This window comes from Antennarius striatus, chromosome 15, assembly GCF_040054535.1.
Source record: "Antennarius striatus isolate MH-2024 chromosome 15, ASM4005453v1, whole genome shotgun sequence".
Taxonomy (NCBI): domain Eukaryota; kingdom Metazoa; phylum Chordata; class Actinopteri; order Lophiiformes; family Antennariidae; genus Antennarius; species Antennarius striatus.
In genome coordinates this window covers 1,771,703-1,843,791 of record NC_090790.1, presented here as the reverse complement: position 1 = coordinate 1,843,791, position 72,089 = coordinate 1,771,703, and the positions used below count along the sequence as shown (strand labels likewise).

The following is a 72,089-nucleotide window of genomic DNA, read 5'->3' as shown; positions in this document are numbered from 1 at the left end:
ATCTATCCATTATCTGTCTGTTTAAATTAAAACACATTTTCAAGATTTTTTCTGGTCTCTCTTCTTTCCAAGTTAATAACTACGTCACTGGATTTTCCCTCTTCATATGTTTATTTGATACGGAAACTACAATATCATGTTCTCTGTGGTAATTTTAGGATTGCTCGTGTTCCACGTTTGTGGCTTTCTGAGGAGGAGAGCCAAAGGTCAGAGAGGCTCACACCAGTGGCCAGCTGTTCCTCTCAGGGTTCGTCTAATTAGCTTCACAATCAAAGCAACAATCGGGCTTTTAGTTGTGCTGTCTGATGGTGCTCTTTCACCACGATGGTGAGCGAACACATTCCTCTGGTTTTACTGTTCTCACTACAAATCTCAAGCTCAGCCTTTTCCAACTGAATCGACATTGCTGTTATTTGGTCATTTTTTTGTTTTGTTTGCTTAACATCACTGTGAAAATGTGGCTAAATCTATAATAAAATAATGAAATTAATATGAAATAAAATACAGTAAATATTTTTTTTCTTTGACTGCAAAGAATTTACGGTACTTTGCAACATATTTCTACTTAAAACTTATTTGGTATAATAATAGAAAAACATTCAAAGTAAATTAGGAGTGGATGTGAATCTGAATATTTCTGCCTTGAGCTACATTCACACCACAGGTCTCACTGTTTGATTACAACTTATTGCTGATAAGATTTGGTGACATTATTACGTTCATGATCTGTAATGTGAAATTAATATCTGACATATCTGTCCTCCAAACATGAGACAGGAGACACGAATCGTCTCTGAGAGAAAACCTTTTGAGATGACTCGTTCCAACCATATTGACCAGCTATCAGTAAATGTATGAATGACATTTATCTCTGGATGGAAACCAACACAAACTGATCGTGAACAGCAGACGATCAGCTTCCTTGTCCTCTTTATCTTCTAGTTTCATTGTGTTGATTAATCAGAAAATACCATGTTGGTTTTAGCACACTGATTCTTTCTGTACACCTTTTATAAGCGCAGTAGTAATATTCATTTTGCCAGTAAATGAAAAAAATGAAAACCTAGCATGGATTGATCAGGAATGGTGTTCTGTGTCTTGTGGGACTACTGCAAAAAGCACTTTACTAAAATTATTAGAAAAGGAAGGAATTTTAAACAAAATGACAAACAAACTAAGGCATGAAGAATAAAGATGATGTGGAAAATAAATGCTTGACGTAAATCAGAAAAAGATTTACCAGAAGCAGGTACACACGTCACCGGACCCAGTGCTAATATGGAACTTACACACTGGTGTTGCTTCAAACATGAATTTAACCCTTACTTTATCACCACCATCACATGATGATATAACTAACATTATGACCGTAGAAGAACAGGGAAGAGGTTAAATATGCAGACTGAGATAAAAGGTTATCTGAATTCCAGCATTAATTTTTACAGTGCATTGACACACACACACACACACACACACACACAACCTCCTTCATACTTGTGTATTTGTGAACACGTGAGGACAACGGTAAATCATACCCTTGGAAATCGTGATTTCCTCATCTTCTATTTTTAATTGGTTCTTGGCTTTGTCAGGCTAATTACTGATATGCAGATAAGGCTTGATTGGGATGAGTGTGGCATTGAACTTGCACCATGGAGAGATTGGGACGCCCCCCTCCACCCCACATGCTTATCAAGATATGGAGATAATTGCAATTAAAATCATTTGCATGTGTTAATGAATGTGTCTTATGCTTGTCATGATCACAGACATGCAGTAAATAATTGATTTCCTATCAGCTCTAAGCATTTCAAACTGCCGCTGCCACAACCATGTGAATTTAACAGACTGACGATTGTGTGTCTTATTCTGTCACGATAAAAGTAATCCTAATCTGTACATTACAGATTGAATGTGATAAAGAAGTAGAAGTGTGTAACTGCATCTTTAGACTGATGAACAGCTCATCTTTGGGTTCCACATCCTCTCTCTGGATGTCTGCAGATCACACATCATTTCTGTCCAATCCATCCTAACGAGGGCCAATAGGAAAGCACCATTTCTCCCACACCCACGCTCTATGGCATATATCTGTCTGATGTGCTATAACCAATGTGAGGGATTCCACTGGGGGTGGTGGTGGGGGGAGAGTTTGGGGTGGTGATCAGTATAGTGTTAAAGAGTTTATTGGACTTTTGACATCTTGTCATTGCCTACTGTGAAAAACGAGACGTTTGGTGGTAGCTGCCACATTCACCAAACGGCCAAGGTGCTACAAGAAGAGGAAAAAGATCTGAAAGCGAAGGAAACATCAGTTGTTGTCGTGTTCAGAAAGCATTAAAACTCAGTAATATCATAAGGTGGCCCCTTGGCATTGAGCTGGTTACCAGCCTCAGTGTACAGATGAAACTGTCAGTGTTTAGGGTTAGAGTTAGGGTTAGGGTTACAATTAGGGTACGGTCTTTAGGGTTACTGTTAGGATTAGACATTAGGGGTAGGGGTTAGGATTAGGTTTAAAAGTTAGGGGTTAGAGTTAAATGTTAGGGCTTAGGGTTTGGGTTTGGGGTTAGGAATACGGGCTAGAGTTTGGGTTGGTGTTAAAGGTTAGGGTTCAGGATAATGGTGCGGTTTAGGGTCAGGTTTAGGGGTTGGGGTTAGGTTTGGGGTTAGGGTTAGGGGTTAGGTGTAAGGGTTGGGGTTAGGGTATAGTAAGGGGTTATGGTTAGGGGTTAGGGGTTAGGGTTAGGTCAAGAGTTAGGTTTAGGGTTAGGTTTGGGGTTAGGGTTAAGGCTTAGGTGTTAGGGTTGGGGTTAGGGTTAAGGCTTAGGTGTTAGGGTTGGGGTTAGGGTTAGGCATTGGGGTTACAGTTAGGGTTAGTCTTAGGAGAAACGACAGAAAAGATAGTATTTGACCAATCCGGTTTGCCTGTTAGAACGGGACACAAACAAGCCTCACATGGGTACGTCTGACTGTTGTGACACTTGGGTTTGGGTGTCATCAGATGACAGGACTGAGATTATTTCAGGACCACCAGCCCACAGGGACTAAGTTGATGCTCTAGATAAGGTTGCGTCACTTGATGTCCAGATGGGCAGATCCTGAACACACTTTTGTATCACTTTCACACTCAAGGTTGTGTACATAAGGACATAAGGGTGAGATGATCTCTGTAGCAGCACTGGTTGTAGGGACACAGTGTTCACCTACTGTGGTGTCACCTACATAATATCAGACACAGGTGCACTTGATGATGTCCTGTTCATTGACATGAGTAGATCAATGACACGTGATACATTTGGCAAGTGAAGTTGTGGGAGGCCCACAGATTTGGATCAGGAAATGTCAGATGTGTGATCTTTGTCAGGGAGCAGAGCAGCAGGTAGCAGGATGTAGCCCAGCTCCGTCACCACATCCAGAATGCCATCTGAATCTGGATCAGGTTCTGGTGTGGGGTAGATCTCATGAGGGTCATTATGACATTTCTGTCCCAACACTTTCAGTATTATCCATCAAGCAAGAAACAAATATCTTCATCAACAATCGTCCCTATCCTGCAATAGCCAAGAATATTCTGACAACATTGTGGATCCACATGGGGATCTGAACCATTCTAAATCTCATGGACTGCTCGTGGGGCAAAACCCTACTGTTAGCATTGAAAACTTTTGAGCGATCTGCTAACAAACAAACAAACAAACAGGCAAACCATTGTTAAAGTCATGACCTTCTTCTATGAGAATCAATAAAGCAGGTAAAAGTTAAACAAGAGCAACATTCAGAGTTTGCTACAGTCAATGACGAGGTCAACTAGACTGTAAGCATTATCTGGTCTCACTATAACCTCAGCAGCCAAATCAACACACAAGAGACCCAGTGACGGACCGTGTATTTCACACCCAGGCCTTCAGTGATGTTCTCTTTAGTCAAACTTGCTTGAATACTGTTCATCCCATAATACTGTCAGCGGCTCCCACCGTTGCCACCAACGGACTGAGGCGTTTATAAGTTCTCTCAAATGGGACAAAAGCTGGTACTTTTGGAGAGGCGTCAGTCCAAGTCCTTTTATTGCCCCTCACACAGAAGAACCACACCTTTTACAGACGTCACACAACTATGTTACAGAACAAGTCACTGTTGTCCCATCATAACACACAACTTTGTCCAGACGACATTCGTATTCCTCGAGAAAGGAAAAAATAAGAGCAGCAATATCAACAGCTCACCGGCCACTGGATACATCCTTATATTTGTCAAAACGCTCCTTGACACCTGATTCCGTTACGTAACTCAAGACAAGAGCGAGCTATGCAGCCATACCCACGTCTGTTGTCTCATCCACCATTACAGCGACAAAAAGTGATTTTTGATTTATGTTTTGATCTCTTCTCCAATTACTTCTGAAATAGCCTGAATGAGGTCATTGTGTATTTTGCCAGATGCCCCAGTAAACACTCTGTTAGTGGACCAGTGGTAATGCAGGTCTGTGTCACACTCAGCAACAAAAACAAGAAGGTCCATGTAGTTTTGTACCTGTTCACTGAACTGTGAATCCACTCTGTTCCCAAAAGTTTTTCATTCATCCTACTTGTGATGGTGCAGCCCTCCTGTCTAGAAATATAGTTAAAAGTCTGTCGTCTAGATCCTGACATGCCAGAGTGGAGATCAGGCATCAGAGCTGCAGTCCTACACGCTTCTCTGAGTTTCCCCTACCGCAGTCCCCGGCCATAGCTAACTCTAGTTTAACTAACACACACCCATTAAGACTGTGTCTGGCAAACCTGCAGAAATATTAGACTGACAAGGCAAATTCAGGACAGGAGAATTAAAAGTGAAATTTCAAAAATGAGATCATTATCATCAAAGGCTCTTTTAGTTACTTCTCTTTCTTTGCTTTTCCTACTAATGTTAAATAAGACCTTTCAAATGCTTGCAGGATACTGCCGCTGTCTTTGTGCTTCTGCTCCACACGTGGGGAACAAGTATGGAAGACGAGAAATCCAAAAGCAAAGAAATTCCGCCCCGAATTCATCAACTACAGCACAATCTGGACTGGAAATTCGATCTGTCGTATCTGACACTCTCTCTCTCTCTCTCTCTCTCTCTCTCTCTCTCTCTCTCTCTCTCTCTCTCTCTCTCTCTCTCTCTCTCTGTTTCTCTCTCTCTCTCTCTCTCTCTGTCTCTCTTTCTTTCTTTTCCTTGACCTGTATCTGTCCCCAGTATATTTCCTTTCTCACCCAACAGGTCAAGGCGGATAACCGCCCTCCAGAGTCTGGGTCCTGCCTTGAGTTTCTTCCTCAATGAGGGAGTTTTTTCCCGCCACCGTCGCTTATGCTGCTCTGGAGGGTTCTGTTGGGTTTTTCTGTCTGTTAAAGCGCTTTGAAACGTCTGGGCTTCCTAGTCGTGTTCCAATGTCCCGCTCAATGAACTTTATGTGGATAGATTTGTTTTCAGCTGTGGTGGGGGTGGGGAGCTGCAGGATGTAGGGTAACAACTTTTTACCAACAACTGGTGGATTTGATTCCTGTGAATTAGAACAAGACTGATGTGGAAAACGCTTCCTTTGTCTGTTGTTTTTTGCTCGACCTTTGCTACCGTTCAGTGTTCACTACGCTCCTGTTAGCGTGAGCAGAACACACATATTTAATCTGCTGCTGATTTGTCTTTAACATACTTCATCAGTTATTTAATCTGCTGCATTTACCCCCCCCCCCGGTCCATTATTATACCGTTAGTGAAATGTGCAGTATTGTATACGTGCAGCAGGAGTGTGTGACATGAGCTCAAATAGAACACATCGAGGCTAAACTGCATAGCACAAAATGAGTCAGTGTCATTTTACTATTATGTGACTCACACACACACACACACACACACACACACACACACACACACACACACACACACACACACACACACACACACACACACACACACACACACACATACTTCCCCTTTATTGTCAGTGGTATAATAGAAGCCCAGATATTGATGATTTGAAAGGAGAACTGAGCCACGACACCCCTCATCTATAATGATGTGACTTGACACGAGTGAACTTGAATGTGTAAAGTGTGAGTCTGAAGTGGGAATTCAAGTGGGAAGGGGGTTGGGGTAGTAATCTCATCCAATCAGAAGACTTTGAATAATTAAACTGATCAACTTAATTAGCTCAATTAAGTTGATTTGACCATGGAACATTGCCATATGGTGCAAGGAAACAAAGGCAACAAAGGGGGTGGGGTGGGGCGGGGGATGGACTAATTAAAAGTAAAATAATGAGGATTTTAATTAACTAGTTCCCCAGACGTCAGCAAGGGGGATGTGAAGTTGTAATTAAAAAGTCCTGTAGTGCTGGCAACATTCTCTCCTCTCGGTTTTAATAACGGCAAGAGCTCCATCCATCTAATTAAATCTGTAAATGAATTAGCAACATTTAGGGTCTCTGCTTGAGTTTTACACCCCACCCCCAGAGCAAAGCTTCTACGTCCTCTAAAAATAGGAAAGAAAAGCAGCAAAAGACGAGCAGACACTCGAACAAAAAGGGAATCATCGCACTGATGAACGATCAATGTTCTGAAAGCATTTCCTGTACATCTCACTGAATATATTGTATTTCATTTAGGGAAACAATAATGTATTGGTTCATACAAACACACAGGTATGATGCAAACAACGCGTCCAGGCCTGTGGAGATTTGGGAATGTGGGAAGAATCCATTCTGAACTGATGTACAGATTTTGAAACTGACATTGTAGTTTCTCTTGTAGTGTTCCTGACGTTCCCAAGGACACCATTGGTTTTTAAACCATTTTTAGGGTGGTTCAAACAAAACTAAGTGGGATAGAGTAGAGTAGAGTAGAGTAGAGTAGAGTAGAGTAGAGTAGAGTAGAGTAGAGTAGAGTAGAGTAGAACTTCATTGATCCCTTAAGGATTTCCGCACAGTGAGTTACACAAAAACACAAAAAGGACACAGAAAGTAGCAGTAGATACTCACCATTATTATTTATTTATTCATTTATAATCAGTTTAAATTCTGGATCAACTGCCTGGGTCAATTTCTCATTATCAAAATCCGTCACCACACGAACGGTTTCTCTTTCATACCTCTGTAAACGGTCTCATTTTAATCGAACAAGCTGCTCTTAGTATTACATGAATAACACTGGTCTCTTTCTGCAGGTCGCTCCACCGGTGTGGCCAGGAAATCAAAATTAAAGTGTGAGGAAAAAATTTCAGTGTTAAGAGTTAGAATTAGAGTTAGGAATAGATTAGATGCATGAAACAACCCCAATCTTCTATCTATAACCATAGAGACACTGACTCTATCTGGACTATCTGACACGCTCTCTCTGTCTCTCTCTCTGACGTTGTTCTTATCTTCCTTTTATTTCTTTTCCACCCAACCGGTCGAGGCGGATGGCCGCCCAAAAGAGTCTGGGTCCTGTCCGGAGTTTCTTCCTCATTGGGGGAGTTTTTCCCCACCACTGTCTCTGATGCTCTGGAGGGTTCAGTTGGGTTTCTGTCTGTTAAAGCGCTTTGAAACGTCTGCTGCCATGATTAAGTGCTATATAAATGAAACTTGATTGATTGATTGATTGATTGACTGATTGATTGATTGATTGATTGATTGATTGATTGATTGATTGATTGATTGATTGATTGATTGATTGATTGATTGATTGATTGATTGATTGGGGCTAGGGTTAGATTAGACAAGGGTTTGGGTTGGTTGATAGATTAGATTTAGGGTTGGGTTAGTTGCTGGGGTTCGTTCCACCATGAACCCAAACAGAACCCAACCCCTCTCCAGACTTTTGGGCTCCGTCTTGACTCCCTTCTGCGTGAGTCACTGCTTCTCGATGCTCTTAAACTGTGTCAGCATCCTGTTTTGTTCCGTCTAATGACATCTCTGATTGAAATACGGATGGGTGACTGGTGGCGCTCAGAGTCAGACTTGAGACCTGCTGCTGGTTGGGTTGATGAAAACAAGCTGTGCAATGACAACTAGACTGCAGCGCTCTCCGTTCAGCAGCTGTCCGCCATGATTACACAATCAGCTGCCCCCCCCCTCGGCCTTCATCAGTCTTCAGTATGCTCTGCATGTATTTAATTTTGTTTATGACTCTGTGTGTTGTCACACTCCGTCCTCCTTCATGACATAGGCGGGATGCCAGGCCGGTCCCCAGTAGGCCCCCCAGGAGCACTGACTTTCATTAGCAGCCTGTAATTAGGAACAGATGCAATTTGCAACACAGCACTCAGCTCAGACCAAACCCTACACACAGATTCACTGAGACCCACCGTCCTCTGTGAGACGATCTGTAACAACCCCCCAGGACCAGCAAACTCATAGCGGGGCAACTCAGAGTTACAATCGTCAATGTTTTGCCACACTTTCACTTTTGACTCCAAAGAGACAACATGGATTATGATGAAGACCATCAAAAAAAACACGTCCGAGTCAATCATGACTCTGAAAGGAAAACTGCTGATCACATGAAGAGATGAAAGAGACGGGTTTACAACACAACTCCGTCGTTTGGTGGAGCTTTTTAGCCCGTTTAGCACATTGTTTTGGTGGACTATCATTATTTTGCTCCATCACATCTCTCCCTCTCTCTGGTTTGTAACAGTGCAGAAACAAATCAGAACAAAAAGGAGAGCAGATAATGTTTCTAACAGGGGGGCAAGAGTCTACAAAAGACAAACGACCACACTGACTCACATCCACAGATAGTCTGGGGTGATAAATTCACCTCCGCTGGATGTTTCTGGAGAAAATCCACAAAGACAAGGCACATAAAGGAATTGAACTCACAACCTTTTAGCTGTGAGGTGACAATGCCCCCCCCCAACCCCCCCCCCCCAGCCTACACTACACTTCCCAGCTCCCTCACATCTCCTGTACGTCCAAATACAATATCACTAATATCTGTAATTGCCTCATTAAATCAACACACGAGCCAGGACCAATGCTGAGGCACGGACCCTAATTAGACGTCTGAACAGGAGGCCAAGGGTGTTTTATGGGGGGTGGGGGGGCATTGGGGAATGTTTTAATGAGGACATGGTGCTGAGAATATATTTGGAGTCATTTGTTGACGCAGGAGTTGCAGCCGGTGGCGAACACTCCTTACCCTTACTCTCTCTCTCTCTCTCACACACACACACACACACACACACACACACACACACACACACACACACACACACACACACACACACACACACACACACACACACACACACACACTCTCTCTCTCTCTCTCCCTCTCTCTCTCTCTCTGTCTCTTTTACTTGACCTTTGTCTGTCCCTAGTTTATTTCTTTTTCTTAACCAACAGGTCAAGGCGGATGACCTCCCCCCAGAGCATGGAGGGCGGTCCCTCAATGAGGGAGGTTTTCCCCGCCACCGTCGCTGATGCTCTGGAGGGCATTGTTGGCTTTCTATCTGTTAAGTGCCATGAAATATCTCCAGAGTGCTATATAATTAAAAGTTGATTGATTGATTGATTGATTGATTGATTGATTGATTGATTGATTGATTGATTGATTGATTGGTTGACTACTATGAAAGAAAAAATATAGTCATTGTATTTCATTCAGTTGCTAACATTCATGCAGACTGGAGTCACATGGCCAAACGCTCCGACATCGACCTCAGACTGTGGAGCAAACTTTGAATCACTTTTTGTTGTTTTCACACTGGATCCATTCTGTTGCCACAGTTACCATCATCTGCTGATCAATAAACTGATCTAGCAGGTTTTTAAATATGAACACACTGTGTTCAAGTGGAATGGTGGTGAAGTGTGTAGAAAGAAGGTTCTGGGTGTGTGGATTTTGGATGTTCTCCCTGTGTTCTGGGTTCTCTCCAGGTTCTCCGGCACTGGAGACGCATCCAGTGTGTACTACGCCTGAGATAGGCTCCAGCTCAACATATGACAATTACAATTGTTTCGATTTTCAACAAGATGAATGGATAAACAGATTGCAATTAAATCAGTTCTGCATTCATGCTGCAGAACAGTTCAAATATATACAAATCTTGGCCATAGATGAAATACAGGTCTACCTGGCTTACGTCGTTTTGAGTTATGTCGTTCTCGATTAGATAGATAGATAGATAGATAGATAGATAGATAGATAGATAGATAGATAGATAGATAGATAGATAGATAGATAGATAGATAGATAGATAGATAGATAGATAGATAGATAGATAGATAGATAGATAGATAGATAGATAGATAGATAATGGCTGAAGACGAGATGGCAACATTCTTTTCTGTACTGTATTAAAAAATAAAATATAATTGTAAGCTTATAATATATTTGTAATAACCAAATATTACTGAAAAGGCATTCATAAATAAAGTACAGTACAGAACTGGGAATGGTTATCTTCAGTTTAACCTGGAGACTAGTAAACTCAACGTCTGTCATTATCTGGTTCCACGTAAACTGAAGTTTACCTGTAATAATCATTCCAAGACCTGATTTCATTTTGTCGCTGGAAACCAGGACAAAGGTTTTAGCCTCATCGGCTTCCAAATGACTTTTAAAAATTGGTCCAAAAAGACAGGCTGATGAGAGAGAGAACAGTGGCAGGAAGGCCCATGTCTGTGGTCTCTGATCAGGAGCATAATCGTTGACCATGTGGTCAACCCTGGGCTTGGTCTGAGAAGCCAAGACCATTCACACATGAATTCCTCAGTGCTGGATGCCACGGATGCAGGATGTGGACGGATTTCTCTTTATGAGGACCAAATATGCTTCAAGCTGAGGGCCAGACTGGTTCAATGTTAATTGAAACATATTTAAATCATTGCACATAGATTATTGAAACAAGAGTGCATATTATTGAATGATTAAATGAATAAAGTAATTTTTTTTATGACTCTGTCAGTAATTTCAAGTGAAAACATTTTTCAACAGGTGCACAGACAAAAATGAACTTCCTTCAAAGAAAAATCATGTCTTTGTGTGTTTCTGACACGTTTGATGGAGCCGTCTTAGATTATGTTGTTTCAGTGAATACATTAAACAAGTTGACTTGAGTTTTTGTGCTTCTTTTCTTGTTAAACATGTTTTTTGTTGAACATGTTGATCTGAGTTTTTGTGCTTCTCTACTTCCCAGAAGGTTGAGCCTTATTTTTTGGTTTAGCTCATTCAGTCGTTTTCCGAGCCACTTGTTCCATTTTCATGGGTCACGGGGGTTGTTGGAGCTCAGGAGACCAGTAAATCTCGGAGCCACACGAAAGGTGAACAACCACTCGCGGACACACTCACACCTATGGGCAATTTGAAACCAATCAATACACCTGAAGTGTATGTTTGTGGAAGCTGGGGAACCTGAAGGGAACTTATGCAGACACGGGATCCACACAGAAAGAACTTTAGACCTTAAATCTCCCAGCTGTGAGGCCACAGCGCTACCCCCTGCACTGACGCGATGCACCGCTCAAATATATACTAAACATAAACATGGTTGAAGTAAAATACTGCTATATCTGAAAAAAAGTCATGATCATCATCATGATCATTCTGATCACCATGATTGTCATGATGATGATGATGATGATGATGATGATGATGATGATGATGATGACCATCATCATCATCATCATCATCATCATCATCATCATCATCATCATCATGACCAGCTTAGATACATAGCAGAGTTAGCCAGTTCACCACGGTGATGTAGCCAAGGTAACACAGTCTCCTTTGTGACATTAAGAATGGCCAAACCCCACAACCCTTATCTTGTGCAACCATCAGAGGAGGGTCCTGAGTGGGTGTGTACTAATATTCATATCGAAAAGACTTTCTTTTATTATGATTGTTGAGATTTACTTTATTATCATATTTTACCCAAAACACGTTGAATGAAAACATGTAATGTCAATTCAACAAAAGTGAGGTGTCAATCAATCAATCAATCAATCAAGGTAACAGAAGTAAAGTCTCCAGAGAAAGAAGAGTGACGGTGTGAATGTACTTCACAATGTTATGTTTGGAAAGAAGTGATCATTTAACTAGGATACACTCAGGGGGCACAAACCTCCACCAACACCATTAAAAATGGGGCAATCAGGAAATAGTTTCCAGATAAGTCACGACAAAAGCTTCTAATAAATGCTCCTCAGACACATCACCAACGGTTTTAAATAGACAGAAACAGGAGAGAAGCTTTCACCATACAGAACCCACCAGTTCTTGAACACATCTTGTGATGCAACTGAACACATCATCAGTAATGTAACCTGGTGTCATCATGTCTTACAGGCCTTTCAACATTACACACCCTCTTCCAGGCGACCCCACCACGGTTGATCAGACTGTGGTGTGTGTGCAGATGGCTTTCGCTTGTCCCCATGGGCCTTCTCTCTGGTTCCAAAGCCATTTCCAGGCTTTCTCAGCTGCTTCGGTGATGTTCTGGCTCCTTGGTGTTCCTGTGATGACCAGTACACTGAGAGCTTCATGGAATAAGTGGCCCATAAATCCCCTACAACCTACCTCAATGGGCAACACCTTGCCTTCCAGCGCTACTGCCAACAGTTGATGACCAGCTGCTCATATTTGGTCCTCTTTCTTTCATGAGCCTCCCACAAGTGGTCCTCCCATGACACAGTCAGTTCCATGATGAAGATGTTTTTGGAGCTCAGCATCTGTTCTAATGTTTCCCTTGCTGAGTACAGTGGGCAATTTGGATTCTCAACCATCCTCCAGGTGTACAAGTTAGCTAGGCTAGGCAGGACATCATTCACTGCTCGCATCAGGAAAGTGATGTGATGTGGTTCAGCCTGCCAGAGGTCTGTCCACTGCTCCATGGCCTGCTTGTCCAGGACCCTTGTTGCCACAACCCAGCCGCTCTGCCATATCTTCCTTCCTCCACTGCAGCCCTCACCTCCTCCTGAATCCGTCTCCGCTTCTCCTTCCCCTTGTTTTCCTTCTGCCGAGAAGTTGGGAACAGTCCCAAACCAGTTCTACCATGCGCCCACCTGATCTTTGTGGCGCAGCCGGGATTCAGCATCCAGCAACACCACCTGGGCACTCCACTTCCTTCTTATCTTCACCACTACTCCAGCCTGGGCCACCTTCAGGTCTCTTGAGCCTCTGTACATCAGCACTTCTCATGACCGTGTAACCTTGAACTCTACTTCCAGTGGCAACCGAAGCTGTGTGTTGTTGCCATAAAGGGCAATGTTGCCGAGGCATTTAGGCACGCCCAACCATCTCCTGAGACAACTGCTGATATTTCTCTCCAAGATCTCCATGATGGACATGGGGACCTTGTAGACAAGTAGCGGCCATGGTATCCTTGGTAGAATTCCATGTTGGTAGATCCACATGTTAAACTTATCTGGGAGTCCAGATTTGTCGATTGATTTTAGCCTGCTGTCCAGCTCCTTGTTGGTCGATTGAATAGATGTGGCGTCCCTGAAGCTCCTATGAAACACCTTGCCCAAGCTCCTCACCGGCTTCTCAGAGATGGTTGTTTATTTTGACCTTTTGTTTTGAATAGGAACTTGTCCATGACCTTGCCCTTCTTCACCACTAGACTTGGCTTGTTTGAAACTCATGCAAGCCCACTGGTTAAGCTTCTCCAGCCCTTGCAATATCTATCTGCTTCTCTGCACAGACTCCGTGCTAACTGTCTGGTTATCCATGAAGGCTCTGTCCTGGCTGGCGGATCCTTGATTGAGTCCGGGGGCTGCGGCACTCTGGTTCAGCTGATTTCACATTCCGGTTCATTGCTAGGGCAACGAAATTACTGAGATGGTGGAGCCTTTGATTATCCCAGCTTCCAGCTTGTGTCACTCTGATGTTACACGTCCTGCTGTGACTCTCATCCTGAACTGGTCGAAATAAACCAGGATCAGGCCTGCAACATGGTGTGGCACGTTATGTTTGGTCATGGGGGACTCGACCAGTTTGTGGAGGATGGAGCCATACACATTGGCTAGACCTAATCATATCACTCTAAGATTCCCTCGTTCTTGTGAGCTGCGTCACCAATACAATGTGTTGTAGGCACCATGGCAATCCATATATACCTCCATTTTGCACATATCATATCTATGTAGTTGTTTTTGGAGAGGAAGTCAGACAGCTGCCTTGCTACTACACCGAAGAAGATCTTTCCTTCTACGCTTAGCAGTGAAATCACCACTAGCAACACCACCACAAACTGATCATTTGGGGCGCACCTTGAAGTCGCTGCCTCTCACCCTGCCTCCCGCTGTATTCATTTGCATGCTTACAGGTCCCTGGTGTGTGTGTGTTTGTTTCTTTCAGGGGCCTGTACACACATACTGTATGTATGCATGTTTAACATATATGGTTCATATTAACCACATCAGCAGACATTTTAAAGCACTTTTACAAACAGAAAAATCCACCAGAACCCTCCAGAGCATAAGAGACGGTGACGGGGAAAAACTCCCCCATTGAGAAAGAAACTCTGGGCAGGACCCAGACTCTGAAGGGTGGAGCCAGACTCTAGACTAGGGTGGAATCATCCTATGGAAGGCAGACAAATACTCTGGAGGGCAGAACCTGACTCTCGAGTGTGGACCCAGACTCTGGGGGGCAAACAAAGACTCTGGTAGACGGACATCCGCCTTGACCGGTTGGGTGGAAAAGAAATCCGATGGAGATACGGACAAGGCAGAGAGAGAGACTGAGAGACAGACAGAGAAACAGTGGAAGAGGAGACATATAGAGTTGCTGTCTGGTAATAGTTATTTATACTTAGCAACAGACAGTAAATTCCAAACTGGTATACAGAACTGATATCTAGTTTGTCAAAAAAAACCTGGGTGGGGGGTGACCCCCCCCCTCTCCCCAGCAAATCGCACCCTGATGATAAGTGTCTGGATGTTTTGCTAAAACTAGTAAATTTTGTCAAAACTGAACTATTTTCCTATATTGATGTTCTTACACCAGACAATGTAAGGAAAAAAAGAAGTTGAGTACAAAATACAAATGAAGAGCACTAAAGGAAAAATAGTCAAGGGGGAGCCTAGGATCTATGTATTTATTTCTGTTCAGTGTTTGTGTGTAATTAAACTTAGTTTGGTCTCCAAAATTTACACAAAGATTGAATTACTCAATATAGACAAATACAGAAATTTGGTGCATTATTATTCTTTTAAGCAATAAACATACTTGTCTAGGCAGGTTAGTTGAAGCTGCTTTGTTAACTTCCGATGTTGACTTTGGTTTAATGAAATCAGCCTTCCTGTTTCTGTCTCATCCTGCTGAGACCCACACTTCCACTCATCCCAAACGATAAAGTGGTATCAGTGCTACACAGAGGCCTTTATTTCCATTCCCCTCTATCTCTATCTGCTGTCGGCAGCGATGCAAACACAGTCCAGGTCTCATCTCAGGATGCTCGGAGACGTGTTTGGTGTAGCTGCAGCAGAGCAGAGGCACAAAGAGCCCATTCACAAGAGCATAACAGGAAACAGCCATACATCATGTTTCCTCACAGAGGCTGTTTTCATCCCAGTCTGAACACATTCAGGATGTCCGTTTAGGGAGGAATCACTGAAACGTGTGTTTGTCACACCGCAGATCATATTTTTGTGTACAGTTATAGCTTAGAATGTTTGTGTGAGCATACATAAAGTTTTCAAGGTTGTGTAATTGTCTTCATCCGATGCGTAACTGTAGAACTACAATGAAAACTCTTACGAAAATACTGTAACGGTTCCACATCAGTTGCAATTCATTAATGTCAGTTGCTTTGGGCATCATGTTCCTGCAGATTTGATTCATGGCGTTCCTAATCCTGCTCTTGCTCTCAGGAGCAAACAGAGCCAGTAGTGTAACTTATTCCTTCCTCCAATCTCTAAACAGAAATGACTTTTGTGCAGCTGCAATCCTTTCTGCTAGAACATGTTTACACAAAGTTCCAGTCTGGTTTTAAACCATATCATAGCACTGAAAAAGTTTTGCCAAGAATTTTTAATCACTTTATTTTAACTGTTGACTACGGTTTAACTGTTGATTCTGTGGATCACTGGTTCCTTTTATCTTACCTTGAGAGGTATATTAAATTTCTATTTAAAAAATAACATTTCCTTTCATTGTTTTGCAGATGATGAACAGATCTATCTTTCAGTAAGGATATTGCTCAGCCACTGTGAGAATGCTTGAAGTCACACCTGGATGGGGGCAAATGCCCTACATCTTAATGAGAACAAAATCAAGATCAATGTGTTTGGAAAGGACACACCTAATGCCACAACCGATTTTCTATGCTCCCGAACACTTAGCATCCGTTTCACTGCCAAAAACATTGGTGTAATATTGGACCACACTCTAAAATACAACAAAGGTCGCTTATTAATAAGGGTGAGCCCCTTCCAACTAAGGATCTTGGTAGAGGTTTAATTCTATCTGTCTTTTATTGCTTTGGCTAGATTAGTGTAATTTCCTTTACCTTGGCATCAATAAATCACTGTTAAGTCGCCCACAGTTAATGTCACAGCATGTCTCCTTCCAGGCAGGAAGTGGCATGAACTCACCACTCCTGTACTTGCCCCACTCCTTTGGATACCTGTTTCTTTTAGAATTGCTGTTAAGGTTTTACTTTACTCTAGGTTTTTAAATCTCTACATGGGCTGGCGCCTCAATCTTTAATAGATCTGCTCACCTGTGTGAGGCCTGAGATCAGCCAATCAGCTGCTGATCTCTGTCTCAAACACCAGGTTACTAAGTTCCCCATTGAGCATTGTATTTTGTGCCTTCTCTTATCTTTTTTATGTTCTATAGCACTTTGGTAAAATCTACTTTTCAATTGAAGTTTAGTTGAATTGAATATAATTTCTTCTCTAAACAATTGTACCCATTCAAGAGAAAGCATGGTGTCCTTCCTCTTTCTCAGCCAGTCATCTTTGAGAAAAACATTTCCTGCCTCTAGAAGTGTATCATTGGAAAGTATGATGGTACATAAGTCCACTGTTATTTGTTATTTGCCTCCCCGTGGAACCCCTTCCATCTCTAAACTGTACTGGAGCAGACCACCTTAGGCAGCATCTCTCTCATCTCCCTCTCCTGGTGGAAGGACTGCAGGCATTTCTCTTCGTCACTAATCAGACGCTGCCTCTGGTGAAATCATGGGGCTCAGGTGGTGGAGCAGGTCATCCAATGATCATAGGATTGGTGGTTCGAATACCGCTGCCCCAGTCATCTGTTGTTGTGTCCTTGAGCAATGTTTCCGTCAGTCTGCCCCAGGGCAGTAGCTTCACACATAGTTTACCATCACCAAGTATAAATGAGGAGTGACTGAATAATGGAACCACTGTGAAGCACTTTGGGTCTCTGGAAAAAAGTGCTACAAAAGTGAAATAGATTACTAATCTCCCTGATGAACGAGTCAGCGAATCATAATGTATTGTACGCTGTGATAATCCAGATCACCTCTATGATCTAGTGGAGTGCTCACTGGACCACACCCTGCCTCTGGCAAAACCATCACAATCTGTTGAGAAATTTTAAAGCAATCCTGCTAACAGAATGATAATAACACAACCGCTGTGGGGAGGCAAAATAAGTAAAATACCGCAGCAAAAAATAAGCAAAACTGCAGGATCCATGACGGTAGGTTTCACATTTCCCCCGTGTAACACTACCAGCTGTTGAGAAAATAAACCTCTTCATTGGTTGTGAGGTGATGCACTTTAATTTGATGAAATGTGATAGTGATCTGTGGGAAATGTCTTGTGAGCATCAAAAGCCACTCACGCATTATGAGAGAAAGCAGCTGAGGAAGAGTGTTCAGTTTCCTCCTCCATTCCTGGTGTAGGTGTTCAGGGATCAGCAGTGTGTGAAATAATAAAGAAAAGAATGGAGATGGATCTTCTTGTGAGAGGTCTCCTGTTTTTACTCAGATTTGCATCATCATTGTATTATTTAGAGGAGTATAAATATCTGAACTCCCACCAGCCAGTTAGAACTGAAGAAACCTCCTCGATTAGTGGAGACAAATCTTTGAAGCCAAAATATTTTTTAACTCATACATTTATTTGCTTTATAGGTTGATCATATTTAATGTTTACAGGAACACATGGAATTGGAGCTCATTAGGACAAACATTGGCCCCGCTGCCCTTAACAACTCACTATTAATCCACTGTTGCAAATAATCCTTGACAAATTCACCATTTGGTCCTATTTAAATTACTTTTGACAAAATCCCCGGAGAGCAGCTGTTCCTGGAAATCATTCAGCTGTTATTAAAAAAAAAAATCACTATTTTCTGAACTACTATCACAGATTTATTTATATTTTCAGTTGGAACTAATGGAGAATAATGTGGCAGGGCTGAAGAAATATCTAGCTTTCCAATTCTCTATGTTTCTGTGTTTGACGGTATTCTAAAACATGATCAGTTCCGACCCTGAATGAATCAGTTTGTGGTTTTTGTTTTCAGTTTATTCTTACTTTGATTCTGAGTTCCTTTTTGTGGCTTTAAGGGAATCCAAAAAAGTTTGTTTTTCTAATCTGTATTTCCTGAAGTACTATAAAACCTGAGGCTGGAGAAAAGCACGCTCCAAATTTAGCACGCTCAAGTCCACCGTGTCCACGCTGACGTTTTACGAGAATGTCTCAACAGCTGCTTCTCCAGGCTTAATTGACCCAAAATACCAAGACTTACCAAATCCTCCTTTAACACTGAAATTCAATTTAAAGTGTTTATTATTAGACATAAATGGGGCCATGTGTTGAGTCTGTTTGTGGGTTTGTTCACTCTTGAAAACACTGAGAATGATTAAAGCCCATACAGTAATCCCTCGCTTATTTGCGCTTCAAGATTCGCGGCCTCACTACGTCACAGATTTTTAAAATTATATATTTATATATTGTCCTCGATGAGATGTAAGTTTCATCTCAACATGGGTTTGACTGATAACGTCTAAATAGAGAGAAATAAAATCCACCCTGTAGTGACTAGGTCAGAATGTTTCTCCATGCGTTCACGTGGATAGATGAGTGTGTATACTCATCCAGATGGTTCACTAGTCACCACAAACACATCTATGCAGACGATGTGCACTTAACCTGACAAGAGCCCCACTCTTCCTTTGCTAATCCCTTACTGTTAACCCTCAGAAATGTTTATCTAGTCAGTCTGACTTACATTAATTTCCTACAGACAACTTCCTAAAGTTTGTCCTGAACTTAATCCGTCCTTAAACTTAGACTTCTTTACATTTGATGATTTACTTTATGGGACTTCATCCCACCACGTTTATGGGTTCCCAGACTGTGAATATGTAATACATCCACTTTTCAGACCAAACATTTTTTAGAATTACCCACTGAGGAGATACTTCAGGGAGTAAATTCCTTCAACTGCATTTTTAGTTAGTTTGTTTCCACTGGTACCACCAAAAACAATAGTGTCAATGGTTGGTATGGAAAGTTAACCTTGGTGCGAGTAATCTGTTTTGTTCCATTTTTAGAGCTTGTCTCATTGGACCATCTGGTCAGTGTGTACTGATGTGATTTAAGCTTTCTTTTTAGCTATTTTGCCAGGTGCTTAAAGACAGAGATGTCTCAAAACTGAAGTCGGTCCAGTGGCTTGAAGAGTCTGGCAATTGAAGTAGGGAAATGGTCTGGATTGAGCCCGGCAGAGGTAGGTGGGGTAGAAGGAGAGGGAGAGGGGAAGGAAGAGGCATGTAGAAGGTGGTCTGCCCAACTCTGAGAATTGGAGGCTGGACTGGTGGGGGACCTGATCTGATTGAAAAAGCTGTTGAGTTCATCAGCTCGCTCCACGTTCCCATCCACTGTGCTGCGGCACTCGTCTTACCCGGTGATGGCCTTCATGCCAGTCCAGACCTCTCGCTCTAGCTGGTTCTCCAGTTTCCTCCTGTAGTTCTCTTTGGCCTCCCCCAGGCAGAGTGTCACTGCCAGCTGGCCCCTCGTCATATCCTCCTCATTTCCACTCCTGAACGCCCACTTCTTCCTGTTCACGACAACCTTGACCTCTTTGGTTACCCAGGATTTGTTGTTGGGGTAACATTTGACTGTCCTGACAGGTAACACGTACCGGGTGAATCCATCTTTTGTTCGTACAAATAATTAATTCACCTCCATTCTTCTTCCCAGCGGTGTTAGTATCTTGGTTCACTCATATAGAGGAGAAACTGGTCAGTTTGACATTAGCATCGGGTACTTAGCCCGTCAGCCACGTCTCGGAGAACACAAAGAAGCTGGTCCCACTATACGTGTTTACACCTGTATTTAATGTCTGTTGTTTCTTATCCATATATGAATTAAATTACTACAACCAAAAATGTCACTATAAAAAAGTCTGTATATTAGTATTTGTATACCATTAGGCAGTACAGTACTCTATATGGAATACTGTAAAAAAAGACTCCACAGGCTGAATCTTGTAAAGATTCCAGATAATCTGACTCTTAAAGAGACAAGATAAAGCCCCTCTTTATCAGTCATTACCCCACAGTGATGACCAACCAAAGACATGACATTTACCTTTCAAAACATACGTAAATCTTAAGGAAACTAAAATTTTGGTTTTGGATGCCTCCACTGTTCCGTGAGGGTAAATGTGTATATGTTGAATGTTAACACACATCTCCAAATGTTGGCTTGAATCTTTAAAACATGGGCAATAAAAGGGCAGCTGTCCTATTGGCAGCCTCACCTGGACACCAAGCGGCACTTTTCATTGACTTGGATGATAGAGATCTGCACTGACATTTATCTCTCCTTTATATCTGAAAGACGCCAGAACTGACATTGCAGCTAAGCATTTCAAAGGCCCAGTCAAATTACTCTTTTGATATTCAGTCAGGTCAGCCTTCTGGGGCCCCTGTGGCTCTGGGAAGAAGAGATGACAAGGCCGAGGTGAGAGTATGACACTTTTCAACAAAACAGAAAAGATGCCGCAATAGAGAAGCACTGGGACAAAAATCCAGATTTCATAATTGTATGTGTTCAGTTAAAATATTTCTAAATGAGACACAGATATTGAAAACATTTTTGCTGGATATGGGTGGTAAATGACAAAGGATTACATTGTCTTTTAGCCAATCATTTGTAAGATGTTGGATGAACAGAATGACAACAACCCAACAAACCGTCTGCAGCTGATGGAATCTTGTACCTAGGGAGACAACCAGGGAAACTTTTCCAGAAGAATCTGGGGGAAAACATTGTCCGTCAGTTGTGCAGTGGATTGAGACACACAGGTCCAAACAGGTCCATCACACAGGTCCACACAGGTCCAAACATCACCACTGACAACTTCTTCACCAGCGTCCCTCTTGCAGAGCATCTCCTGGAGGAGGGTTTGACTATTGTGGGAACTTTACGGCAGAAGAAGCCGGACATTCCTCCAGTCATAAAGGCTTCAAGGTCCAGAGAGGTCTCAGCACCAAATTTGGGCTCAATGGCAACTTGACCATGATCAGCCATGTAAGAAAGAAGGGAAAGGCTGTTCTGCTGCTGAGCACAATGCACCACAGCAGGACAGTAGATGAAACCAGCCCAAAGAAAAAACCAGAAGCGATCCTCTTCTACAATCAGACCACAGGAGGAGTGGATATAATGGACCAGATGGTTGGCAACTACACCTGCAAACACCGGTCCCATGGTGCTCTGGTATAACACGATTGACGTCGAAGAAAAACAATCCCTGGGGTCATGTTTGACCTCACCTGTGGAAGAGTGGATGTATTGGTAACTGGTGCATCCAAGGGTTAAACACTTATTGCATTGTTTTTGGGGCCTGATGCATCCTCCTGTCTCTTTTGCCATTGCTGTACCTGAGATTGTACATATCTGTCTGGAACAGACCGTCTACAGCTTGTACTCCACCACAGCAATATAATAAAGACTTTTCTCCCCTCTACAGTCTACAAGCACCAGCTTTATTATGACAAGGAATGAGAGGATAGAGGGCTGGTTCGTGATTATGTCACAGAGAAACCAGGTCGACGATTGTCTTGGGGCACCACATGTGCTCAGGGACCTCCTCTGCTCTTAGACACACAACAGGAGAATAATATGGATCATTACAGTTGTAGTGAAGAGGGATATTTTCCCCTTTAGAGTACTAATGTCTTTGAGCTATGGAACAGACACCAGCACTGCAGGATTTTGACAGCTCCTGTGTGTGTGCCCTTTGATTGATGAGCCCTGTTCAAAATGTTTTTTCGTCCAGATCAGTGGGAGTTTAAGTGCTTTGTGCATGTTAATACCAAACACAACATTAACCAGAGTGGTCCTACTGCAAAGTCCCTCTCTGCTGAGTTCCTCATTTATCTGTCTGTGGTTCCACATAGCTCCAGGACACAGAAGGGTAGACATGATGGGTGGAACCGAAGACACCATTAGAGGTGGGTCATTTTAAACAGATACTGCTTTGAGACTTACACAAGTTTTATAGAAAACTGTCATTACAAGGAAGGAAATCATTTTAATTATTATGACAGATCTGCATTATTCCCACTTTCTGCCATTTCACTCTAACAGATTTCCACCAGACTTTGTGGAGGTAGGGCACGGGCCAGACGAACAATATCCAGTTGTGTTTCCTTTCCAAAGTAGTGATGTTTTTTGTTTGGTTTGACAAACTATTTAAATTCTCAAAAAGTAACCTCTAGATTTTGAAACCGTATTTGGTCGTGTCGTTTGTGGCCAGAAGAGCAACACAGGATTTTGATGTTGATGTGATTTATTAGACAATGACTTCCTCAAGATTATCACCTGCTCAAGGTGTTCATCAGGGTGATGAAGGATGATTGAGGAAGAGGTGCAAAAGAAGTTTCCAACCAGCAGAGGGCACCAGGCCTCTTTGGAGGTGCACTCCAGGACAAAACTGACTGGGATGAAGGTGTTCTTCAGGGAGAAAGAGTCATCAGGCCTGTAGGTGTTACATATCATCATGAAGCTAAGTATTGACTGGTGGTACTGGAGTTTAGTTTAACACATTTACTGGGCATCAAACACTGTCATAGTGATGGGAATATTTACTTTATATCATCAGTTCAAAACTGATTTGAATGTTTAGAATGCTTTTGATATCTTTAGCCTTAGAGGCTAACTCATTTCTATTCAGAATTGTTTCTGGACAAATATGTCACTATATTTGTCCAGAATAGTCGAATGATTTATTCAACTTACTTAATTACAAATCTCCCCACTGTGGGACTATTAAAAAATGTATCTTATCTCTTATTACATTTTGTATATTCATAGAACCCGGGAGACTACATGTTCAGAAACAGATTGTTAAAGATTTATTGTGCCCACTTTTTTTTTTTAAATTGATAACATTTATACTGCGATCAATAAAAATTTAACTGTCAAAATGCATGAGCAGTGAAGGTGGGTTGATAGAGTACTGATCCAAATGTGTGTTTGCAGGAAGGGAATGTGAAATAATACAAGAAACACACAAATCCACTTTCCTCAGAAAAACAAAAAGTATTTTAAGAACAAAGACTCAAACATCGTTAGAAATCAGAATTTATTTATGGACAGAATTCAATGGATTTCAGACGTGCTTTGTTGGGGCTCTAAGATGTGTATCATAAGTAGTTTCTTCATTTCTAATGTGGCCACAAGAGAACACAAGCCAGTGTCTTATTGTGTCGGTCCCAAGCCCGGATAAATACAGAGGGTTGCGTCAGGAAGGTGATCCAGCCTAAAACTTTTGCCAAATCAAACATGTGAATCAAACCTATGACTTTGGTCGAGGCCCGGGTTAACAACGACCGCCATCGGTGCTGATGACCTACAGGGTGCCGGTGGAAATTGGACTACTGTTGGTCGAAGAAGGAGAGGAGGAAAGTGTGTCCGTAAGAAGAGAGAGAAGAAGAACACCAAGAGTATAGGACTGAGAGTAGGGACGTCGAATGTTGGAACTATGACAGGAAAAGGTAGAGAGTTGGTTGACATGATGCAGAGGAGGAAGGTAGACATACTGTGTGTCCAGGAGACCAGGTGGAAAGGTAGCAAGGCTAGAAGTTTAGGAGCAGGGTTCAAGTTGTTCTATCATGGTATAGATGGGAAGAGAAATGGAGTAGGAGTTATCTTGAAGGAGGAGTTTGTTAGGAATGTCCTGGAGGTCAAAAGAGTGTCAGATAGAGTGATGAGTCTGAAGCTAGAAATAGAAGGTGTGATGTTCAATGTTGTTAGTGGGTATGCTCCACAGGTAGGATGTGAGCTGGAGGAGAAGGAGAAATTCTGGTCGGACTTTGATGAAGTGATGCAGAGCATGCCTAGAAGTGAGAGAGTTGTCATTGGAGCAGACTTCAATGGACATGTTGGTGCAGGAAACAGAGGTGATGAGGAGGTGATGGGCAGGTTTGGTATCCAGGAGAGGAACACAGAAGGACAGATGGTAGTTGACTTTGCAAAAAGGATGGAAATGGCTGTAGTGAATACTTTCTTCCAGAAGAGGCAGGAACACAGGGTGACCTATAAGAGTGGAGGTAGGAGCACACAGGTAGACTACATCTGGTGTAGACAGTGTAACCTGAAGGAGATCAGTGACTGTAAAGTAGTGGTAGGTGAGAGTGTAGCCAAACAGCATAGGATGGTGGTGTGTAGGATGACTCTGGTGGTGAGGAAGATGAAGAGGACAAAGGCAGAGCAGAAGACGAAATGGTGGAAGCTGAAAAAGGAAGAGTGTTGCATGACTTTTAGGAAGGAGTTAAGACAGGCTCTGGGTGGTCAGGAGGTGCTTCCAGATGACTGGACAACTACAGCTAATGTGATCAGGGAGACAGGTAGGAGAGTACTTGGTGTGTCATCTGGAAGGAAAGTAGATAAGGAGACTTGGTGGTGGAATGAGGAGGTACAGGAGTGTATACAGAGAAAGAGGTTAGCTAAGAAGAAGTGGGACACTGAGAGGACTGAGGAGAGTAGACAGGAGTACAGGGAGATGCAGCGTAAGGTGAAGGTAGAGGTAGCAAAGGCCAAACAAGAAGCTTATGATGACTTGTATGCTAGGTTGGACAGTAAGGAGGGAGAGACTGATCTATACCGGTTGGCAAGACAGAGAGACAGAGATGGGAAGGACGTGCAGCAGGTTAGGGTGATTAAGGATAGGGATGGAAGTCTATTGACAGGTGCCAGTAGTGTGATGGGAAGATGGAAAGAGTATCTGACTGGGTTGTTCAACAGGATCTTAGATAGTGAGAAGATGCCTGAGGAATGGAGGAGAAGTGTGCTGGTGCCCATTTTTAAGAACAAGGGAGATGTGCAGAGTTGTGGCAACTACAGAGGAATAAAGCTGATGAGCCATACAATGAAGTTATGGGAGAGAGTAGTGGAAGCTAGACTAAGGGCAGAAGTGAGCATTTGTGAGCAGCAGTATGGTTTCATGCCAAAAAAGAGTACTACAGATGCAGTATTTGCTTTGAGGATGTTGATAGAGAAGTACAGAGAAGGCCAGAGGGAGCTGCATTGTGTTTTTGTAGATCTGGAGAAAGCTGATGACAGGGTGTCCAGAGAGGAACTGTGGTATTGTATGAGGAAGTCGCAGTAAGACAGAGTACATGTGTGTGAATGAGAGGGACCCAAGTGGAAGAGTGAGGTTACAGGGAGAAGAGATCAAGAAGGTGGAGGATCTGAAGTACTTAGGGTCAACAGTCCAGAGCAATGGAGAGTGTGGAAAAGAGGTGAAGAAGCGTGTCCAGGCAGGATGGAACGGGTGGAGGAAAGTGTCAGGTGTGATGTGTGATAGAAGAGTTTCAGCTAAAATGAAAGGAAAGGTGTACAAAACTGTGGTGAGACCAGCGATGTTGTTTGGTCTAGAGACAGTGTCACTGAGGAAAAGACAGGAGACAGAGCTGGAGGTAGCAGAGATGAAGATGCTGAGGTTCTCTCTGGGAGTGACCAGGAAGGATAGGATCAGGAATGAGTCCATCAGAGGGACAGCACATGTTAGAGGTTCTGGAGATAAAGTCAGAGAGGCCAGACTGAGATGGTTTGGACATGTCCAGAGGAGAGATAGTGAATATATTGGTAGAAGGATGCTGAGTTCTGAACTGCCAGGCAGGAGGCCTAGAGGAAGACCAAAGAGGAGGTTTATGGATGTAGTGAAAGAGGACATGAAGGTAGTTGGTGTGAGAGAAGAGGATGCAGAAGACAGGGTTAGATGGAGGACACTGATTCGCTGAGGAGACCCCTGAAGGGAAAAACCGAAAGGAAAAGAAGAAGAAGTAGTTTCTTCGTTTCTAATTTTCAGACATATTTGACCTTTAAATGTAAGTTTACAGACATTCAACTATGTCAGAGGTTAAGGTCAATCCATATCAGTACTAATTACACACAAAGTAACTTTTTTTGTCAGTGACTGAGAGATTTTTCGGCCTTACCTTATAATAAGACCAACTCTGATCACCTTCATTAAGGAATTAACGCCCCACTGAAATGTAACTGGTCTTGAACTTTATTGTTTGTTTGTTAAGTGCAGCTATTTTCCTCCTCTCTGAGGTAAAGTTACTGATCGGCGTTAATTCTAAACTCTTCAGAGCTCAACTTTGAATTCAGTCAGTCAGTCTCTCGTCCTCCACGGAAACACATCCAGTGACACCAGAGAAGCAACTGTCATTGACTCCCCACAGCTCCACGAGCTTCTGCAGAAAAGCTGCATATGAAATCTGCCTCAGGAGCAAAGCGGAGGGCTGCTAATGGCTTCATGCGGCCCCCCGACGGTGTTCATTTCAGAGCAACCCAAGCTCATCCTCTTCCTACTGGGCAGCTAATGCAATTACACTCTCACATCTGCAGGGGGCTCCCTCCTTCTCCATCTTCACCTCAGCCCACTGCTCGAGTGTGTGTGTGTGTGTGTGTGTGTGTGTGTGTGTGTGTGTGTGTGTGTGTGTGTGTGTGTGTGTGTGTGTGTGTGTGTGTGTGTGTGTGTGTGTGTGTGTGTGTGTGTGTGTGTGTGTAGATGCTGAGACTGGTAGGTCTCATAGTCACGATCTGCGGTTAATCAATCATCTTGCCGCCTTAATGACACCCTGCTGTTTCCCTAATGTCTTCTGGCAGAGGCAGCCCGCCGCTGGCACAGAGCTCATGCAGGCACACATATGGTCGCCTCAAGTGAGTGACAGGACCCCTTTCGTGTGTGCTGCCCTGCACGCTGGATGCCATCAGCCACATAGAGCTGCCTCTGGCTAGGACTGAAATGGTGAGGCGGAAAAATGAGAAAGGAAGGTGGAGGGAGAACGTGATGGAAGGCCGGTGGAGGGTTACTGAGACTCACCTGATTGGATCAGACTCCCTGAGTTTTAAAAGTAAACTGTGAGGAACAATGCCTCATGACACATGAGGAAAGTGCATTTAACACCATCAGCAAACGGGTGAAATCAACAGTTTTGGAAGGATGAACTCAATCAAGTTTTATTTATATAGACATTTATACAGACATTTCAAAATGCTTTAACAGACAGAGAAACCCAACTGAAACCTCCAGAGCATCAGAGACAGTGGTGGGGAAAAACTCCCTCATTGAGGAAGAAACTCTGGGCAGGACCCAGACTCTTTTGGGCGGCCATCTGACTTGACCGTTTTGGGTGGAAAAGAAATAAAAGGACGATAAGGACAGGGTCAGAGAGACAGAGAGTTAAATGGTCATCAGTTGTAGATCATTCTCTGACACAGATGATGACAATTTATCTCAGGAGTTTTGGTGTGTTTAAAAGTCCATCCCTTTAACCCAGTGTTGGATATGTCTACAACTGTTGGACAGGTTGCTGTGAAATTGTGTCGACTCATTCATTAAAGACAGACCTTCATGGAGGTGTTCCCTTAACAGCTTCATCTGCGATGCTGTGGTGGAGACAGATATCTACCACAGGAATCTATTTTCCTGTCCTGTAGATAGAGATGATGAGCTATCAGGACTCCCATCTTGGCTCTCCTTCTGAGGTGTTCCTGCTGGTCTGATCCATTCTAAACTCTCCTTCTCCGATGATGGTGGGTGTATTTTTGTCAATGCAAATGATTTCTAGCAATAGAGCAAAAACAAACCCCCAGAAAATACCCCTTGAATGAACAACGCAGCAATGATGCACAAAATTGCCCGTAGGTATTTGCTCAGTTTTCAAATCATAGAATTGTAGGTGTTTCTAACACTTCCATGGCCATAGGTGCCCAGGCATGCAGACTACTTCTACAGATATTTGTGAGCGAACTGGTCGTTCTCAGGAGGTCGTTGAAATGGTGTGGGGTGTTTTTCAGGAGCTGTGATTGGCTTCTAAGTTCCAGCGAAAACAACTCTTATGTTTCAGCATATCAAGACATTTTGGATAACTTCCTGCTCCCCACTTCAGGGGAAGTCTGGAGATGTTTCCCTTCTGTTCTAACATGACTGCACACCTGTACTTCACCTTCACAGTCTGAGGGTTGAAGCAGCTGATGGTCCTGAGGTCACCCAGGGTTTCAGAGGCGTTTTGTGAAGGAAGAACAAGATGAAGGGATTTATCTGTGAAGATGACAGCTACTTTACAATGGGTGGGGGCTTTTCCTCATTCATTTGAAGATATAATGACATGTAGACTGCAGGAATGCATAGATGAACCAGGCTTCTCAGATTAAATGACACCTCCAGGCAGAGTCTGACCAAATATAGCAGTGTTTGCTGGTGCTCAGGAGGAAAGCGTTTGTGGATCTGAAACTTTCTCACCTTATGTCATCCCATCATTCAGAAAGAGCACCATAACAGGCTTTTTGGAGCCTGTTCGCAGTGGAATGCACTTTGGAGCTTTATCCTGCCATTATCCATACAGATAATCAACAGGGCTGTTTCTATGGGCAAGAGTTTGGAGGCCATTTGCATGCGGGTGCAATCAGAATCCCATCTGTCCACTGCAGCATTTTTTAATTTATGTTGTTGTAATCATTGTCAACACAGCAGCTTCCCCTCGCCACTACAAACCCTCCAACACACTCCTCAGTAGACGTGACAGCGGAGCAGTTCTGGAACTGGAAGAGCAATCCATCATCCCACTAAAGCACACGTTTGACACCAGAGAAACTGTGAGCCTGAGGTGATTCTTCACAAATACAAGCACATTGAAAATGAATACATATTCATAAAGTCCTTCCCCAAATACAACAGTTCTCTGTTTTCCTCTGCTGTGTGAAGAGTGAACAGAAACCTACAGATACAAACATTGCGTGAAAAGGATCTTTGAATGGTTTGCATTCATATTTTTTATTAATAAATTTTTCATTCATTCATTCATCTTCTGACCGCTTCATCCACGGTCACAGGTTGCAGGGGGATGGAGCCTATCCCGAGTGGGGCTGTTTGAAAGCTGGATTGAGGCCCAATATTACATTTAGGAACCTGCATTTTTCACTTCATGTCATTGTAGGAGGAAAGTACAACACATGGTGATTGTGGTACCATTCCTGCTGCAGCTCTCCAAGTCACCAGCACACATAATGCTGGTCCTGTTTGGTGAACAGCTGTGTGATGCTGCCCCCTACAGGAGACACTTCACCAGTGCTCAGTACTCACTGAAGTTACACACAAGCTCCGAGCTGCTATTTGGTGTACACGCATAAACAATATTCAGAGTTTTACGTCCCACAGCCTTAAGGTGTAGGGAGGCGACCCTGTCATCCACCGGGGTAAACTCCAACACAGTGGTGCTCAGCCAGGGGCTTGTGAGTTTCCCCACACCCGCCCTTTTTCATTTCATTTTGTAATAAAGCCCCATTTTGTAATGAAGTACCGCATTTTGTAATAAACTGCCCCAATGCATTTTGCAATAAATTTTGCCGCTTTATGTAATAACTTATGACATTTTCGAAGTTTATTACAAAATGCAGCGTTATTACAAAATGCGGCTCAACACAGGGCCCTGCGCCTCACGCAACTCCAGAATAAAGCAAGGTCCAATCCCTATCCAGGAGCTTGGATCCAGACCCGAGGCTATGCGTGGAGGTAAGCCCCACCAGATCCAACTGGTAACGCTCTATCTCCAACACAAGCTCCGGCTCCTTCCACGCCAGTGAGGTGACATTCCACGTCCCTATAGCCAGCTTCTGCTGGACGGGTCTGGTCCATCGTGACCCCCTGTTGTTCCCACAGCGGAAGCAATGGAGGCAGTAAGACAACAGCTTTCACAGGACAGCACCCTCAGCGACAGGACAAACCTCAACCCCGACCAGATCTGCCAAATTTTGGACCTCTGCCTCAACACCACCTACTTCCAGTACAGAGGGAACTTCTATAGGCAGAAACACGGTTGTGCCATGAGCTCACCAGTGTCTCCTATTGCGGCAAATTTGTACATGGAAGAGGTGGAACACAAGGCCCTGACCTCGTTCAACGGAACACCACCAAGCCACTGGTTCCGGTATGTGGACGACACCTGGGTTAAGGTAAAAATCCACGAGGTGCAACCTTCCACTGAACACATCAACTCAATGGACAGCAACATCAAGTTCACCAGAGAGGATGTAAAGGACAACAGTTTGCCCTTTTTGGATTGTGAGGTCGGCATAAAAGATGACAGAAGTCTGTATTTTGGGGTATATAGGAAACCAACACACATGGACCAATACCTGCTTTTTGACTCTCACCACCCACTGGAGCACTAGCTGGGCGTCATCAGGACCCTGCAGGACAGGGCTGATAAGCTACCAACCAGTGCCCAAGACCAGGTGAAAGAACACCAATACCTGGAAGGGGCACTGAAAACCTGTGAATATCCTGACTGGACCTTCGTGAAAGCCCACACAAGATCCAGAAAGGAGAACAACCCCGTGAGGATGGAAGTGAGCAGACAATGGTATAGTGAACCGTTTGTGTCTGGAGTGTCGGAAAAGCTGAGGAGGATCTTCAACAAACACAAGGTCCCTGTGTATTTTAAGCCAGGTAACACCCTCCGACAAAGACTGGTCCACCCAAAAGACCCCCCACCACACAGTCAGAAGAGCAATCTGGTGTAAGCAGTTAAATGCAGCGAGGAATGCTCAGACGTCTACATGGGGGAAACCAAACAACCACTACACAGACGCATGGCTCAACACAGAAGAGCCAACACATCAGGACAGGACTCAGCAGTCTGCCCCCCCTCAAGGAAGAGGGACACTCATTTTAGGACACAGATGTTCAGATCCTGGACAGGGAAGATAAATGGTTTAAGGGAGGAGTGAAAGAGGCCATCCACGTCAAAGTGGAGAAGCCATCTCTGAACAGGGGGGGGGGTCTGTGACATCACCTTTCTCCCATTTACAATCAGGTCCTTTCAAAACTCCCTAAAAGATTGTCTCAGCAGATTGACCCAGGTGATGGGTCTCATGCTAATGACCCTCATTAGCATACAAAGGTGAAACTAAAATCTCAGTGAGCCCCTTTCACACCCCCACCAACAATCGTTGAGGAGCCAGACGGTTTTCAATGAAAGCCGTTGGAATGTGAACAGCACCGACCCCCGGTTCATTATTAACCCTCGGTTTATTATTAACCGAGGGTTAATAATAAAACAAAAGTTAATGAAAAGAAAGACAGATATTACTGTGGGGAGTACAGAAGACGCAGGAGCCGAGCAAAAACCAGCAAAAATCCGAACATTTGTACCGCAATGGAGGCACTTGTTTCCATGAGTGAGGCATGACTAAATGTCAGCACCCAAGACAAAATGCAGCTTACGAAAAATGTTTGTGGAGAAGGTTCTGTCAGGTTGGTTCAGTGTCCACAGGAGAATATATGAATTAAAGGCAGAGAAAACTATTGAGTGAAAATCAAAGGGGGAAAAAAACTATTACATCTTTCTTCATTTCTTAAGCTGTTTTTTGAAGAATTACCACCAGGCTGTAACATTTTGATAAAAACAATACATTATTTTCCTTTTTCTTTTATACTGAATCATGTTATTAATAAAATCATTAAAACTAACAGTTTGTTTTTATATTGTATTATTGGCAAAACTCAATCCTTGTGTATACAGTTTCCACCGTATATTCTGTTATTACTTTTGGGATGCATGAATGTCATGTCGACTACGATTTTGGTTGAAGCGCATCCCAGGGACTGAAGGCTCTGTCTGTGTGTCTCAAATCATTCAGCGCTCCTGAGGACGGCACCAGGCTGTCTGAGGTCATGAAGGTTCTGGATGGAAATAATCTACTTTTTAATCATATTTGGAAATGCTTGCATAACTGTCGATATCTGTGAACAATTTTTGTCTGCAATAGATATGTTCTCACAGTCTGCGTGATTAATAATGCTGTATTCTCAGATAATTTTGTGAAACTGTCGACTTGACATTTTGTGTTAACACCTTGAAGTCATGATGTACCAACTGAAACCGGTTTAGAGCTGATATTTCAAGGTTAAACCATAGATTCACCGCCCACAATCCTGCCTTTTAGGGTATAAGTGATGTGTGATCCTCCCTTATCTTTGCACATGTGCACCGCTGCAGCTCTTTCTGTAAGTCTCCTGTGCCCAGAATATTCTGTAATAAACCTTTGAAGGACTGTTCATCGTTTCCAGTCTTTATTCAGACCTCTAACATTCTCACTACCCGAAATCAAACGAACACGCGGAGGAAGAAGTCGTGTTTTCCTCCATCAATTGGTGACCCCGACGTGATTTCGGACTGAGGTGTGGGTTGACAGACAGAACATCGGCCGGCCAACATTTGACAAAGTTAAGAGGACATTTATCCTCCAAATTGATCTTCTGTCGGTTGACTGGTGTTAAGGTCCGTTCTCATGTGTGAATTTGGTGAATCTAAAAACATCTGTGGCTGGTTGAACAGTGTTACGTGTTATGAGTAAGTGTGGTACCAGAAATTAGAAAAAGCTGCCGACCCCAAAGAATCACCAGACAAAAGACTAACTCTCTTGATGTTTTACAAAAAGGAGTTGAACAGGAGTGGTGAAATCCCTGATTCAGTGAAAACCCACCTCCATCGACGTGCCGTCCAACTTGAGGACAAAGCGACTAAAGAAGCGGAGGCAGAAAACCGCACCCTCCAGGTGGAGCATAACGTGAAAAGAGAACAGGAAGCTGCAAATTTTGCATTGCTCACTTGCAGAATCAAGTGGCAGAACTAAATTGTCAAATACAGTCTCTTTCAGGAACTCACCCTGGCTCCACCCTGAATGACTCCAAGGCCCCTCTGAGCTGCACCGAAACCTCTTCTGGAGAAGAGCCAACCCCACCTTGCCGACCAGTCACCTGCTCACAGGTGGAGATTCAGGCTCCGGTGATTACCAAGGTGGATCCAGCGACATGCTGCCACCATTTTGAGACCCTTTGCTCCCACCGATCTGAATGTGTTGATGCAGAAACTTCCACCTTTGTCTTCAGGTGGGGGGAACTGGTTGCAGGCAGTGCAGAGGCAGGTAACGGGAAAGATGATGGCAGCTGGGGATATGCACGTAATTCTAACTCAGACTTGTCCATTAGCATATTTGGACTTCGTGTTTCAAAATTCCGGTCTAGCGTGAATGCCAGATCACCAACCTTTAACTAGAGGTGATTACATCACCCTGTCCACTGCTTTGGATAATGTGTTTCCCCCTCCCTGAGTGTGTCATTTCAGACTTTGTGTTCACTCCAAAACCTAATGAGGAAGCGGCAGATTTCTGTGCCCAGGCTCAAGCCGATTATGCGCTAAAAACAGGTAAACCCCCTACAGCGTCACCTCTACATTCACAGGTATTCCCGGCCGCCATCATGAAGGGTGTCCCCAAACCTGTGGCACAAGCCATGGATGCCAACCCAGACCTTCCGAGTGCTGAGATAGACAGGTGGCTTTCCCACCTTAAACACCATCTGCGGAGACATGTGAAAGAACATGAATCTAAGGTAGACAAACACAAAAATACTGAAGCACAATTGGCTCAAATGCAATTACAAGATTTAAAGAAAAAGGAGCCTGCTTCCTCCTCTGTGGCTTCATCTCCACCTGTTGTATCAGAGTGCATAATGTATCAGGCAGGTCCATTCATGGGTTGAGGTGCGCCCCTTGGCGGTCTTAACGTATGCTTCAATTGTGGACAGCCTGGACACTGGGCCAGGAATTTCAGAGAACGCCCTTATCAGTCTGGATGGGGAGGGCGCGGCAGAGGACAGTCAACAGGTCGGGAAATGATCAGAGACACTTTCAACAGGCCTCAGGGACGCGGTTTTCAGAGAAACTGCCAGCAGCAACACGATCCACCGGTGCCCAACCAGCAGTATTTGCCACCTGGTGGACAGTTTCCGCAATGAAGGTGCCCTGAATCCACGTGCCTAGGCCTGTAGGAGCCTATGATGAAGTTAACGGTAGGAGGCGTTCAGTACCTTTTATGGTTGACACTGGCGCTCGTCACTCCACCGTGCGGACCCTGCCGCCTAGTGCCCGCCTCACTGGATCCCGCTCGTTGGATTCAAGGGTGAGGATATATCCCTGCAATTGACTTCTCCAGTGACTGTACAATGTTTTTCTCAAGTTTTTGATCACTGCTTTGTCCTTGCGCCTAACTGTCAACTTGTTGGAAGAGACCTTTTGACTGCTACATGTCCTCTCTTCATGTGTGGCCCTGATGGACTAACGTTGAGTTTCCCGGATGGAAGGTCACATCTCTGCTCTGTGACTGCTTCTCCTGTGCAGATGGCTCTCATGCAAGACCCTCCTGTGGCGTGTGTCACTGCTGACCTCTACTGGGCGAAAGTGAACACTGACTCTGATGGCTGGCGTCTAGCTGAAAACCTTTGGGCATCATGGTCAACATTGGTGTGTAACCTCAGGCCTTATGATATGGTATCTGAGTCATTGCATTACATTCTCTATTATGACAGACATGGTGATGAAGTCTATCAAAATGAATTTCAGAATATTGAAGGTGACATGTGGGAATTGTGCATAGGTGACCTCTTTGCAGGTAAACCTGGTGTTGCATTCCCTGTGGAACTGCATTCGGACCAATCCAAATGGTACACGATGAAGGATCCCGCTGATCCCACCATGCCTCCGTGTCATCCTCATGTCTCACTGATGGTCTCCCCTCAGCACACGCAGAACAATCTCAGTCCTTTTGTAAAGACTTGTATCAAAACTACTGATTGGCAAACTACATTTCACCCTGAATTACTTTTCTCGCCTTCTTTGGAGGCCTACTGGAGTCAATCTCAATGATTTGTTCTATTTTCCACTCTCAAACACCAGTTACTTGACAGACATCATGGACGTGAGACCACCGACAGTGAACATGCTTCCAAGCTGATTGATTCCCTTCCCGCGTCCTTGTGGACTGTTGATTCTATGGATGTTGGACGATGTGATGTCCCACCGGTTACGTTTCAAATGAAAACTGGTGCGATCTATGTTCCCCAGTACCCCGTTAAAGAGGTTGGAGCACTTGGTGTCTCTGAAACAATTGATGGCCTTCTGAAAGCAGGAGTCCTAACTGAAATTCCCAGATTAGAGTTTAATAATCCTATCCTTCCGGTCGAAAAGAAAGGTACAGGCAAATTTAGGATGGTCCATGATTTGCGAGCGATTAATGTTGCTGTCCGAACACCAACTCTTCCCGTCCCGAATCCGTATTCTGCACTGTCCCAAATAACCTCCTCTCACCTCTACTTTACCTGCATTGATCTGGCCAATGCCTTTTTCTGCATTCCTCTTGATCCTTCCATGCAACAATTCTTTGCCTTTGCCTGGAACGACAAATGTTAATCCTACACTCGTCTCCCTCAAGGCTTCGTTCTTTCACCTGGATTGTTCAATGCCTACTTGAAACGACTCTTGTCAACTTTATGGAGTTGCCACCTGTTGTCCCTGTGGTGCAGTATGTAGATGATCTCCTGCTGGCCGCACCCTCTGAATTATCCTGTCTTGATGCTACACATGCTCTCCTGCTCCATGGCCAAGGTTGGACTGAAATGCTCTAAGTCCAAACTTCGAAATGCCAGAACCCAAGTCTCTTTCCTTGGCCGCCTGATCTCTCGACATGGCACAGGAATGTCCCCCTCTCACAAAGATGACATCCTTCACCATCCCAGACCTACCAATGTGAAGCAAATGCTTGCATTTCGTGGACTTTGCAACTACTGTCGACACCACGTTCCGGACTTTGCTGAATTCACCCGTCCCTTGCGTGACATGGTGAATGACCAAGACATGAGGAACCTGTCCAATGCCTTTAGAAGAAGAAGAAGTATACTTTATCCCACAAAGGGAAATTACATAGTCACTCAGGTTAGTATAGTATACAGGCCCCCTGAACACAGCACACAAGGGGGCCTGTAAGCATGCAGTTAGTACAAACAGGTACACATCAAACTACACACATTAGGAGGCAGAGTGACGGGCAGCGGCTTCTGGAATGCACCCCAAGTTGAGCAGCTTGTAGGGGGACAATGCCTTCCTCGGCAGTGGCTAGGAGGTGAGCCCACACCTCCCACCGTCAACTCACACTCGGTTGGATGTTCTGGCGGGAACGGGATTCGAACCCCCGATGGCTGGGTCATCGTGTCTTCAAGACGATTTGCTGCTCTTGCTGTTCCTGACTATACCTCCATGTTCTATCTTGACGTGTCTGAAAAGTCCAGCAGTGTTTCTGCTGGACTTTATCAGAAGGGGGAAGGGGGCAAAAGACGAATTTGCTTGTAAGCGTCAACTCCACTTGAGAACTATGAAAAACAACACCCACTTTGTGCTTCCTTTGCATCAGCACTAGCAAGATTGATACAGAAAACTGCACATATTGTTCTACATCATCCTTTGACCGTACAAACATCACATAGTGTGGTCCAATATGTCTCCAGCCAAATGTTCACAATGACTGGAGGAAGACAAAGGAAAATCGAAGCGGCATTAACACAACCACACATTATTTTCACTCACTCAAAATGGCAGAAGGACTTCTGGAAGGTGAACCACATTGTTTTGTCCAGAAGGTTCTGGACTAAAATTCCGTCAGAGCTGAATTGTATGAAACACCTCTTGCAGATCCAGACTTGATCCTGTTCACTGATGAATGCTGTTTCAAAGCAACTGACGGACTACAATCTGGATTCTCAGTGGCTGAACAAACAGAAACAGGATTTGAAGAAGTTTGTGCTGAACGAATCACAGGTCCACAGTCAGTACGAGCAGAAATAAAGGCAGTTACCAAAACACTTGAATTCGCGGCAGATAAAAAGGTGAACATTTACACTGATTTGGCCCATGTACATGTAACAGTACATGTGGCATTGAGTGAGTGGCAGCGGAACGACTTCCAGACAGCGGCCGGAGGTCCAATCAAACATCATAAAGACATCATGAATCTAAGAGAATCGTTAATGTTACCAAGAGCAGGCACCTGAGACCTGTTTGCCTTGGGTGACATGTTTATTTTCATGATAAACATGTTGAAAATTGAGTTAACACAGGATAATTTTCAATTAAAACAATAAGAAAAAGATGCCCAAAACCCCATACAATTTCTTAATTTACAGAATTGATCAATTTGAATTCAAATCAGCAGATATTTGCTCATTAGAAAAGAAAATTGCAATAGAAAATCTGGGTATAAGGCTGCATTCATGAGGGGAAAATATGGGAAAGAGTAATTCAAGGCATCGATACAAAGGACAATATCAGGAAACACCCCAACATAAAGCAGGAGACAGAGATGGTGAGGTAGGTAGTTACAGGAATACAAGTGTGTTACCACAGTAAACAGCTGTTATAATAGAAATATTAGTTTGTAATGTGATATTGATAGAATAATGGCAAGGATGTTAATGATGTCGCTGTGATGCATGATTCTGTCTAAACAGAGAAGACAAACCTCAGGATCCTTGTTCAGGAAAAACGATCCTTTTATTCATGATTTGTCACATGTTCAGTGTTCTCCAAAAAAAAAAAAAGGCTGAGACAAGCAGACTATATATTTACAAAACAAAGATTAAATAACAGAAAATGGCTGATTAACACATTTTGCTACCAAATGGACACAAACAGGGCTGTGTTTAATGAAGTCACATGATAAACCCAAGTCGTGCCCACACAGTCAAGCATCAAATACTTGATTTTTCATTTGGAACGTAAGTATACGAAGAGCATATGATCGCCTTCAGAGGCCCAACGAGTGTCGATCCAGACTGATTTCTGATGATTCCATTTGAACAATCCTCAACCAAAAGGTGTTCACACAGGTTGGAAAGGAAACAAACTTGCTGCCAGCTCTTGAATGAAAAGCCCAACCAGCCAATACTTGTCCATGAACGTCTTCAACCACTAAAACACTCGGTCAAATTCTGGCTGACTGGTGGTGGCTGGGTTTCTGTTCTGATTGGGCTGCTGCTGTGGCATGTGACCTCTACGCCTGGGTGGAGCCAAGTATTCAAACATGGACGTGTTGTGGGTTGAGAGCATGTTTTTCAGGTCTGAAGGCATGGGGTCAGACCAGAAGAAGTCATGATTGAGCGCATCGTCACTGTCGATGCGCTGCGCTGGGTCCAGGACCAGGAGTTTGTCGATCAGATCCAGGGCGTACGGGTCTTTGACGTAGGCTTTGAGGCGGTCCTTCACTTTCCTCTTCTGGCCTTTAGGCAGCTCCATTTTCTGGTAAAGTTCGTATTTTTTATCGACACCAGGCCACACCTGATAGAAGAGGAAGAAATCCAGGATTTAGTTTAAAAAGAAAGGTCTTGCTAGGCAACACAAAGTCACTCCTCTAAGTGTGATGTCGTCTTACCTCAGCTGTGATGGAGCCACAAAGCTGGCTGATGAGAGTGAGCTGGTGTTGTTCAGTGTTGCCTTGCATTATAGGACTTCTGGTCCACATCTCTGCCATTATGCACCCTCCTCCCCACAGGTCAATGGGTGGACCATAGTCTCGCTCACCTACGGGAAAAATGGAATCACGCCTTGTAACTAAGATGCGATTGATTTGGCTGTAAGTCAGAAATATTATCATCCTGTGAAAATCATTAATAGTCGCAGGTGCAATAGTCTCAGCAGTTCCCTCTCCCTAGACACCTCTTCCAGCTCTTTAGGAGGGTTCCTGAGGCGCCCCATGCCCCTCTCTTCACCCGAGTGTCCAACACACGCGGTCGGAGGTCTGATGATACGACAATAAAGTCGATGATCGACGTGTCCTGATGCCATGTGCACTTATGGACATCCCTGTGGTTGAACAAGGTGTTCGTTATGGACAAACTGACTAGCACAGAAGTCCAATAACAGAACACCACTAATGGATCGGGGAGGCCGTTCATCCCAATCACCCCTTTCCAGGTCTCACTGTCATTGCCAACGTGAGCGTTGAAGTCCCCAAGGACAACAATGGAGTCTCCTGTCAGAGCACTGTTCACTTCCCCTAGCTCTTAGGACATGGCTACATCAACCAGTTCCAAAGATGTATAAAGACCATCTCATGTCTTGAAGGGTACCTCTATCGTGCTACCTCAAGTGAAATGGAATGACCTGCACTGATGAAGAGCAGCGGTACTGCTCTGTCAGGATCTGCTGCACATTGCTGGCAGTAGTCAGTCTGAGTTCAGGCTTGACACATTGGCACAAATAAAGTTCAGAATCCCACAGATCAGTGCATAGCGTATTAATGGCAGGAGGCGTGAAGGAGTGCACACTGGATGTCTACATTGCTTACCCAACAGCAGCTCTGGGGGTCGGTACCACAGTGTGACCACCCTGTTGGTGTAGCGGTTCCCCTGGCTGTTTTTAGCCAGGCTAAAGGCCCGAGCCAAACCGAAGTCAGCCAGCTTCAGAACTCCATCTCTGGTGATGAGCACGTTGGCTGCCTTCATGTCTCTGTGGAGGATCTGATCAGGGAGAAGACGTTACTGCTAAACCTTTGTCAACAGTGGGATCTGATGGTCATTTCTGGGGTTTAAATAGTAAATAGGATTATTTTCAAAAGGCACCTTATTCCTGTGGATGTAGTACAATCCGTTGAGCAGCATCTGCATGACTTTCTTTATTTCTGCCAGGGTGAACTTGACATTAGCATTGCTCAGCAGCCCAGCCAGGTCATGCTCACAGAAGTCAAACACCAGGTAAATGCTGCCTTTGTATCTGTTGAACTGAGTAGCTTCAGGAGCACAGAGAGGGAGAAGACACTTATAAACAACAAGCTGAGCTTCTTCTCCACCTCTGGTCACAGTTGGTGGTTGGTGCCTAGAACTATCAAATGAAAAGAATCCACACAAACCAACACCAAAGCAGCAAATGGTTGATGAATCTGATGACACCAACCTTTGGTTCTGCATATTTCAATCAGATTGACCACATTCTCATGTTTGAGCAGCTGCAGGATCTTAATTTCCCTCAGAGCTGTAATTGGGAACTGAAACATAAGAGACAGGAAAGTCATGTAAGTGTAGGTCACATTTTAAAAGTTCATCCCATGAACCATTACTCTCACACAATAACACAGGCAATTAAATAGCAAGTAGGAATTATAGAATTTTTCTTATTCACATTCACAAAAGCGAGTTAATGAATGCGTGTCCATTAATCACAGGGCTTGAATCTGCTGTGATTAACGGACATATTGTGGATTGTCTCAGACAGGAAAACAACCTGAAAGTCAACTCCAGGAAGCTGATGACATGGAATAACTTATAAATATAAAACAGACAAAAAACCCATGTGGTAACACACCAGTCACGTCACTGACCTTGTGTGGCCTTCACTGATATTTAGCATAATAAATCCTCATGTTAGTCACTACAGCAGATTGAAGGGGTTCTTTCTTACCCCTTCTTTCTCGTTCTCCATCAGAACTTTCTTCAGTGCTACTTTTTTCCCAGTCTGTCGATGTTTAGCTTTGAACACTTCTCTGTGAACAGAAACAGACACAAATAAAACACTTTCATTAAAATTCAAGCACAAAGAAAGTAAACCAATAGCAATGTGTCCTAGACACTATTATGCTCATTTCCATTGGAATCTCTATCACATGACAACATTTTTACACATCTCTAACAGCTGGTCATCACTGATGAATTGAAATATTCAGAAATATTGGGTCCTATTATGAAAATCACAGTTTTTCAGGTCTCTACATATACATAGTGGTCCTCTCTAACCCTACCAACTCCTAGAATCTGGTGAACAAACGCTTCCTGCATCAATTCATGGACCGGACCGAATCACAATGATCGGATTTTGCTAGAGCGCGATTTTTGTCCCATTTGCAAAAACTTTGTGTTTTCAATTCTGTGCTATGTTTACTGATCAATAGGATCAACCCATGTAGAGTTTACATAATAAACAATGGAGTCACTTCAGGTGAGTGAGAAAGGTCAGCGCAGAGAAATCAAGTTACTGACAAGTCAGACAAACACGAGAAAAATAAGAGCAAAATACGTAGTAATAAAGTTACTGAAAGTTAAAGAGTTATAGACGGAACGCTAGTTGGCGTGTGTTCACACAGCTTTTTGGGGCAGAAGTATGTTATCAATATTCAAAGATATTGAGGACCACGGATCACTTTGGGGGAAGACAATTCAAAGACAGTGTAGGTGGACATCTGGCAGCTGAAGGACGTGAAATTTAAAAAAAAGCAGAATATGGGACCTTTAACAGATCCTTAGGGCCTTTTGTAAATTTAATTTTAAATGTAATTCAAATTAAAAAATTTAATCAAAACTAAAATTAAATTAAGACTAAATTAAACGGATCCTTAGGAGAAGCAGGAAAAAGGTGTGTGTGTGTGTGTGTGTGTGTGTGAGTGTGTGTGTGTGTGCGCGCACACACACATGCATGTTTCTAAGTGAATACCAATCCATGAGTGCAGACTAATAATTCCCTGGAGTGTACCCCCCCCGACCACAGATCGGGGGTTCTTCTCACCCAAACGTTCCTTGTCCTATTTTGGCCATTTTTTCATATTTTGAAAACTCGTCACAGAAAGGAAATTCCACCCCGTCGTAGTATTTGGACATTATGGCGGCCTCCCGGTCGGGCCTGGGGAGACATTTCGTTCCATGTTAGTGTTTATATGTTAAATACGAGCACATTGACGCCTGTGATTAACTAACTATAAAAACACATTATTCTAACACTGAAGACTCATATTCTTACTTCTCAGCCGCGCCGGCGTTGCTGTTCTTGTCGCGCTGCATCTCTTCGTATTCTCCTTCTTCTTCTGCCTCTTCTTCCCCTCCTCCTGTCGGGGTCTATTATTCTGGAGCGTTTGAGTGGCTGACAAACAGCGACAGGGCTCATTACCGCCCCCACATGGACGGGAGTGTGAGGTGAATCCATTTACAGTCAGGTCCTCTTAACACTCCCAAAAAGATTGTCTCAGCAGATTGACCCAGGTGATGTGTCCGAGACTAATGACCCTCATTAGCATACAAAGGTGGAACTCACAGTTCAAAGACCCCCCTTTGACACCCCCACCAACAATCGTTGAGGGGCCAGACGGGTTTCAACCACCGTCGCTGGAAGATGGATAGCACTGACCAGACCCCAGAGGGTTAATAATCTGGGACATTATCACCATGTCTCTGAAAAAGAAGCAAAAAGTTGGAGAAAAGCCAAGTGACAATAAACTGGGTTCATAAACTGGGACATGACCAGACACCTTCAGAACCAGAGACGTCTCTGGGAAACCATGTTCGTAAATGATTCAGAGATAAGTAAGACTAAGAAATTAAATGCAGGCCTAAAATATACCCAAAGCTATTTGTGTGGGGTGTGGGCAGTGCTGTTCACATTCCAACGACCGTCATTGAAACCCGTCTGGCTCCTCAACGAATGTCAGTGGGGGTGTTGAAGGGGGTCGTTGAGATGTGAGTTTCACCTTTGTATGCTAATGAGGGTCATTAGCATGAGACCCATCACCTGGGTCAATCTGCTGAGACAAGCTTTTAGGGAGTTTTGAAAGGACATGGTTGTAAATGGGAGAAAGGTGATGTCACAGACCCCCCCCCTGTTCAGAGATGGCTTCTCCACTTTGACGTGGATGGCCTCTTTCACTCCTCCCTCAAACCATTTATCTTCCCTGTCCAAGGTCTGAACATCTGTGTCCTGAAATGAGTGTCCCTCTTCCTTGAGGGGGGGCAGACTGCTGAGTCCTGTCCTGATGTGTTGTCTCTTCTGTGTTGAGCCATGTTCCTGTGTAGTGGTTGTTTGGTTTCCCCCATGTAGACATCTGAGCATTCCTCGCTGCATTTAACTTCATACACCAGATTGCTCTTCTGACTGTGTGGTGGGGGGTCTTTTGGGTGGACCAGTCTTTGTTGGAGGGTGTTGCCCGGCTTAAAATACAACACCCTCTGGGTGTGTTCCAACTATAAGGGGATCACACCCTTCAGCCTCCAGGGGAAAGTCTACTCCAGGGTACTGGAGAGGAGGATTAGACCAATAGACGAACTGCAAATTCAGGAGGAACAAGGTGGTTTTCATCCCGGTCGCGGAACACTGGACCAGCTCTACACTTTCAATTGACTGCTTGAGGGTTCATGGGAGTTTGCCCAACCAGTCCACATGTGTTTTGTGGATCTGGAGAAGACATTCGATCGTGCCCCCCGTGGTATCTTGTGGGGAGTGCTTTGGGAGTACAGGATTGGGGGCCTATTGTTGAGGGCTGTCCGGTCCCTGTATGACCGAAGCCAGAGCTTAGTTTGCATTGCCGGCAGTAAGTCAGACCTGTTCCAGGTGCATGTTGGACTTCGGCAGTGCTGCCCTCTATCACCCATTCTCTTCATAATTTTTATGGACAGAATTTCTAGGCGCAGCCAGGATCCAGAGGGAGTCCGGTTTGGGGGTTTCATCTCTGCTTTTTGAGACGATGTTGTCCTGTTGGCCTCATCAAACCTGGACCTTCAGCTGCACTGGGACGCAAGTGGGATGAGGATCAGCACCTCTAAATCCGAGGCCATGGTTCTCAACCAGAAAAGGGTGGTGTGCCCTCTTCAGGTCGGTGGAGAGTCTTTGCCCAAAGTGGAGGAGTTTAAGTATCTTGGGGTCTTGTTCACGAGTGAGGGAAGGATGGAACGTGAGACTGACAGACGGATCGGTGCAGCTTCTGCAGTGATGCAGTCGCTGTAGGTCTGTGGTGGTGAAGAAGGAGCTGAGTCGTAAGACGAAGCTCTGGATTTACTGGTCAATCTACGTTCCTACTCTCACCTATGGTCAGGAGCTTTGGGTCATAACCAAAAAGAAAAGATCTTGGATACAAGCAGCTGAAATGAGTTTCCTCCATAGAGTGGGGGGGCACACCCTTAGAGATAGGGTGAGGAGCTCAGTCACCAGGGAGGAGCTCGGAGTAGAGCCGCTGCTCGTCCACCTCAAACAGAGCCAACTGAGCTGGGCATCTGTTCCGGATTCCTCCTGGACGCCTCCCTGGGAAGGTGTTCCCGGCATGTCCGACCGGGAGGAGACCTAGGACACACTGGACGTATGTGTCTGGTCTTGCCTGGGAACCCCTCGTGCTCCCCCCCGGAGGAGCTGGTGGATGTGTCTGGGGAGAGGGAAGTATGGGCATCCCTGCTGAGACTGTTGCCCCCGTGACCTGGGCCCGGATAAGTGGTTGAAGATGGATGGATGGATGGTGTTGGGGTGGGAGGGGGTGTGGGGTTGCTTTGTGCTTTATGTTGTTTTATCTTGTTTTGATAATAAAAATTTCATTAACCTGATGTATTTCATTATCACTGGTGACTTTAACCACGTCACCCTGGACTCATCTCTCCCCACAATGGTCCAGTGTGTAGACTGTCCCACACGGAAGAACAGAACCATCAATCTGTTCTACACTAATGCCAAAGAGGCATACACCGCCACACCCCTCCCTCCACTAGGTAAATCAGACCATAACCTAGTGTACCTACAGCCCACCTACATCCCGCTGGTGAAACGGCTGCCAGCAACAACACGGCAGGTCAGGAGGTGTTGTTGCTGGCAGCCGTCCGGCCAGTCCGTCCGCAGCCGTCGGCAGCCGTCCGGCCATCGTGAGTTCAGTCCTGGTGAATAAAGTGTCGGGGTTCCCCACATAACAACGTGAGGTCCGTCACAATCACAATAAACCGCTGTCTGACGAAGCCAAAACGGCTCCGTAAGTGAGAGACATGGACAAATGTGAAGACTGGAGCTAACTCGGCTAGTTGCCCCAACTTCTGGGTAGACGCCGGAGATGCTGAGGGACTGCTTCCAGACCACCAACTGGAATGTTGTTGTGGGCTCAGATGGGGAGGACGTGGAGGGGGCAGCTCAGTGTTTTACAGATTACATGAACTTCTGTGTGGACACCATGGCCCCTGTCAGGACAGTCAGGTGTTACCCCAACAACAAACCATGGGTAACCAAAGAAGTCAAGGCTGTCCTGAACAGGAAGAAGCGGGCGTTCAGGAGCAAGAATGGGGAGGAGATGAACAAGGCCCAGCAGGAAGTGAGACTCCTGAGAGGCCAAGGAGGCGTACGGGAGGAAGCTGGAGAAGCATGTGCGGGAGGTCTGGAATGGGATGAGAACCATCACCGGACACTATTCCCCTCCAGGAGGGGAATAGTGAAAGCGCGAATGAACTAAACAGCTTTTTCAATCGGTTCAGCTCCCCCACCACTCCCGGCTCCACGTCCCAGGCCTCTCCCGGCCCTGCAGACCGCTCCACTGATGCCCCCTCCTCCTGTGCTTCCTCTCCTTCCACCCCTGCCACTTCTCCCCAGCCCATTCAAAGAGCTGCAAAGCTCAACGGCTCCACCTCAACAACTGGACCGCCAACCTCACCATGACCTCTTTGCTACTTCCTGGTCCACTACAGCTGCCTCTTCTCCTTTTTGTTCTCTATTATTTTCCTCGTTCATCAACTCTTCAAAGTTCTCTTTGCATTTATTATTTATTTAATAAATAAGTGACGCTTCAGCATCACGGTCCGGCCGTCCAGATCCGGCCATCGTGAGTTCAGTCCTGGTGAATAAAGTGTCGGGGTTCCCCACATGACAACGTGAGGTCCGTCACAATCACAATAAACCGCTGTTTGACGAAGCCAAAACGGCTCCGTAAGTGAGAGACATGGACAAATGTGAAGACTGGAGCTAACTCGGCTAGTTGCCCCAACTTCTGGGTAGACGCCGGAAGCATGACAGCATGAGGCTTTCAAATCACCTTATTCACTTATATAGGTGGGAGATATTAAAAACTCGACTGAAGTGACGGCACTGATGAGGTTTAGTTTGAAATATAGTGACTTACAATCAGTTCATTCAACATAGGAGAAATACTCATCATTTCAATAAAAGGGTGAACAAGTCAATCAAATAATAATAATTACAATAATGAATCAGTGGTGGGGGACCTCTGATCTCGGGGTAACGGAGACAATGACACCTGAAGTGTGTTCCTGACGTCGGGTCTACTCCAGTTTGGTTTTCTTTACGGTCACTGCAGAAAATCCCACTTCACACAGGTTGGAAATGGAAGCAGGGATTAAGATACTTTTTGGGAGATCTCAGGATAATCTCAGGACAAAAAGGTAATTTGCCCATTGATGGGATTAATAAAGTCGATCTTCTTCTAACCTGCCTTGATTTTAATCCAGAACACTGACGCAGTTGTGGGCGCTTAATTTAGGGGTAACGGCTGGTAACCTGTCACGTGACCGAGACCTGTCAAGAGGGACTAGATAGATAGATAGATACTTTATTAATCCCGGAGGAAATTGTATATATCCGGGATTGACTGACGCACGCATTCCTCTGTGCGTCACAGACGTTACTTTTTCAAAATAAAACATCTTTCAGACTCCGAAATAAATAAAACGGAAGTAATGTAATTTTCTTTCTTTCTGTGCGGCCCGGCACCAAATGACCCGCGGACCGGTGGGGGTCGGGGCCCGGGGGTCGGGGCCCGCTGCCTCAGGGGACACCCTGCTGGACTGGACTAGGATTAATTCGTTTGAAGCGCGGTTTTCCTTTGGGGGCGTGTCGAGACGTCATGACGTCAGGAAGAGCGTCAGTCCCGTAACAGGTTCCGGCTTCCGGTGACAGCATGATGGCGCGCGTGTCCCGCAGGTGGCTGCCGGGGCTCGCGCTAACCGCCAGGCTCCGACAGGAAGCGTGGCCGCGCGGCTTGGCGGGCTCTGCAGTCAGTCAGTCCAGCACCCAGACGGCGCACCAGGTCCCCGGCATGGAGTACCAGGTAGGCCCCCACAACGACCACCTACCGGCCGGCAGCCGGCTAGCTAGCAGCGGGTACTAGTTGGAGAAGTTTGGAGCTCGTTAGTGGAGACACGAGTAGAAACGTGGCTGACTGGACCTCCGGACCGGAGCCGGTTTGACCAGCAGAGCCGAGGGGGATGGAAGTTGGTCCGGTTCCAGTTCCAGTCACATGTGACTGGTTCCAATCCAACGTGGATTAGAACCAGTGTGATGCCATATGTGAACGGCTCAATCCGGACTGATGTCACCACCTGTTGATCTTTGCTTATTCGTTTTAAAAAGCCCAGGACACCTGGTCCGGTAGCACGTGGTTCTGGTTTCTTCTCTTCTCCTGTCTTTGATGAACTTCCCTCCATCACTGAAACCACGTGATGTAGAATCAACTTGATTTAATTAATTAATGTGATCACAGGCTTTTGTCCCAACTATGAAGTTATGGCAGGTGTCCTGAGATGGATCTGATCAGGGGAGGCTTTAGGTTTAGTTATTGACTATTGATGGGGTGTCTCTTCTCCAGACATGACTACAAAATGACTTTATTATTATTATCATCGTTAATAATAATATAAAAAAAACAACTAGTGGGACCTGTGTAAATTACATGGATTGTTAGATTTTGTTTTTTTACATGATTACTGTGTTTTAGTATAGTAATGATTATAGTAATTAGTTTATTTCAGGCAGAGATGTAATTAAAGACCAATACAGTATAAACATTATACAGTATTTTGTTGTTTGGTACTCCAACATGTCTCTAGTCTGTCTCTGTCTGGATAGACTGGAACACCTCGCACAAACGAAGGGAAAGGACTAGTGAAATTATAATATGGATAATAATAATAATTTAAATTTCCCAGTTTGGGAGCATATCATCTCATAAGATGAAATAACATGAAACCTCAAGCAACTGGTTAGTTAAGCTTAGCCTAAGGGGGTGTGTTTTGTGTGTGTGTGTGGGGGGGGTAGGCCAACTTGATTTAATCATATGATCAAACCAGCCAGTCAACATTGGTTCAAGCCATTTCTGATTTGCTCTTATTTTGTGATGTCTCACAACGAGATGGCAGGAGGTGTTCCCACGAGGTTTAGAGAACCAGTCTAGAAAACCTGCAGGAGAACATAGAAGTGTTTCCCTCCCAGGGAAATTAACCCCACCCTAGGAATGTGGCTAACGCTATCCGTCAGTCACCAGTCCCGGGCTGGCTTTCCCCTAATGTGCTTGATGAATAAAAACGTTTCTGAAGGGATGTCGGAGCTTGTTTCTGGACGATGGCTGCTGGTGGGATTAACAAGGCTTTGCTTGATGTGGCAGGATGCTGTTTGCACTCTGAACACGCTGCAGACCAACGCCAGCGCTCTCGATCAGGTGCGACGAGAGCGGAGCCACCCGCAGCTGCAGCTCGATGCCATGATTGGCTTCCTGGAACGAGCCCGACTTGGAGTGAGTCGGTTAAATTACCTCGAATAGAACACGGGACGGGTTCTTACATAAGTGATAACGTCAGAGATTACAGCAGATACCGTGTGTCTGCTGTGTTCAGGTGTGTAATCTGTGCTCTACCTGTGTGTTCATCAAGGTGGAGGATCTCAACTGTCTCAATATCATTCATGTGACAGGAACAAAGGGCAAGGTGAGCTGACATCACTGTGTGTGTGTGTGTGTGTGTATGCACGTGCAAGTGTGTGTAGGCTGTATTATCAAGGCCCAACTAAACATGTTGTCCTGAAAGTCACATGCTGACAGATTTGAATCTGATTTCTAGAGAGCTGTTTACAGACTTTCTACCACAGGGAGCTCTAGACTTGCGTGACGCAAGTGGAGACAGAAGGTTATGTAAACATGTTTTCAAATGTGGACTCTTTGAAAGCGACGAGCCATTCTGACACCCTGTGTGTGTGTGTGTGTGTGTGTGTGTGTGTGTGTGTGTGTGTGTGTCCAGGGTTCAACGTGTGCATTCACCGAGCAGATTTTGAGAGGCCATGGCTTCCGCACAGGATTTTACAGGTGAGACTGCAGCATATGCAGCGGTATGACAAAGTTTGGGCAACCCTGATAAATTTCTAGATTTTCCTTGATAAATCACTGGTGGTTTGGATTAACAATTCCAGTTAAATATATCAAATAGCAGATGAACACAGTGGTGTTTGAGAAGTGAAATGGGAGTTTATAGAATTTGCAGAAAGTGTGCAATAATTATTTAAACAAAAGTAGGCAGGTTGAATTGTTATATTTAAATTTTCAATCTATTATTGCCATTTGAGGCTATTTAAATACTATCACTACTCTAAATATGAAAGTATTATTCCCCAAGACTTACCAGAAACAATGAAACATGAAAGCAGTACAGACACAGGTCGATCTGAACTAAGTCGTCCTTGGTTATGATGATAATACTAATCAATTCTTTAATAATCCCTGTAGGGAAATAATTTCTTTCCACTCTTAAAATCACACACGTATAGATCAGTACAGGCCCGTAAACACAAACACACAAGGGGCCTGTAGGCATGCAGATGGGAGGTCGAGCGGTGGGTAGCTCTCACAGCGCTTATACGCGCTTCAAGATGGATGGCTTCACTACTCTTAAAATTTTTGTTCCTTATAATTTAGTCCTTTAGGAGAAGAAGAAAAAACTTGAAGGAACTCTGGAGCAATTTTTACTACCTTTATTTCGAATGATGTAAAGTTGTTCATCAGTTTTGAGATAAAACGCAATTTATGGTTTTATAGATATAAACAGATGATATAAACAGAGATATAAGAGATAAACAGTTTTCTGCTCATCTGGATTTTTGCTGATTTTAATTCAATCAATTTAGTGGATCTTCTAAATTCGTCGGAAAAATTTGGGGGGTACCTTTTTTTTATTGTCATCAAAAACTATGTCAACTAAATTTCGCAATATATTTTCTGCAGATCGATTTCCAAGTTTGTTGTTGGACTGGCAATTGGTTGAATTTGAAATGATTCAGACCAATGAGAATTCTCTTTATATTTCCCTTCATAAATTCACATCAAGAACACCAAAAAGAGTTAAAGAGGAAGGCAATGCAGAAGTCTCAAGAAACTGGCTGCAAAGAAAAGGAAGTCGTCAAACTAGAAGAACTAACAGTGAATTATTGAACTGAACAAATATGTGAATATGAACAAACATTGAAGAAAAAGTCTTCTTTTCCTTTCGGCTTTTCCCTTCAGGGGTCTCCACAGCGAATCAATTGCCTCCATCTAGCCCTGTCCTTTGAATCCTCTTCTCTCACACCAACTACCTTCATGTCTTCCCTCATTACATCCATAAACCTCCTCTTTGGTCTTCCTCTAGGCCTCCTGCCTGGCAGTTCAGAACTCAGCATCCTTCTACCAATATATTCACTATCTCTCCTCTGGACATGTCCAAACCATCTCAGTCTGGCCTCTCTGACCTTATCTCCAGAACTTCTAACATGTGCTGTCCCTCTGATGTACTCATTCCTGATCCTATCCATCCTGGTCACTCCCAGAGAGAACCTCAGCATCTTCATCTCTGCTACCTCCAGCTCTGTCTCCTGTCTTTTCCTCAGTGACACTGTCTCTAGACCAAACAACATCGCTGGTCTCACCACCTCTTTTCCACACTCTCCATTGCTCTGGTCTGTTGACCCTAAGTACTTCAAATCCTCCACCTTCTTGATCTCTTCTCCCTGTAACCTCACTCTTCCACTTGGGTCCCTCTCATTCACACACATGTACTCTGTCTTACTGCGGCTAACCTTCATTCCTCTCCTTTCCAGGACAAACCTCCACCTCTCTAGCTTCTCCTCCACCTGTTTCCTGCTCTCACTGCAGATCACAATGTCATCTGCAAACATCGTAGTCCATAGAGATTCCTGTCTAACCTGGTCTGTCAGCCTGTCCATCACCATAGCAACAAGAAGGGGCTCAGAGCTGATCCCTGATGCAGTCCCACCTCCACCTCGAACTCCTCTGTCACACCTACACACACCTCACCACTGTCTTACAGTCCTCATACATGTCCTGCACCGCTCTAACATACTTCTCTGCCACTCCAGACTTCCTCATACAATACCACAGTTCCTCTCTGGACACCCTGTCATCAGCTTTCTCCAGATCTACAAAAACACAATGCAGCTCCCTCTGGCCTTCTCTGTACTTCTCTATCAACATCCTCAGAGCAAATACTGCATCTGTAGTACTCTGTTTTGGCATGAAACCATACTGCTGCTCACAAATGTTCACTTCTGCCCTTAGTCTAGCTTCCACTACTCTCTCCCATAACTTCATTGTATGGCTCATCAGCTTTATTCCTCTGTAGTTGCCACAACTCTGAACATCTCCCTTGTTCTTAAAAATGGGCACCAGCACACCTCTCCTCCATTCCTCAGGCATCTTCTCACTATCTAAGATCCTGTTGAACAACCCAGTCAGAAACTCTACTGCCACCTCTCCTAGACACTTCCAAACCTCTACAGGTATATCATCAGGACCGACTGCCTTTCCACTCTTCATCCTCTTCAATGCCCTCCTCACTTCATCCTGACTAATCTTTGCTACATCCTGGTCCACAACAGTCACCTCTTCTAGTCTTTGTTCTCTCTCATTTTCCACGTTCATCAACTCTTCAAAGTACTCTTTCCATCTTCTATCTTCAAAGTCCGACCAGAATTTCTCCTTCTCCTCCAGCTCACATCCTACCTGTGGAGCATACCCACTAACGACATTGAACATCACACCTTCTATTTCTAGCTTCAGACTCATCACTCTATCCGACACTCTTTTTACCTCCAGGACATTCCTAACAAACTCCTCCTTCAAGATAACTCCTACTCCATTTCTCTTCCCATCTACACCATGATAGAACAACTTGAACCCTGCTCCTAAACTTCTAGCCTTGCTACCTTTCCACCTGGTCTCCTGGACACACAGTATGTCTACCTTCCTTCTCTGCATCATGTCAACCAACTCTCTACCTTTTCCTGTCATAGTTCCAACATTCATCGTCCCTACTCTTAGTCCTATACTCTTGGTGTTCCTTTTGTCTTTCTTTGAGCGAACGCACTTTCCTCCTCTCCTTCTTTGACCAACAGTAATCCAATTTCCCCCGCCGCCCTGTAGGTCATCAGCGCCGATGGCGGTCGTTGTTAACCCGGGCCTCGACCGATCTTGTATGGAAGTCATAGGTTTGATTCGCATCCCTGATTTGGCAAAAGTTTTACGCCGGATGCCCTTCCTGACGCAACCCTCTGTATTTATCCGGGCTTGGGACCGGCACAATAAGACACTGGCTTGTGTCCTCTTGGGGCTACATTTTGAAGAAAAACAGTGACTGTATTTTCAATTTTATGCACCTTTATTTCTCGTTTGCATATAACTCATTTTTATTCGTCCTCCTTGGTTGTAGTTCCCCACATTTGGTCCAAGTCAGGGAGAGGATTCGAATTAATGGCCAGCCAATCGGAAAAGAGCTCTTCACCAAGTACTTCTGGCAGGTTTATGGTCGACTGGAGGAAACCAAGGTAGGCCATGTCACAGCGCAGAGATGAACGGTTTACCAGCAAAGACCTTTTTCTCTCTTCATGTGGAAGTAAAAAGTTTCGATAGTTTAAACTTGAATCATTTTATTCAGAGCCTCAGCAGGACTTTAACCACAGCTGTGTAATGTCAGTGTCACAGATGGTAAGTGAATAGAAAAGTCTTTTCATGTAATGTAAATGTAATGTACTTTATTAATGAGGTCCTGTTACGAAAAACCAATTTTTTCAGGTCTCTACATTTACATAGTGGTCCTCCCTAACCCGACCAACTCCTAGAATCTGGTATACAAATGCTTCCTGCATCAATAGATATTTGGAATTTTAGGAATTCATGGACCGGACCGAATCAAAATGATCGGATTTTGCTAGAGCGCAATTTGTGCGGTCACAAATTGCGCTCTGTCATTGGACAGAGTGATTGACGATATTGATTGGTTGACATGCCCAAAGGTGTGGCCACCCCTGAAGGGGAATTTGTGCAGATAGGGAGCTGAGAGCCACGCCCCATTAACACAGAGCGTTTTGGGGGGAAAGTGATTTTATCAATATTCAATCAAAGATATTGAGGATCATGGATCACTTTGGGGCAAGACGTTTCAAATACAGTGTAGTTGGACGTCTGGCAGCTGAATGACATGAATTAAAAAAACACTGGTAGTTAGTCGCATGTGTATATAGTTGGTACAGGCTTGTAACAAACGCACACACACACACACACACACACACACACACACACACACACACACACACACACACACACACACACACAGGGCCTGTGGGCTCAATGAGTGTGACCTTCATGTGACAGTATGCAGGACGTTAGTCACATGACCCCCATGCGGCATCTACTTTACGTCTTAATTGATGACTGGAGAACTTAGTATTCAGGTCATGCAGAGGCAGGATAGAACCACAAACATCTGAAAGAATGGAACTAATCAAGTCAATATAAGATCAATAATCACTCTGTGTTTAGCTCCACTAAATCTTAAAAGATGCTGCTGCTGTTTGAGCCTCGTCTGTGTTCACAAGCGTGTTTCTGTCTTCATGGCTCTCGTTCGTGTTCTGAGGGTTTATCACAGCTGACATGCTGAACGAGGCAGATGGGAGGTTTTCTGTACTTTCTTTAAAAAAACAAAACAATTGTAAGCGTGTGTGTTACTTGTCTATAAACATACCGTCTAACAAAAAAAAATCATTTTTATGACACAGTGCAAAGTGACCTGAGTATTGAACCATTTTGTTCATCTAAAGCAATTTTTTTTTGTATGAACTAAAAGATTCCTCAACACATGAACACCAGGGGCCTTTGGTTAATAAACTGTTGATGTACAGAAACAGACCTGAGCAGTGGTTTGAAATGAAATGACAAACTTGTAACATCTGCAGATGCAGCTGTATGGAATTCATGGAAAGTTGGCAACCAATTCAATTCCTCAATTTTTCTCTTCTCGTCCTCGTCAGGAGGCCTACGGGGGAGCGATGCCAGCATACTTCCGTTTCCTCACCATCTTGGCCTTCCATGTGTTTCTACAGGAGAAGGTAAACCATGGTGTTTTCTGAGACACTTTTTATGACATTAAGACCCTTCTGCCCTGGTTCACTATCTTTGATAGACCAGCTGCTGACATCATCATCCTCAGGCTGAATGGAAGTGCAAATACTTTAATTACTTAACGACTGTCTTCTGAAACGACTGTGTTCTTTGTTCAGGTAGATTTGGCTGTAATTGAAGTTGGGATTGGTGGAGCCTATGACTGTACCAACATTATAAGGTAAGACTTTCACGTCTGTAACTGAATCCTCTCATTCCAGTGAGCGTGTCGCTTAGTCTCTACTTTTTAATTGGTCAATCATGAAGATTAAAACTTTTACCCCAGTAGAAATTTATGGTGGTGAAAACCCCGAATTCCTTGAACATACAGAAACAGCCGTGGGACAGTCTTGACTGAGGGTGTGAAGCGTTCATCGTTCCACGCTCAGCCTGGTTTGTGTCATTCTGGTACTTCTTGTATAACATTGTGACAGACCTGGTAATATAAACAGTCACTCAAACTGAACATGTTCAGTATGGAATAATGCAATTTGGGACACAGCATGTCTTTGGTGAGCCTTTATACCTATGCAGAGAAAAAGGACTGGTTCTGACCCAGGGAGAGACTAGTCTGGTGTCTCAGGAGGGTTTCAGAGACCTAGAACCCTTGGGTAGCTGAGTTGTGATGCAGGGCAATAAGGGTAGCTGTCTTTGGAAGCATGTTATGCAATGGTAGTCACGTGGTTGGAGAACCTTTGGACTTATATTGACATGATGAACTACCACAATAAAGAGTTGTAGTGTTGTAGTAATGTTACTCGTGTTGTCTGTTTGTCTTCTGTGTGGTTGTGTGTCAACAGGAAGCCGTGGGTTTGTGGCATCTCCTCACTTGGCATAGACCACACTCAGATTCTTGGAGACACAATTGAAAAGATTGCCTGGCAGAAAGGAGGCATCTTCAAGGTGAGACATCACATGTGACTTTGTGATCTAACTAAATACTGTATATGTCATTAGCCCAACACAAGTTAGTCAAGGGGTTCCAGCGACAACAGCACAGCAGTTGTTCAATCTTCCTCTATCAGCAAAAAACTGTTGTTTTTTTTAAAAAACCCTGTCAGAAGACAAACAAACTTTCTCTTGAAACTATTCCTTCAAATTCAACGTATTTTTTCAGGCTATATTGTGTCAGTCATGATAATACCAGCACAATATTAAGGTATTAGAAATTCATACCACAGGATTCTGACTTGTTGACTTAAAAACGTCATACGTTTCACGTAACATGGCTGTGGTGGAGATAACCATGGCTGAAAGAAGTTCTGAGGAAGAGTTAATCCAAACATGGAGTGTCTTTGGTGTGAAAGTGGTTTGTGTACACAAGACCAGATACAGACACACCACGGTGAAATGCAAACAGTGCGAGAAACGATATGATGCCAGTCCAAATGGTGAAGAGAGCTGGCTTCGAGTTTCTGGTTAAAACGGTGGACGTAGATCCGACATCCCATTGAGGGAGCAGTTTTGACCTTAGTCAAATTAACCTGTCTCCAAGCTAAACTGAAGACAACCACTCCCTGTTCTGTACTGTAATTATGCATTTTCAATGATGTTTGGTTAAGACAAATCTATTTGAAGCTAACAAGTTACGAGATACGAGTTTAATCCATTCCGTGACTCAGCTTGTAACTCAAACATATTTTCCCTATTCCCTATAACTAAAATTGTTTTAACCCATTCCAGCCTGGTAAATTATATAATGAAAAAAGCCCCACATTTTTATCAACCAGCAGTCATGCAGACTGTTGTGATCTAATTTTCATCCCCTTGCCTCCCTGAATGTAACTCCTTTTGTTTCGTCTTTCTATCTTAACCGTTTCCTGAGTTATGTGCAAAACAAAAATTTGACCTTGACCTAGTTTTCTCAAGGTCATCATCTCATTTTCATCTCCTTTGCTGCCCAAGTAATGTGCTTTTTTTCTATCTGCAACAGTTGTGAAGATATTTGGTGGACAGACGAACACTGACAATTACAATACATCACCGCTTTGCGGGATGTAAAAACCTAGTAAGATAAACTCTACGTATCTACTGTAACTTTCTGCTGTCACATAGGCACATGTTCCAGAATCGTGGCAAAATTATCGGATCATGTCACTGTCACCAAAACCCCTGTTATTTTAGGGCCATATCGTCAAGGTGACAGCATGCGTTGGAGAGGAATGAAGATTAGCCAAAGTAAAACACAATATCTGTGTTTAAATGAGGAGTAAAGAAGGAAGAGCGAGGCTACAGGTGGAGGAAATAGTGAAGGTGGAAGACTTCAAATACTTGGGGTCAACAGTCCAGAGTAGCGGTTAGCATGGTGGAGGTGAACGAACGGATGTAACAGGCTGGAACCGGTGGAGGAAAGGTCAGGTGTCTGATGGACAGAAGAAGCTCTGTCCATCTTAACACAGGGCAAAGTTTAGAAGACAGTGGTGAGGACAGTACTGATGGACGGTTTAGAGACAGAGCTGCTGATAAGAAGACAGGAAGTCGAGCTGGAGGTGGAGGAAATGAAGATGTTGAGGTTCTCTCTGGGACTGACCGGGTTGGAGACAGTTAGAGATAGCAGACTACTTTGACACTTTGGACACGTCCAGAGGAGAGATGGTGAGTATGTTGGTGAAAGGGTGATGAGGATGGAGCTACCAGGCAAGAGACAGACCAGAGAGGTGGATGGATGTAGTGAGGAAGACATGAGGGCAGTTGGTGTTGGGGAGGAGGATGCAGAAGGTACGTCTGACATGGGGAAAGGACGACCCGCTGTGGAGACCGCTAAGGAGACCAGACCGAAATGGAGAGAAGATCTCTGACACCTAATGAGAATCCAGGTTTCAAGACCTGGATACAAAACACCGCAGACGGTTTGGTTTTCTACTGTGTCTTCTTGTTCCTGACTAATGACGCTGCTGTCTGTCCAGCCGGGGGTTCCTGCCTTCACCGTCAAACAACCAGAGGATGCGATGGCCGTTCTCAAGGACAGGGCCTCAGAGATAGGAGTAAGTAAGCATTCAGACGATGGTACACTGAAGGATAGTTGTTGTTTTTCTTTGTTCAAATTGTTTCTAATGAGTGATGCATTAAATCTCCTGAGTTTATTCATTCACACAGCTTGGTAGAATGTTTAATTTGAAATGGTTCTTTGTTGTTGAAAGCCCTTCTCCTGCTGCTCAGTTTGGTGTTTTAACAGTTTGACCCCGTATTGTAGTGTCCTTTGAGGGTGTGCCCAGACCTGAAGGACTACCAAGTTGACCATGGACCTTTGTGTCTGGGCCTGGCAGGGCAGCACCAGCACCCCAACGCCTCCTTGGCCCTCCAGCTGAGCCACACTTGGCTGCAGAAACGTTGTAGTCCAGGTAGGACTGTATGCAGTAGTTCAGAGAGAACTAGTGTAGTACTCCCTATCAGCACACATGCACAGACATCACATAGCAATTTTGTTGTAGTTTGACAAACCCCATAAACGCACCATCGTCATGTAGATATTGAGAGGGGTCCTGTGCCTGTGAATCGGTAGAAATCAGGAACTTGTTGCGTTGCTCCAGGCTTCAGTGGACGTTGCTTCAACAGACTGAACTTTCTATCGCTGTAGGCTGCTGCTGATGCGGTAATACTTAAGCCAACGAGTTTAATGGCTCTGGGTCATGCATTCTAATGGGGGTCGTCCTAGAAGTGTACTGAGCAGGTCAGGTGAATAATTGTGAATCGGTTCCAGTACTCAGTCATGTAGTGATGGTACGTAGGGACCATTGCTCCTGCAGCCTTACCTTCAGACATGATTCATTCATGTCAGAGCGTCAGTTTAACCTCTTCTTATACATCCTCAGCCGTTTATCTGAAGTACAGGTCACATGTGTTGCTGGAGCCTTTCCCAGCTGTCTACAGGTGATATACGGTACATCCCAGATGAAACAGCTCATCGTCGGGCCGCACATAGCGAAACAACCACTCATACGTACGTACAATTTAAAGTGGCCAGTTCACCTAAATGTCACGTCTTTGGAGGTGGGAAGAAGCTGGAGAAGATAGAAACCACACTAAGAAATTGTAGGGGGTCACGTACTTTATGTCTGTTATCTAATGTCATCTAGTTAACTCAGGTTTGCAACATTTAATGCGAAAAGGAAACTGATCACTTTAGCATGTTTGTTCATAGTTTTCATTAAATACGTTGGCTTATTGAATGAATCAACAGTATATTTAAAATTTACAACACATAACTTTAGTTACATGCATTCAGCTGACACAGTATTAGTATACATGCGATCACTCATCACTTTTTTCTCCAAAAACCCCCCCAAACTATTACAAGCTCTGTAATGGAAAAAGGAATGGAAAGGATGGTTTATTTTTTAACGGGCAATGGTGATCAGAAATAACAGAAATGTAACTGAAAGTGATTGATATGATTGATTGGTATTGGAAACCTCTTCAAAAGCAGGTGAACGATCATTTTCACCCGTCACTGATAATCCACTATTTTCACATCAGTTACATTTGTAAAAATGTTATCAGTGTTGCAGCATCTATGATTATTTTAATGGTTTTTAAAAAAAAAAACATTAACGTCACTTTAATTGGGTTATCAATCATTGAAGAGGTCTCAGCTTCAACATTGATTCAACATTAATTGATTAGTTAAAATCTTTCCCTTTGCTGTCCCTGGTTAGATCAGAATGATGGGTAACAAGATTCACCTTTTTTGTAGAAACACCTTGAAACCACAGGATTCTGAAGCCAAGAGCTAAGATTTACTCAAGTATGACGTACGATTCATTACAGACTCATTAGTGTGTGAAACGTCTCCATGGCCATTGTTGATTCATCACTACAGTTTCACTGTTTATGCTGTTTTCTTCATGTGTTTTACTTTCCAAGTGTTAACATGAATAAAGTCCTTCTCAGGAGCCACACAGTGAGCGTTAACGGCAGGTTAAGTCACATCGACACATTGTATTACATTGAATCGGATTCAAACTATTAAGATACAAGAGTATTAATGTAAAGGACTGCTATGAGAAGTATAAATATTTTACCAGTAACTTAAGTAACGTATTAAGTTGTTAAGTAACTTAACATACAACAGGTAAGCAGGTAGCTTTAAAGTTGTCTCATAAACACATACAAATAAAGTTCTTGAATCTAAAACTAAACATCAATATAAATCCTTGAACATGTACAGATCATCCAGACTTACAGCCACAGCTTCCTGGTTCATTGCTCTTGATGTAACATCGTAACCCATACGATTGTTTCCATGCTCTGTTTCTCCGTTCACAGCATTCCCTCTACTTCCTGTTTGCTGTTTCCTGTTGGCGCTAAACCTTTCAGCCGTTAACATAAAAGCAGCGCGACCTTTCTGACTGTAAAAAACGACAATAAAACAAAGTGTAACAATCAACCTGGTCTTTTCACATTCTTAGCACATTTTAACAAACTAAAGGCAAAACACATGAAGAGTCTTTGCTAGAACCTCTGGGGTTAAATCAGGATGTTCTAATAGTCTTGATGAACATGTTCATGTGTTGAGTGACCTTCATGAATGATAGTGATGTCCCCTCTCAGCAGGTGAAAGCTTCACCTCCACCAGCGTCAAGAACACAGGTGTTCTTCAGGCGCCTTCCTTCAAGCCCAGCTCCATCATGGTGAAAGGTGAGTTGTGTTTCAGAGCCAAACATCCAACATGTTCTCTAGTTGTTCTGGACAGCGATCATTGCTTTGCTGCTTTTTGGAACTTATTCTAAAGGCTTTCGTCTGAAAATTTTAATCAAAGTTGTTGTTTTTTTACTTGGAGATATTTCCTCTATTATGTAGAAATAATGTGTTTGAGTTGATTCCTTGTAAAACCATGAAGCCTCTAGTTGCGTCTCATCCAGTATTGTTGGGTGCGCTGCTCTCAGGGTTGGCAGAGACAAACTGGCCTGGAAGGAACCAGACGGTGACACACGGGGCAGTCACCTACTTCCTGGATGGGGCTCACACCATGCGCAGCATGCAGGCCTGTGTCAGCTGGTTCTCCGAGTCGGCCGCTCAGCATGAAAGAAATGCCAGGTGAAACCTGTCCCCAGTGACCTGGAGACCCCAGGTGTTGTCCGACAGAGCGGCAGCAGAAGTCCTCTGTGCTGCCTTTACTCTGAACAGAACTAGATGACAGATGTTTATGGACAGGACATAATTAAAGCCGTTTCCCGACACTCGTCGCGGACGGAGAGGGTCACACAGTCGTCTTTTTACATGTTAAGTAAACAAATCCCCTTAGTTCGAACATGTCTTCATCGGCCTTTTAATCGTTTATTATAAACTTGAATTTTGCACACAGGTAAAGTTGTAGGGAATCGCTGTTAACCTGCATGGATGTCAGGATGGTTTTTATGTTTAGTCCTGCTGACCCAACATGGTGTTTTAAGATCACACTTGATAAAGTAGAAACCAGGACACCTGACCGTTCCCAGACCAGCTGACTGTGCTGGGCTGCGTGGGGCTTTGCTGGTCTACGTTGTTCTAGTAGTGTTCTAGCAGTATTGACGGACCTCGATGTGTTTGTGTTGCAGTGGACCTGTGGCCAGAGTTTTGCTGTTCAATGCCACAGGAGAGAGAGACTCGGCAGCGCTGCTTAAACTACTGACGGTGAGACCAGCTTGCACTATAGAGGCCATTGTCTTAAAGCAGAATGTTGTGGGTGTGCTAATTCACGTATTAACAGACGTAGAAGACGTAGCTGGTTTTTTCTCTTAACAGTAGTATACTATTGAACGCTAACTGACATGTTTACCATCGTTTGGCAAATTACAGATGAAATGCTGCAGATTTGATACTGTCAGGAGAGTTGAGTTGGGATTATGTGTAGCTCCACATCTGAGTGGAGTAGTTGCATCAGAGTATTGAGAAAATACTTGTTTAACCTGGTTTGTAGAATAATCCCAGATAGTAGTTCTTATGTAGTACAGGACATGAATTAACTCTTAACTGTCTGAACAGCCTCTCCTCTCCTTGTTTCTTTCAGCCGTGTCATTTTGACCTGGCTGTATTCTGCCCAAACATCACTGAAGCCATCACGTCTTGTAATGCAGGTGAGATCAATGAACCATTGCTTTTGACCTCTGGTGGTTTATATTAACCTGTGTGAAATTAACCAAAGGGGGTCAAATGACTGTCTTTGGTACAGTTCTCAGTCCTCATTAGTTCAGAATGTCACACCTCCTCCTGCTGGTGATCATTTGTACCAGTCTACCAGTTCCTGCTCATACATCATTGATTAAACCAGTGACAGATTAACACAGTTTTAGGTTGGTGTTCAGGTCTGGATTATCCTTGGTGACATGGTGGTGGGTCGGGTTTCAGAGGGTAGATGTTGCTCCACATCTTTTGACTTCACAGTCAACTTGTTCCAACTTTTCTGACCGAACCAAAACTCAGAACCTGATTAATGTGAAAAGCTTCAGTAGTCAGGTGAAGACGTGTGTCCAGGCAGGATGGAACGGGTGGAGGAAAGTGTCAGGTGTGATGTGTGATAGAAGAGTTTCAGCTAAAATGAAAGGAAAGGTGTACAAAACTGTGGTGAGACCAGCGATGTTGTTTGGTCTAGAGACAGTGTCCCTGAGGAAAAGACAGGAGACAGAGCTGGAGGTAGCAGAGATGAAGATGCTGAGGTTCTCTCTGGGAGTGACCAGGAAGGATAGGATCAGGAATGAGTCCATCAGAGGGACAGCACATGTTAGAGGTCTTGGAGATAAAGTCAGAGAGGCCAGACTGAGATGGTTTGGACATGTCCAGAGGAGAGATAGTGAATATATTGGTAGAAGGATGCTGAGTTTTGAACTGCCAGGCAGGAGGCCTAGAGGAAGACCAAAGAGGAGGTTTATGGATGTAATGAGGGAAGACATGAAGGTAGTTGGTGTGAGAGAAGAGGATGAGAAGACAGGGTTAGATGGAAGCAGATGATTGGCTGTGGAGACCCCTGAAGGGAAAAGCCAAAAGGAGAAGTTATGAAGAGTGATTTAAAAATACCTTAAAGAAAACTCGGAGTTGTCCCTGCGACCTGTCCTCTGACTGTCTGAACATTTGGTGCTCGTGTTCAGAGACACAACCATGAACTTCACCAGCCGTCTGTCATCTCTGCCTCTCAGACCAGCAGAACTTCAACATCTCAGTTGAACACATGCTGACCCGCTGCTTGGACAACGAGAGGAGCTGGCATCTCCACAACAGCCTGGGGAACAGCAAAGGTCCGCAGCTTCTCATCGAGAAAAGCCTCCCTCTGGACCAGAAGTGGAAGGGGGACACTGTGGTCTTCCCCTGCATCCTCAGCGCCCTCCAGTGGATCACTCAGGGCAGGGACCCAGTGGTGGCAGACCTAGCAAACAGCGTCTTACCAGTGAAACCCAGCGTCATGGCCAAAGCGGCTCCTCTCCAGAGCGCCGCTGAGATCCAGGTCCTCATCACTGGAAGCCTGCACCTGGTGGGGGGGGCCCTCAAACACCTCGACCCAGCATCCTCCAACTAAAGGAACCATGTCTTACAGTTTGAGAAGTGTATGTGTGTGTGTGTGTGTGTGTGTGTGTGTGTGTGTGTGTGTGTGTGTGTGTGTGTGTGTGTGTGTGTGTGTGTGTGTGTGTGTGACTGACTGGATGCTCCCTACAGTGACTGATTTGTAGGAACCCGGTATTTGGACCAAGGCAGGTCAGGGCCTCCCAGCAGCATCCAGAGCCTTACAGGTGATGACACACGCGTGTGGAGTCCATGTCTGTGTGTTTTAACTTGAAGCCAAATATGTTTACATGATCTGCAAACACTACATTCATGTATGCCATGTTGTGTTCTGAGTCAAAGGAAGTGTGTGTTCCTGACTGAGCACTGACGCCAGCTAGAGACCCAGCTTGTTGTGGTCAATGTACTGACATTACATTCATACAATACAGATGAACAGGTATCAGAGGATGTGACGTGGACTTCATGGCATGTGGGTTTCCTGTTTTTTGTGTGTGTTTTTTATTTAACAGTCTGTCAAGTCTTAATGGGTTTGTTTTGTCAGAAGTGGACAAAGGTCTTCATACATCCTCTGCAGGTTTGTAGTTGTCAATCCAGTTTTATTTATGAAGCACTTACTCCAACAGACATTTCAAAGAGCTTTAACTGACAGAAAAACCCAACTGAACCCTCCAGAGATGAAGGGATAGCAGCGGGGAAAACTCCCTCATTGAGGAAGAAACTCCGGCTAGGACCCAGACTCTTTTGGGTGGACATCCGCATTGACCGGCTGGGTGGAAAATTAATACAATAGAGATAAGGACAGGGTCAGAAAGAGAACTTAGCAGCCTAAGCTGCCTTAATTGTAAAATGTTTGGAAAATAAATGTTTTAAGTCTAGTCTTAAATAATGTGTGCCAATGTGACAACTCAAGTGTTAGCATCAGATGAAATCTGCTTCTCAAATTGTGTGTAATCATATTTATACTGGAATCGGTATTTAAATTGGCCTAAACATAAAGATTTATGATGTCACCTTAATGTGGACAGCTACTGTATATTTGTATATTGGTGAAATGTATAAAAACACTAATAATGTCATGATAATCAGTGAAGCTAAGATGTTATCAGCTTCAGTTGTGGTTCAACCACATCCATTCAGTTTATAACATGAAATTAGTTTGCCATGAAATCTCAGGATATACAAACTACACTGACTGCCTTATGTGGACCCAACAAAACAGATGTGGTTTCAAACTGATCACACTTCAATAGTGAAGCTCTTCTCTGATCCTCTCTTACCTGTGATTCACTTAATAAAGATCTGGAAATTCATCCGTTGTTTTTCAAAATGGTCTTTTTTGAGTCTAAAACAAAAGTGTTTTCATTTCCAGTAATGCGAAATAGACAAGTGGATCGGTGAGGTGTTCATTGATGCAGAGCTCTACTGGTCTGTGGGTATGAACACAAAACTTAAATGACTGGACTGAGTAAAACCAGCCAATGTTGTGTTCATGTGAAGGAAAATGTCCCCCTCAAACAGTATGGCTTCTGTTTTAACAGGTGTAGACCAAGAACTATGGCACACAGAAAAAGATATGTTTGCAACTGTTGTGCGAGGTGTACACAAGAAATGTGCTGACTTTAATGAGAAGTGAACACCATTTCTACCAAAAGAATTGAAAATTAATGAAGTTCATAGAATGAACACGAGTAGGGCTTCAACTATGTTAAAAAGTCAACATACGTTAAAAAAAGGCTTGGTGGCATTTTTTAAATTTCATTTTCAAGGGGGAGTTAGAAAAACATTTGTCGTAAGTTATGGAGCGCGCCATGACAGCGGAAGTGACTCAGTCGTAGACATCGGGGTGAATCCATATCAATGCAGATAAAGCTAGCGACAAGGTGAAGAAGGTAAAGAGCTGGCGTTTTCGTAATTATCCGAATATCGCCAAAAATAAAATCAGATACTGAGGACGAGTTCCCAGTGAACTCACCTGGGGGGGTAATTATCCCATATAATTACCACCCGATGTCTGCGGAGGATGGGAGTTTGAACATCTAGCGACTCATCCCAGGTGACGTGCTAGCCCGTCAATGGGATTTTCCATTATGCGTTAGCATTGAGCTAGCGGCCATTCGTTACTGTCGGACCGTGTGGAGTTAACTAGTTTATATTAATATGTCTTGTATTTATGAATGTATAAGGATCAGGGCCTGACATGCTGTTTTTGCAACGAAACGCAACTTATCGATCAACGTGGGACCACGGCAACTTCTACGTGTCCCCAGTTAGCGAAACAAACCCCTGAGTCACAAAAGGTTTAAAACTGGGATTGATGTCCACGATTACCTCCGATTTAGGTAACTCGGTGTTGATGAAACCCACACCTGCTGCAGTTTTAGTAGTTCTGCGCTGGTCTTCTTTCTTGACCTGGGCAGGCTGCGATCAAATGGCCTGGTTCATGACAGTAAAAACACTTGCGGCTGGTAATGTGCTTTCACTCATCAATTTTGATTATCCGTTTCTGTGCTCGGGCATTACATTTGAAACACGCAAGGTCAGAACGGAAAAAACATTTTTGGGTGTCAAAATGAACTCATCATCCAGTACAGCGGCTTTAGTCACGGATGACACCTTCTGCTCATTTAAATAAAGGACAATTTGCTCTTGCAAACACTTTTTAAATCCTTGGAGCAGAATTAGTTCACGCATTTCCGCCAAAGTTTTGACGGCACATGCCTGACACCATCTATCAAACAGAACGCTCTTATCACGCACAAACTCCACGTGCGTCTGGTTGTTTAACGCTATGCCTAAATTTTTGTCGGCATGCTTCGGGTACCAGCTCATAAGCCCTCAACACAGTCTTTTTAAGGAAGTCGTAATTCGGACTGTCCTCAATTGACAGACTGGCACCGACTTCCTGAGCTTTCCCCACAAGCTGACACTGGAGAAGAAGTGACCAGAACTCCTCAGGCAATTTCAGAGCAGTAGCTATCCCCTCAAAAGCACTGAAATAAGAGTCCACCTTGGACTCACGAAACGGAGGGACCAGTATAATGTGTGTACTCACGTCAAAAGCAGGAGCAGAACCAAAACTCTGATTGGGAGACACTGGGGTGGAGGCTACGGGGGCTCTTTCCAGTTCAAGAGCCCTGATACGGAGATGCAAGGCTTGTACCACGAGCTGTTTATTCCTGTTCTCCACCTCCTTTATTTGAAGGGCTATGCGGAGATCCTCTGTGGTGAATGAATAGTTGAAGTATATAATGAAATATATAATGAGTATATAATGAAAATCTTTTTTTATTTACAAGGACTAAATATCAAATAATATGCTGAGCTCACTTCAGGCTGGACTAAGGCTACAAAAACAAACTAAACAATCCTGCAAAAGAATAATACTTAACCTAACCGAAAAACAAATGAAAAGTACACCAAATAAACCGGCAGCCGAGCCCTACTTCTCAACCAGGATTAAACAGTTCACACAAAGTAGCATGTGGCTCATTGGTAGATGGAGAGATGGATCTGCTGCCTGCTGCCCTGCATTGTATTAAAATGCCAGAAGCACTTCCAGCTTTTGTTATTAATAAAAATACAACACTGTACAAGAGTGATCTGTAAAATCTGGTGGCACAAATCTCCACCACACATCCTATAGTGGAGATTTTAGCCGTGGCTCCTGCAATAGTTCTTACATTAAATAGTCCTCCTTTGATAACAGGTTCCTTTAAAATCCAATGGAGTGATTTAAAATCTTGTGGTGTCCTCTTGGACAAAAGTCCCCAGATTGTAAAAACACTCTGATAAAAACATGGAAGATCTGTCAGTCTGTTATTTCTCAAGAACAACGAGCGATCGAGCTCCGGACCCCAGCACTGGGCCAATTCTGCCTGTGTTGAGGGCCGCCACACCAGGTCCTCAGGGCCAGTCAGGAACTGCTGAATGAACTGCAGCCAGAACGCAGCACCCCCTGCTGGTCAGGTGGATGAGTCCCTGTCCTCTTTCCTCCTTGGGCAGGAAGACGACGCTCTGACGGACCCAGTGACGATAGTCTGAAGAAAAGTCCACCATCACTGCCTGGATTTGTGCTAGCAACATCAGTGGAGGTTCATGAAATGAAGACTACACCCCTAAAAGGCAGTTTTGATAAAAATCCATTTTCAGTTTTCCAGCCTCTCTCCTTCTTCTTAAAGTTACCGATCAGTAACTTTACCTCAGAGAGGAGGAAAATAGCTGCACTTAACAAACAAACAATAAAGTTCAAGACCAGTTACATTTCAGTGGGGCGTTAATTCCTTAATGAAGGTGATCAGAGTTGGTCTTATTATAAGGTAGGGCCGAAAAATCTCTCAGTCACTGACAAACAAATTTACTTTGTGTGTAATTAGTACTGATGTGGATTGACCTTAACCTCTGACATAGTTGAGTGTCTGTAAACTTACATTTAAAGGTCAAATATGTCTGAAAATTAGAAACGAAGAAACTACTTCTTCTTCCTCTTTTCCTTTCGGTTTTTCCCTTCAGGGGTCTCCACAGCGAATCAGTGTCCTCCATCTAACCCTGTCTTCTGCATCCTCTTCTCTCACACCAACTACCTTCATGTCCTCTTTCATAAACCTCCTCTTTGGTCTTCCTCTAGGCCTCCTGCCTGGCAGTTCAGAACTCAGCATCCTTCTACCAATATATTCACTATCTCTCCTCTGGACATGTCCAAACCATCTCAGTCTGGCCTCTCTGACTTTATCTCCAGAACCTCTAACATGTGCTGTCCCTCTGATGGACTCATTCCTGATCCTATCCTTCCTGGTCACTCCCAGAGAGAACCTCAGCATCTTCATCTCTGCTACCTCCAGCTCTGTCTCCTGTCTTTTCCTCAGGGACACTGTCTCTAGACCAAACAACATCGCTGGTCTCACCACAGTTTTGTACACCTTTCCTTTCATTTTAGCTGAAACTCTTCTATCACACATCACACCTGACACTTTCCTCCACCCGTTCCATCCTGCCTGGACACGCTTCTTCACCTCTTTTCCACACTCTCCATTGCTCTGGACTGTTGACCCTAAGTACTTCAAATCCTCCACCTTCTTGATCTCTTCTCCCTGTAACCTCACTCTTCCACTTGGGTCCCTCTCATTCACACACATGTACTCTGTCTTACTGCGGCTAACCTTCATTCCTCTCCTTTCCAGGACAAACCTCCACCTCTCTAGTTTATCCTCCACCTGAAGACTGCAGAGGAGGGACCCCTCTTCCAGGAGTGGACAGATGAATCAATAGATATCACATGTACAGATTAACAACACAATAATAATAAAAATGATTCAATAACAATAATATGACAAAGGCACGCCGATCCATCCAGTAGAGCGAGTCACCACCAGCCGATGAAGCACACAGAGGTCACCGATTGCCGAGGATCCACCACTCTGAGGACAGACCAGACAGTGCCAAAGTCATTGTTCTCAAAAAAGTTATAGTGTAAGGTTACCCTGCCAAAACCCAAAAACCAAAACAGAACCAGATGAGACAAAACCAGCACTCCCCTAGTGGATGGTGAAACAGGACCATTGTGCAGCTTTTGATATCGCCAGCCACGGAAGCAGACAGAGGTAGCCGATTGCCGATGATCCACCACACAAAGGCCTGAGAGAGAGAACAGGAGGAGGAGGGAGAGAGACAGAGAGAACAGGGGGAGAGTGGTGCTAGAGGGAATAGCAGAGGATTAATGGGAGGCAGGGGCCTAACTAAGAAATCCTATGACTCGTCGGCAGGACTACGCTAAACCTAAACATTGAGACTGCCACCCCCGATATTACTTATATGTTAGGTCGAACAGATATGTTTTGAGTCTAGATTTAAAGACATCCACGGATTCAGACTGTCTAATATTTATAGGGAGGTTATTCCACAAGAAAGGGGCCCGATAGGAGAAGGCCCTCTGGTCAGCTGACTTCTTTTTAAATCTAGGAACACACAAGAGACCTGTATTCTGAGAGCAGAGAGCCCTAGTCGGCGTATAAGGTTTAACAAGATCAGACAGGTAGGTTGGAGCAAGCCCATTAATGCTTTTGTATGTTAATAAGAGTACCTTAAGATCGAATCTAACATGAGTCGGGAGCCAGTGTCATGCAGCTATTACTGAGGTGATGTGATCAAATCTCCTAGTTTTAGTTAATATTCTTGCTTCTGTGTTCTGAACCATCTGAAGGCCCCTAATACCAGACCGAGGCAACACCGGTAACAGAACATTACATTTGTCAAGTCTAGAGGACACAAAGGCACGAATTAAAATTTCTGCATCAGCCATGGCTAGAGAGGACCTAATTTTAGAATACTCTTTTTTGGCAGCGGCAGTGGCTCAGCAGTAGAGCGGACGTCTTGGGACCAGACAGCAACCAGCCATCGGTGGTTCGATTCCCGCTCCAGCCAGACATCTTCGGAGTGTGGGCTGACAGTGGGAGGTGTCAGTTCACCTCCCAGCCACTGCCGAGGCACCCTTGAGCAAGGCGCCCCCCCCCACAAGCTGCTCATTGGGGCGCACTCTGAAGTTGCGACCCGTCCCTCCACCTCTCTTGTACTGATTGTCATTAACTGCATGCCTACAGGCCCCTAGTGTGTGTTGTGTTCCGGGGCCTGTATAAAATCTGTCTCTCTCTCTCTCTCTATATATATATATATATATATACACAGGGTATATGCATGTACAAAAAAAACGGGTGGAAAACATAATTTCCCCATTGTGTGGACAAATAAAGTGGATTTAATCTTTAACCACACTGCTGCTCACAAATGTTCACTTCTGCCCTTAGTCTAGCTTCCACTACTCTCTCCCATAACTTCATTGTATGGCTCATCAGCTTTATTCCTCTGTAGTTGCCACAACTCTGCACATCTCCCTTGTTCTTAAAAATGGGCACCAGCACACTTCTCCTCCATTCCTCAGGCATCTTCTCACTATCTAAGATCCTGTTGAACAACCCAGTCAGAAACTCTACTGCCACCTCTCCTAGACACTTCCATACCTCTACAGGTATACCATCAGGACCGACTGCCTTTCCACTCTTCATCCTCTTCAGTGCCCTCCTCACTTCCTCCTGACCAGGGGTCTGCAACGTTAAACGTTCAAAGAGCCAAATTGAACCAAAAAAACTAAAATCAAACCTGTCGGGAGCCGCAAAAAATTATAAGCTTTATATGAAGGCAACACAAGTTCTAAGTGTCTATATTAGCCTAATATCAAATTGATTAACTAGTCATAGTTAATGCATAATGAGATTCATTATTTTCTATGCAGCGCATCCTGGAATTACACACCATGTGACTACTCTGTTGTACCATATTTGGTGCTTTACCTACCATTACTATATTACTGTATTATGTTTTGTTGCATTGATGAACTTGTTAAATCTACTCCCAAAGGCAGCTCACATATCGCTCCTAAATACAGTAATCCCCCCCTGTTCAGTGTGTGATGGTGATGAAAGTCTCTGGACTCTCTCAGGGAGGGGGAAGGAAGCCTCGCTGTTCATCCCTGATGAATAGTTCGCTTCAGCTCCAATGACAAACAGTGTTTTCGCTCCTGGAGACTTTTATTGAGCATGTTTAGGTAACGTGTTCTAAACAAGCAGTGCTATTAACTATCATTTCTTCTTGCGGCTCGTTGGAGTTTACAGACCTGCACACCAGCCTGTCTGTTCAACATGATCACATCACACGACTCATCACGTTTAACTGATAATGCAGGAGTTGAATTAATGTCCTAGATTTGCTGATTGGTGATGTTGTGTCTTCTTTCCTTCACTGTCTTTGCAGAGAGAAGCAGGTCTAACTTTCTGTATTGTTTTGTTTTCATTATTTTAATGAGTCCTCCGTGTAATCACCACCTGTTGGACATATCATCGGGGGGACTGTTTGTGTTGGAACCACCTTATCCACAGTGGTAACTCCGGTCAGAGAGTAGGCACCACACAGGGAACAGTTGATTTCTGGCAACTGGCTAGCACGATTAGCGTGGCTAGCGTGACTTTCAATTCCCGTCTAATCTGTATGAACTCATATACTGTATATACACATGTATCTGTACCAACAAGCAGCTGACCTCCTCCACCCACCACTGAATGGCCGCAGCACTGCTGTCCTTTATTAAATAGAATGTGGGATCCTTGTGACTCTCTCTCTCTCAACCTGACACGGTCTGGCAGCCCTCCAGGACAGAGTGGTAGAGCCGCGGCGGATGGCAAGACCCGCCCTCAGGTGGCCAGAGATACCGGGAGTCTCACCCGATTGGTCAGGATTCATGTCACATCACTCACCACCCGCCCACTGTGCTGCCAACCAATCACCACTGCTTTCTAAAGCCAGGGCAAAACTGCCTGGGACCCCAGAGTGCATCTGAGCTGTCCTAAAAGGAGCCTGACTAAATTTTTAAACACCACTATTACGATAACGTAATACAGCGTAGGGAATTTACAACAATAAGTTTTGTTTTTTAAACGTTTTTAGCTATAAGTAGAATATCTTTCTATTTTTTTCTGTTAAGTATAATTTTTTCATTTTGTGATTAATCTCCAGGGAGCCGCAAGGGAGGCACTAAAGAGCCGCATGCGGCTCCGGAGCCGCAGGTTGCAGACCCGTGCTCCTGACTAATCTTTGCTATTTCCTGGTCCACAACAGTCACCTCTTCTAGTCTCTGTTCTCTCTCAATTTCCTCATTCATCTACTCTTTGAAGTACTCTTTCCATCTTCCCATCACACTACTGGCACCTGTCAATAGACTTCCATCCCTATCCTTAATCACCCTAACCTGCTGCACGTCCTTCCCATCTCTGTCTCTCTGTCTTGCCAACCTGTATGGATCAGTCTCTCCCTCCTTCCAACCTAGCATACAAGTCATCATAAGCTTCTTGTTTGGCCTTCACCTTACGCTGCATCTCCCTGTACTCCTGTCTACTCTCCTCAGTCCTCTCAGTGTCCCACTTCCTCTTAGCTAACCTCTTTCTCTGTATACACTCCTGTACCTCCTCATTCCACCACCAAGTCTCCTTATCTACCTTCCTTCCAGATGACACACCAAGTACTCTCCTACCTGTCTCCCTGATCACATTAGCTGTAGTTGTCCACTCATCTGGAAGCACCTCCTGACCACCCAGAGCCTGTCTTAACTCCCTCCTAAAAGTCATGCAACACTCTTCCTTTTTCAGCTTCCACCATTTCACCCTCTGCTCTGCCTTTGTCCTCTTCATCTTCTTCACCACCAGAGTCATCCTACACACCACCATCCTATGCTGTTTGGCTACACTCTCACCTACCACTACTTTACAGTCACTGATCTCCTTCAGGTTACACCGTCTACACCAGATGTAGTCTA

At 44.2% G+C, this 72,089-nt stretch overlaps 3 protein-coding genes and 1 pseudogene across 5 annotated transcripts in view; 3 read left to right on the top strand and 1 right to left on the bottom strand.

The window, feature by feature from the left end:
* LOC137608576 (LIM domain transcription factor LMO4.1-like) overlaps positions 1-45 on the top strand; it is a 15,146-nt gene extending 15,101 nt beyond the window's left edge. For both annotated transcript variants that reach the window (XM_068335062.1, XM_068335061.1), the window contains exon 5: positions 1-45. This exon is cut by the window's left edge and continues 1,458 nt beyond it. The gene's annotated coding sequence lies outside the window, so the exon portion shown is untranslated.
* Positions 46-29,857: 29,812 nt separating this feature from the next.
* LOC137608807 (uncharacterized) lies at positions 29,858-37,125 on the top strand (annotated as a pseudogene).
* Positions 37,126-37,797: 672 nt separating this feature from the next.
* Positions 37,798-42,146, bottom strand: cdk9 (cyclin-dependent kinase 9 (CDC2-related kinase)). Its single transcript, XM_068334812.1, has 8 exons — positions 42,061-42,146; positions 41,830-41,943; positions 40,732-40,813; positions 40,228-40,318; positions 39,897-40,063; positions 39,623-39,794; positions 38,708-38,856; positions 37,798-38,613 (listed from the first exon to the last, which is right to left on the bottom strand). Exons 1-8 carry the CDS (start codon positions 42,099-42,101, stop codon positions 38,248-38,250), a joined length of 1,182 nt encoding a protein of 393 aa, XP_068190913.1. The 5' UTR covers positions 42,102-42,146; the 3' UTR covers positions 37,798-38,247.
* Positions 42,147-46,956: 4,810 nt separating this feature from the next.
* Positions 46,957-64,044, top strand: LOC137608757 (folylpolyglutamate synthase, mitochondrial-like). 2 transcript variants are annotated; one of them, XM_068335318.1, is made up of 15 exons: positions 46,957-47,116; positions 48,449-48,577; positions 48,714-48,767; positions 49,077-49,141; positions 52,533-52,647; positions 54,130-54,207; positions 54,379-54,440; positions 55,060-55,162; positions 57,166-57,243; positions 57,453-57,600; positions 59,813-59,896; positions 60,145-60,295; positions 60,796-60,871; positions 61,248-61,314; positions 62,371-64,044. In XM_068335318.1, the coding sequence occupies exons 1-15, from the start codon at positions 46,967-46,969 to the stop codon at positions 62,745-62,747; spliced, it is 1,737 nt and encodes a 578-aa protein (XP_068191419.1). In that variant the 5' UTR covers positions 46,957-46,966; the 3' UTR covers positions 62,748-64,044. The 2 variants fall into 2 exon arrangements, with proteins under 2 accessions (XP_068191419.1, XP_068191418.1); XM_068335317.1 differs by having other exon boundaries at positions 59,810-59,896.
* The last annotated feature ends 8,045 nt before the right edge of the window (positions 64,045-72,089 follow it).

Coding starts and splice junctions, on each gene's coding strand:
- cdk9 (XM_068334812.1), bottom strand. CDS start 42,101: ATGCAGCGCGACAAGAACAGCAACGCCGGCGCGGCTGAGAA. Junction 41,944..42,060: donor AACGCCGGCGCGGCTGAGAA/GTAAGAATATGA, acceptor ATGTCTCCCCAG/GCCCGACCGGGAGGCCGCCA. Junction 40,064..40,227: donor TGAAATATGCAGAACCAAAG/GTTGGTGTCATC, acceptor GTGCTCCTGAAG/CTACTCAGTTCAACAGATAC.
- LOC137608757 (XM_068335317.1), top strand. CDS start 46,967: ATGATGGCGCGCGTGTCCCGCAGGTGGCTGCCGGGGCTCGCGCTAACC. Junction 48,768..49,076: donor TGACAGGAACAAAGGGCAAG/GTGAGCTGACAT, acceptor GTGTGTGTCCAG/GGTTCAACGTGTGCATTCAC. Junction 60,296..60,795: donor CAGCATGAAAGAAATGCCAG/GTGAAACCTGTC, acceptor TTTGTGTTGCAG/TGGACCTGTGGCCAGAGTTT.